This window comes from Triticum urartu, chromosome 5A, assembly GCF_056163025.1.
Source record: "Triticum urartu cultivar PI428250 chromosome 5A, HENAU_Tu73, whole genome shotgun sequence".
NCBI lineage: Eukaryota > Viridiplantae > Streptophyta > Magnoliopsida > Poales > Poaceae > Triticum > Triticum urartu.
This window is the reverse complement of record NC_141877.1, coordinates 410,529,897-410,601,985: the sequence shown is the minus strand read 5'-3', so window position 1 is coordinate 410,601,985 and position 72,089 is coordinate 410,529,897. Positions and strand designations below refer to the sequence as shown.

Genomic DNA, 72,089 nt, shown 5'->3' with positions numbered 1-72,089 from the left:
CACATGAGCAGAGCTCTAAAGGTAACATAGGTGATGGTCTCTTTGATTGTCCCACTAGTTGACTATATTGGCAATGATTGCTTGCATGATGTTGATCACCTTATGGATTTATCGCATACTATGTCTTGTTTCGATATGCCACCCATTTATGATGAATATGATGATGAGCATGTCGAATTGCCTAGTTGTGATGCTATGCTCCATAGGATATCATGTGAAAATTCTATTGGTCACGTCATGTTTGACAATCCATTAAACTTTTCATATGCTATGAGTGAGATGTCCCACATTGCATCATTACAATCTCAACAAAGTAACTACGCATGCCCCATTAAAATAAATCCCATTTGCAATTATGGCATTGATGACGAGATGATGGTTATCGGTATTTGTTTCTCTTGCGATGATATTGCTAGGCTACCTTTGCAAAATTTGTGCAATTCATATCATATGCCATGCCATGAAAATTATTGTACATCGCATGATTCCATACTTTGTGTGCATCATCCCATGAATAGAATTGATACACATGATTATGGTGATGCATTCCAAACTCCATGTCATGAGAATGATTTTAGCTCGCATGATTGCATCAATTGTGTGCACCATATGTTGGGGAACGTAGCATGCAATTTCAAACAAAATCCTACGCTCACGCAAGATCTATCTAGGAGATGCATAGCAATGAGAGGGGGAGAGTATGTCTACGTACCCTCGTAGACCGAAAGCGGAAGCGTTCGACAACGCTGTTGATGTAGTCGAACTTCTTCTCGTTCCGACCGATCAAGCACCGAACGTATGGCACCTCCGAGTTCTGCACACGTTCAGCTCAATGACGTCCCTCAAACTCTTGATCCAGCAAAGTGTCAAGGGAGAGTTCCATCAGCACGACGGTGTGGTGACGGTGATGGTGAAGTGATCCGTCCAGGGCTTCGCCTAAGCACTACGAAGATATGACCGGAGGTGTAATCTGTGGAGGGAGGCGCCGCACACGGCTAACAGATGTTGTTGTGTGTTCTAGGTGCCTCCCCCCTTTCATATATATAGGTGGGAGGGAGAGGGAGCAGCCAAGGGGGCGCCCAAGTAGGAGGAATCCTACTTGGGGCCCTAGTCCTATTCGCCCCCTCCCCCCCCCCCCCCCCCTTAACATAATTTCTGGAGGGGGGAAGGAGGAGGGAGGAGGGAAGGAAGGGGGAGGCCGAATCCCTCCCCTTCTTTTCTCTCTTCCCCTATTTCCTTCCCTTCCAAGTTTGGCCTATATGGGGGGCGCAGCAGCCCGGGCTGGCTGTTGCGTTTCCCCTCTTGGCCCATTAGGCCCATATCTTTGCCAGGGGTGCCCGGAACCCCTTTCCAGTGACCCGATATGTACCCGGTACCCCCGGAACACTTCCGGTGTCCGAATACCATAGTCCTATATATCAATCTTTACCTCTCGACCATTTTGAAACTCCTCGTCATGTATGTGATCTCATTCGGAACTCCAAACAACATTCGGTCACCAAATCACATAACTCATATAATACAAAATCGTCATCGAAAGTTAAGCGTGCGGACCCTACGGGTTCGAGAACTATGTAGACATGACTGAGACACATCTCCGGTCAATAACCAATAGCGGAACCTGGATGCTCATATTGGCTCCCACATATTCTACGGAGATCTTTATTGGTCATACCATAATGACAACATACGTTATTCCCTTTGTCACAGGTATGTTACTTGCCCGAGATTCAATCGTCGGTATCTTCATACCTAGTTCAATCTCATTACCAGCAAGTCTCTTTACTCGTTCTATAATACATCTTCCCGCAACTAACTCATTGGTCGCATTGCTTGCAAGGCTTCTTATGATGTGTATTACCGAGAGGGCCCAGAGATACCTCTCCGATACTCGGAGTCAAATCCTAATCTTGATCTATGTCAACCCAACAAACACCTTCGGAGATACATGTAGAGCATCTTTATAATCACCCAGATATGTTGTGAAGTTTGATAGCACACAAGGTATTCCTCCCGTATCCGGGAGTTGCATAATCTCATAGTCAAAGGAATATGTATATGACATGAAGAAAGCAATAGCAATAAAACTGAACGATCAATATGCGAAGCTAACGGATGGGTCTTGTCCATCACATCATTGTCCTAATGATGTGATCCCGCTCATCAAATGACAACACATGTCTATGGTTAGGAAACTTAACGATCTTTGATTAACGAGCTAGTCTAGTATAGGCTTACTAGGTACACGGTATTTTGTCTATGTATCCACACCTATGTATCAAGTTTCTGGTTAATAGAATTCTAGCATGAATAATAAACATTTAGCATGATATAAGGAAATATAAAATAACAACTTTATTATTGCCTCTAGGGCATATTTCCTTCACCATATGCATACCATTCATAACAATGCTCTAGATATTACTAGTGATGCATTACACAATTTGAGTCTCCATTATGCTATACATAATAACAAACATATCATTATGGATGACATGTTTCTATATCATGCATCTCATTTATTTGAGCATTAGATATTTTGTGTTAACCAACACATGAACGTATGCATCATAATGGATGATGTGTACATATACCACGCACACACAATTTTCCCTTTTCCTTTGTTTTGTGTAGGTACTCATGAATACTCGTCAACCTCACAATCCCATGAGTTGACGAAAAGAGCTCTTGAGAGAAACGATGACTTGGGGTCATGTGGACTATCCTTGCCACTGTTCTGTTCGCACAAGGACTACGCGCATTTATTTTACTTGACTCTCACATGACTTTGGGCTATTTACCACTTGTCACTTTATCCCATTTTATCGTGTTCACTTTGCATGTTATGCCTCTCTATGCCCTTGCCATGCAATTGTGACTCTTGCTTGCACTTACATATGATTCACCATTCTACTACTACTATGTGTATTTGCATGCTCGGTGGAGATACTACTCCCTCCGTTCCTAAATATTTGTCTTTCTAGATATTTCAACAAGTGACTACATACGAAGCAAAATGAGTGAATCTATACTCTAAAATATGTCTATGTACACTCGTATGTGGTAGTCCATTTGAAATATCTAGAAAGACAAATATTTAGGAGCGGAGGGAGTAGTTTCTATTGCCATGCTTCTTGTGTTGGGAGAGTCATATTGTTCAATTGCTATTTGCATCGGACTTCTTTCCAATACAATGATGATACTATGTTCATATCTTGTCTTCATGCTTGTGATATGCCATGTGCCTTATGTATGCCCACTATTTGCACACATGACATGATTGTCATGATTACTTCTAGTATGTTGCATCTTCGCACTACTAGCTTACATGACTTGATCGTTATGATTGCTTGCTTTGTTGCATCACCCATGATCCATTCTTGCTCGATTCATTAGGTTGATGACATATATATTCATGCCTCTCACATGATTTATCTTCCTCATAATTGTCAATTGTCTCCATTAGTTGCACCTCTCATATTCAAGTGTAGTGAGTGCAACCATGCTATGCTTATTTATCTTAGAGACTTGGACATCTTACTTGTGAAGCGTGCTTGTTTGATTGAGCTTAGTGTCTTTGGTTGTGCTAGCATCTTATGCCTACATACCATTCCCTACACCCTTGTCCTTTCTTATGATAAGAATGATGAAAACACTTGTTGGGTATCTCACCACACGAATGATAGGTTTTGCATTTTCGCTAACCTCATTTATTTTTCTGAGTGTTTGTCATGTTCTTTAGTTTTGAAGGATTCACAAGGCGGTACCATCATGAGACATATTGGTCATGTGAAGGTGTACACAATACGCACCACCAACATGTTCAAGAACATTCTAAAGGTGAACTCCTTCCCTTTGAGCCATTCTCTTATACGCATATTGGATGGACCATTCTTTCATTGTTGTTTGCTCCTTCTTGTATACATGATACATCTATTGGATGGAGGACCGACATTGGAGATGGACCCTATGGACCTTCAAGTTGAGGAGTTCTCGAACTTAGTGGATACGCCTACTTTGGAAGCATCACCGGACCACCACTTCTACCACGAAATTGAGCCATGGTATAACACCACCCATAACAAATTTTCATATTATGCATGGATTGACTCACATTATGATTGCCTTGTTGCATCTTGTATTTCTATGTCATCCATGATATATGAGCTTGTGCACTTTCTTAGCAAATTTGTTGTGATCTTCCTTGATGGCATATTCATACATAATGTTCACATTGCCTACTATCAATTGCATGATCACATAGCCACATTGAGCACCAATTACCATGTTCATGCTTTTGATACACCATCCCATTATGACATCATTTTGCATAATGTTGCATTGATCACATTCACAATACATTTATGTGCACAATAAATGAATTTTCTCCCATGAATGCATTACATATCATTCTACATCATTTGGATAAGCATCTTGTGCCTTGCCACGACAATCTTTTCGGGCGGACTCATACTTCCTTGATGGACGCCTTGTGTGCGCTAAGCATTGTATTTCCGAGTGTCGCTTGTGTTTTCTCTTTTTGCATGAATACCACTCTGGAGATACTTTGGAGTACTTGGATTGTGCCATGTCTTCAACTTCATCCAACTACAAGACCATCCACGACAATTGTTTTCATGGTGATGAGGATTACTATCCAAGGTCAGATCTTTCCCAAGGGGGAGATGATGAGGAGCATCCTATGATCATCCTCATGTACACTATGACTACTCCCCAAGCCCCAAGGAGACTTATGACGAGACCTCGAACATATGCCATTGGACACAAGGTTAACTCGCTCCTATCCAAACCTTCACTTTCTACACGTGAGACATGGCTACTACCTCAAATGTATGTGCTATGCATGATTAGGAACCAAGAGGAAGACCATGGAATAGCTAGGAGCATTGGACAAGATGGCAAGGGCGCCAAGTGCGAGGAACAAGAGGAAGAGCTGCCAGGAAGCTTCGGTCACCGGACGACCGGACAATGCCGGACGTCCGACGCCTGGATACTCAGCCAACCAGAAGGGCCAACCGACAGAAGCTACAGCGGCCGGACGAGCGACAGGTACCGGACGTCTGACACACTCCAGCGACCGGACATCCAACCATCTCCGGATATCCGGTGCCACATGTCCAGAGAAGAAACGTCGGAAGTCCAACGCCCTCCAGACGTCCGGACGACCGGGACCCACCGGACGTCTGGAACCTGTCTGCGCATAGAGATCGGGCCCGAGGCCCATGTACCCCTTCACTTCACCCCCAACTACACTATGACTATAAATACGACACCCCCTTCTCCTATCTAGGGTCAACATTGTCTTAGCTCTGGAGATTAGAGCATTGCTCATCCACTTGATACCTACTCCATTTGCAGACTGAGGCTTCCTAGGAGAAGATCCCCCAAGTGGATTCAAGACCCCGTCTAGGGAAGATCCCCTTGTGGATTCAAGACCCCATCTCCTCACGGATTGGGAAGAACTAGCTACCTTTGTATCCCCCTTTGTTGTCCTTGGATCTTTGTGACCTCTTTGTGTGTTTGGATCTAGCATATGTGTGATTGGACCTTGTCTATTTGAGTGTTTCCCTCTCTTGTGTTCTTCGTGTTTTCCCTTGTGTTCATCATGTTCTTCGGAGAATCCCCTCCATTTCATGAAAGATCGCCCCCTAGGGTTCCACCCTACATCACTAGGGTTATACATGGTCGGTCTACCAGCTAGGTGAAGGAAATATGCCCTAGAGGCAATAATAAATTTGTTATTTATATTTCCTTATATCATGATAAATGTTTATTATTCATACTAGAATTGTACTAAACGGAAACTTAGTACATGTGTGAATACATAGACAAATAGAGTGTCCCTAGTATGCCTCTACTTGACTAGCTCGTTAATCAAAGATGGTTAAGTTTCCTGACCATAGACATGTGTTGTCATTTGATGAACGGGGTCACATCATTGGAGAATGATGTGATGGAAAAGACCCATCCGTTAGCTTAGCATAATGATCGTTTAGTTTTATTAATATTGCTTTCTTCATGACTTATACATGTTCCTCTGACTATGAGATTATGCAACTCCCGAATACCGGAGGAACACCTTGTGTGATATCAAACGTCACAACGTAACTGGGTGATTATAAAGATGCTCTACAAGTGTCTTCGATGGTGTTTGTTGAGTTGGCATAGAGATTAGGATTTTTCACTCCGTGTATCGGAGAGGTATCTCTAGGCCCTCTCGGTAATGCACATCACTATGAGCCTTGCAAGCAATGTGACTAATGAGTTAGTTATGGGATGATGCATTACGGAACGAGTAAAGAGACTTGCCGGCAACGGGGTTGAACTAGGTATGATGATACCGACGATCGAATCTCGGGCAAGTAACATACCGATGACAAAGGGAATGACGTATGTTGTTATGCGGTTTGACCAATAAAGATCTTCGTAGAATATGCTGGAGCCAATATGAGCATCCAGGTTCTGCTATTGGTTATTGACTGGAGATGTTTCTCAGTCATGTCTACATAGTTCTCGAACCCATAGGGTCCGCACGCTTAACGTTCGATGATGATTTGTATTATGAGTTATGTGATTTGATGACCGAAGTTTTTTCGGATTCCCGGATGAGATCACGGACATGACGAGGAGTCTCGAAATGGTTGAGAGGTAAAGATTCATATATTGGATGGTTGCATTTGGACATCGGAATGGTTCCGAGTAGTTCAGGCATTTTTTCAGAGTACCGGGAGGTTACCAGAACCCCCCGGGGAAGTTAATGGGCCTTAGTGGGCTTTAGTGGAGAGAGGGAAGAAGGGCCACGAGGTGGCGCGCGCCTCCCCCTGCCCAAACCGAATTGGACAAGGGGTGGGGGCGCGGCCCCCTCCTTCCTTCTCCTTCTCCCCTCCTTCCTTCCCTCGGTGGAAGAAAGGAAAAGGGGGGCAAATCCTACTTGGACTAGGAGTCCAAGTAGGACTCCCCCCTGGCGCGCCCCTCCTGGCTAGCCTCCTCTCTCCCTCCCTCCTTTATATACGTGGCCAGGGGTATCCCAATAGCACAACAGAAAATCTCTTAGCCGTGTGCGGTGCCCTCCTTCACAGTTCAGCACCTCGGTCATATCGTCATAGTGCTTAGGTAAAGCCCTGCGCCGGTAACTTCATCATCACCGTCGCCACGCTATCATGCTGACGGAACTCTCCCTCGTTCTCAACTGGATCAAGAGCTCGAGAGACGTCATCGTGCTGAACGTGTGCTGAACACGGAGGTGCTGTACGTTCGGTGCTTGGATCAGTTGGAGCATGAAGACGTTCGACTACATCAACCGCCTTACTAAACGCTTCCGCTTTCGATCTACGAGGGTACGTGGACACACTCTCCCCTCTCGTTGCTATGCATCTCCTAGTTATATCTTGCATGATCGTAGGAAATTTTTGAATTACTACGCTCCCCAACACTAGGGATACGCATGTAAACAGCTAGCGCAATTCTTGAAGTGCACGCCAAGTCTTCGACAGAATCCTCCTCGATAACGTCGAAGTTGAGGACTTTCGGAGTTCTTCCTTACGAGGTTAGCAGGTTGTGAGTCTGGCCCCTGGACCATGTGCTGACTAGGTTGGTACCCCCTAGTCCAGGACACCGTCATTCGGTAAATCATAGACATGAATGAAACCCCCTCGCTCAATGACCAATAGGAGAACCATGGACGTCCATATCGCTCCCTATGATCACACGAATGACATTCGAGTGAACCTTTGGTTATCATGTGATGTTCCCTTTTCTTAACAATACTTTATCAAACCCAATGTGAGATGTATCGGTATCCTCTTGAGTCACACACATGCTCATGATACCGGTCTCCTCGTTATCGATTTTGTTCTTCTTTCTCGTTGACATGTTCCGGCATCCCTGTGATGTAGTCAATTGTGTCTAGCCGGACGATGATGGATGCCGTCACATGGAGAGGTCCCTAAGAATATCTCTCCATCGTCGAAGGAGAAAATTCCACTCTCGAGCTATCAAGTCCCTTGTCAAACTTTCCGATGAACGTGTAAGTTGTCATTATGATCACCTAGTTATATATGACGTTTGAGAAACCCCAATGTACAATTGTACGGTAAGAAGTGACTGCAATACTCTATGGTCTAAGGAACTAAAACACATGCTAACTCTCCATGTTATAACAATTGACTTGTGACAATATCATCTCAAAGTATAACAAACAAGTTTTGGTCGATTCAATATGATCGTTCTTCTAACGTCTTACCCTCAATGTTGTTTTAGGACTATCGTTACACTTAACGATATCCTAAGATCCGGAAAGTGTGATCATCAACAACACTTGAGCTAGTTTTAGAGGCGAGACTAGGAATTTATTTTATCGTTTATTATTCCACATGTGCATATGAGTTTTTCACTGAATCGCACATTCCAGGATCATAGCAGTTATAGCATGGAATATAAACTCTTAATTATGAATATGGAAATATAATAATACAATACTATTGCATCTATGGCATATTTCCAACAGTATGCCTCCATGGCTTGCTTCGCCGCAAGGTGCTGGTGGGCCTCCCGGTCTTCCCTCCTCTCAATTGGGGTGCCACCCGGGGGTCGACCGGCCCCATTAGCGGCAGACCATGGGGGAAGTTGCGCTGGCCGGTGGCACCATAGAGATGACCGACTTGATGGCCTATGTGTGTCCCGCCTGTTCTGCGGAGTGGAAGGAACGAAGCCAATGGCGCTTGCTGGTGTCGGTTTTGAGGGCTTCGGCTAGTGCCGGTTTAGAGAAAGAAAACTTGTTTTTTACTCTAAATAATATTATAGGGGATCAGTTAGAAATGCTTTGAGTAGATTATTAGGGTAGCCCTATGATTAGTCCTACCAACCAAACAACAATATTAAAATTCCCAAGGATTGGAATCCTGCAAATTCCTATGAAACTCCTTGGAACCAAAGAGGCCCTCAATGTTCCTCTCCAAGAGTGAACTCCCCTCTCTCTCTCTCCACGCTTATGTGCGCATGTCTACATCTATCTGGGGCCATCCTTATCCTCTAACCAACAGCAAGACAAAGATTAAACTAATACTGCTCCACATAATCCAAGAGATCGAATCTAACACTACTCCACTCCAATCCACCACCACATAGGTCCAAGAGATCAAAATTAGGGTTTTGTTTCTCCGTATACATAGTCAATGCCCCCTTTGAAAGTAACATCCTGTCATTCATCCAGGGAGCTAGCTATCTGCTGGCCCGGCCGGCCGGCGATCCCGCCGCCGGCGCTGCTCCTGTCAGGCGCGCGCGGTGTGGGGCCCTACGCGCCTCCGGCCATATTTTGCATGCATGGCGCGCACACTGCCGAGCTGCAGCCTGCAGGCGATCGGTGACTGGCCGTGGCCGTGGCCGGCCGTACCCTGTCGTTCTCCGTCAGGCGATCGACATGGCCCGTACCTGAGTCGTCATTTGACGGCCGGGGCCGCCCCCGGAGAATCTCACTCGTGTTAACCCTCGCAACTTTCAGGGACAGGCTTTGAATAGATATGCATTTGTTTTTCTCCTAGGTTGCCTTTGCCTCTCGTGCATAGTACTTGCTGCCTCGTCGTCTAGCTAGCTTCGCTGTCTCATCTTCTGTTCCAGTTCCCAGCAGCCGGCCTCCCGTGCAGTGCATATATTGCATGTTGCCACTTTAAATGTCCAGTGTTCAAACCACCAGAAAAAATCACCTCAGACAACATATAACTCGGTGGGATTTTGGTACTCATCATTTGGCAGATTAATTCGCCCCCTTATCAGAATCAAACCCTAATTACCAACCACCTTCCAAAGAGAGTATACTCCCTCTCCCTTCGTTTTTACCTGCTCCGCATATTAGCTTTGACCTAAGTCAAACTTTTTGACCAAGTTTATCAAAAACAGTCTAAACTTCCACAATAATGAATATATATGATATGCAAATATATTGAATGATGATTCTAATGGTATTGATTTGGATTGTGAATGTTAATAAGTTTTTGTATAAACTTGGTCAAAATTTACAAAGTTTGACTCAATACAAATCTAATATGTGAACTAAATAAAAACAAAGGGACTATTGGGCAAGCAAATACCAAGTGACTTAATACATAAAAAGAGAAGAATCATTAGCCATCATTAATTTAGCTTGTATGAGTCGCAAGTGTATAATGTTCAGTGAACAAAAACTTCATTGGATAGAGCCAGATCTAAGTGTTGGATGGGTAAATGCCCCGTAGTAAGTGGGGTAGTTATGAACCATGTGGACCGCCCCATGGGGTGATAAAGGGAAAGCTTTCATTGATATGTTCGATTCACAAGAGTATTTTCCTTGTCTCGGAAATGAGGTTCTTGTGAGGTCAAGGCGAAAAAATAGGTTTTAGTATTATTTCAATAACCCTTACTCGAAATAGGCTTTCGTCCCGCTTTATAAATAAAGCAATGATCCGTACAATCAACATCTAACTCCAAATCATGAACGACGGTCGGGGCAACAGCACAATCATGCTCAAAAAACACGAGAGAAATAGGAAAAAAACACCAAGTGGCTGCCGACAAGCGGCCCTACAAAGACGATGGTCAACCCGTTGTAGCCAGTAGCGTGTCCAGCATGAGCCCAAGCCGATCGCGGTCTTGATGCCTAGCGAGCGGGTGCCAGTGCTATAGAAAAGCAGAGAATTTGAAGGAATCGGACGCCTGCCTCTGAAAGACCCGCTCAATCATCATTTTATTACGTGTCGTCCATAGTGTCCACGACATCGCCAATAAGCCAGAATAAGCGGCGATATCGCCCAGGTTGGGTAGCCTTGGTCTGTAGGAACTCCGCGACGTCCAGGGCCTCCCAGTCGGGCCCCAGTGCATCACTGACGAACGTCCATAGGACCCGAGCCACCGTACATGAGAATAGGGTGTGAGTCCCAGTCTCCAGTGTCGCGCATAAGGGGCACAAGTCGTCACCCAGGCCATGCCGCTTAAGCTCCTCGGTCCCCAAAGGAATGCGAACTCTTAGTAGTTGCCACACAAAAATCTTAATCTTTAAGGGCAGAGGGGCCTTCCACAAGGGAGAAAGCCAGGGGATGGTGGGTGACTGGCATAATGCATGGTATGCCGTGTTCACGAGAACTCACCCGTTGGTGAGAGCCGCTAGGAGACGGTGTCCGGATAGTCCGGCAACACGGTCGGTAGGGCAGCCCGCAATCTAGTCCACTCGACGGTAACCCTTACAAGAAACTTTCTAGTAAGGATATGAAATTACAAACATGAAACTTTCTAGTAAGGATATGAAACTACAAACAAGTTGTTGAAGAAATCGACACAGTCATCTTTCTGCATCCACCAGTGGTGTGCGTTGTGCAGAGTCCGAGCCTTCATCTTATCGAAGTAATCTTGTTAAACCCCAAGGGCTTGTAGAAAGCATTGGTTCTAAAGTCCTCGATGTAGACTACATATATTGATGGACCCAAGAGCTTTTTTTTCTTCTTTTTTTCCTTTTCTTTTTGCGGGAGAACGTGTGGCTTTCTGTTGCGCCTCTGCATATATTGATCCACCTGTTGCTCGGCCGCGGCCTCAAATGGCTAAGCTATATAGCTCCGCCTGTGCTACGCCCGTGTAGTCTCTTTACACGAGAGTAAAACTAGGGTTAACTTTGTCCGGATGCAAGCAAGTAGAGAGAGCGTCCTTGGATCGACGGGTCTCTTCTTTTCGCGCCTGCATGCAGACGTGCACAGCACAGTACACTGGCCGGCCGGTCGATCGTGTTGTTTTCTCCTCCTTTCTCCCCGAGGCCACACAGTACACTGGTCGTTGCAATTTGCAAAGCAAATCGCGGCCGGCCGGGAACGAAAAGGAAAAGGAGGAAACTCCACTCCACTCTTGGCCACTACCCTCTGCACACATGCTACAGCGCCTACCTGCCCAGTGGCCCGGTGTGCGGCTTCAAAGCTGGAGTGTTCGCCTGGGACACACTTTGCGGCTTCATCCACGGCCTAGCTAGGGGCGGCGTTCATGCGTGCCATGTACGTACTACGTACGTGTGGCGGCTACCGGCTACACGTCCATGCATCGGCTGGTGCACATTCTCCTTTTTCAAGGAATCGAGGGGTCGAGACTAGTCCCTTGATGAAACCACTGAGACCCATTACAAAAGCAAAAGGAATGTACTACAGCCAGACCATAGTTTGGACCTCATCCATGTAATGGCAGCTGAACTGGGACTAGCTTGAATGGTTAGTCTCTCTACGGTGGAACCAATCCACCAGGATTCAAGTCTCGGATTTGACATTATTGCTTGCATTTTTCTGAATTTATTTCAGATTTTTCAGTAATGTTCGTTCAGTGGGTGAAGACGTTTTCATCGACTTCGTCGATCTCAGAAGAGTTATTTATCCAAAATCACCACACTTGAGGCTAGGATAACAACTTGGTACCACATTGAAAAAAAAAATTACCGAATTTATTTCTTGCATTATTGCTTGCATTTTTCTGAATTTATTTCAGATTTTTCAGTAATGTTCGTTCAGTGGGTGAAGACGTTTTCATCGACTTCGTCGATCTCAGAAGAGTTATTTATCCAAAATCACCACACTTGAGGCTAGGATAACAACTTGGTACCACATTGAAAAAAAAATTACCGAATTTATTTCTTGCATTATTGCTTGCATTTTTCTGAATTTATTTCAGATTTTTCAGTAATGTTCGTTCAGTGGGTGAAGACGTTTTCATCGACTTCGTCGATCTCAGAAGAGTTATTTATCCAAAATCACCACACTTGAGGCTAGGATAACAACTTGGTACCACATTGAAAAAAAAAATTACTGAATTTATTTCTTGCATTATTGCTTGCATTTTTCTGAATTTATTTCAGATTTTTCAGTAATGTTCGTTCAGTGGGTGAAGACGTTTTCATCGACTTCGTCGATCTCAGAAGAGTTATTTATCCAAAATCACCACACTTGAGGCTAGGATAACAACTTGGTACCACATTGAAAAAAAAAATTACCGAAAATATGCCTAATGCGTAACGCTGAGCATGGATAGTCGGATAACCTCGCGAAAACAGTCAATCTGACTGATTAGGCCCACCTGCAAGACTGACGTGGTATGCCTATATGGAAATTTTGCTGAGTTGGACCTACGGCGCCGTATTAAAAAGGCAAAGCAGCTAAGCACCGAGCTACACACACACGTACGTGCTAGAGGACATGCATGATCTACCCTTCTCGACGACGATCCACTCAGAGTAGCCACGATCATGATACGTATGCATACATATGGGCTAGCTCCTACTGTACAGCTTGAGTGATTGACAAAAAACTATTACTTTAGGGGTTCGCGTCCCACAGAACTGCCATTTTTTTAAAAGTGGCCAAAAACTACCAAAAAACTTTAAAACGTGACTAAAAACTACCAGGTTGACTTAATGGTCATTTTGACCGTTTTAACAGCGATTCTGACGATAGTGACCCACTTGCCAGGCGGGCGGCCTGCCTAACGGCTAACGGCGCGCGCGCGGGGCCGTTAGGGCATCTCCAGCCGTTGGCCCCCAGGGGGCGCCTAAAATCGCCGCCTGGGGGTGAGCCGGCGCAAAAATTGGGCCTGGGGGCGAGTTGGTCCCCAGCCGCCGGCCCCAGGGCCGCCCCTAGGCACGTTTTAAAATAAAAGAAGTTCGGCTTAAACACGATAAAATTCGGCCAAACACGATAAATTTCGGCCAAACACAATAAATTTCGGCACATTTCGGTGAAGTTCGCGGATTTTCATTACATAGCACATATACATAAACTAATCTAAAGGAAAAACTGGCTAAAGTCGCCGCCGTCGCCGCCATCGTCATCGGCGGCCTTCTCCTCCTTGACGCGGGCGCCCCTGCTGGACGCCTGCCCGGCGTCGCCATGGCGGACTGGTGGCGGCGCATCGTCGTCGTCGTCGTCGCTGTCGCAGATGACGATGACTCCGCCTTCGTCGCGGCCGCGTCGACGCTCCGCGAAGCGAAGCAGGGCGGCGCACTGGCGCTCCTTCGCCTTCTCCAGGCGCTCCTTCTCCATCGCTATGGAGTCCCTGCGCGCCCATTCCAGGGCCGCGTCGTCGTTGTCGAGCTCCGTCGTCACCGGCGCGGCCGGCTCCTTCTTCACCAGCGCGAGCCCCGGCTCCGTCTTCACCGGCGCGAGCCCCGGCTCCGTCTTTGGCTTGACGCAGCGCGGAGGAGGAGCCAACGAGTAGGCGCGCCGGCCGCCCTCGCTGATGACGATGTCGGCGCTGCGAGTGCGCCGGCCGAGCGGCGTCTCCGCCGCGGGCTCGGCCTTGACGCCGAGCAGGGCCGAAGTGCCGGAGGAGTGCGATGAAGATCAGGAGGAGGAAGAAGAGGAGGAGGACCCGAACCTCCTTGGCGCCCATGGCCGGCGCGTCGGTGCTGCGCCGGGGCGGCCGCCCTCGCCGGGTACGCCAACGGCGGGTCGTTGCCGCCCTCGAGGTACGTCAGCACGCCCTTGAGTGTGCGGCCGGGGACGCCCCACCACAGGTGGCGCCCCTCGCTGTTCTGCCGGCCATCAACCACCGGCGCGCCGTTGATGGACGCCAAGCGCTGCTGCTGGCGGCGCTCGAAATACGCCGCCCAAGCCGCGTGGTTGTCGGCGGCGTACTGGGGGAGGGGGAGTTGGGCGTCGGTGAGGGAGGCGCGCACGACCTCGACTTCCTCGGCGAAGTACTTCGGCTTCGCCACGGTGTCGGGCAACGGGGGAATGGGCACTCCCCCGGCGCTGAGCCTCCACCCCGTCGGCCCGGCGCACATGCCCGGCGGCGCCGGGATGTTCGCCTGGAACAGGAGCCAGGACTCCTGTTCGCGGAGCGAACGGCGGCCGAAGCCGTTGGCCGCCGCCTCGTCTCCGGGGAAGCGTTCCGCCATGGCGACGGGCTCGGGAGAGGTAGAGAGATAGAGGGATGGGCTGGGCGGCGGTGCTCGGGAGAGGTAGGGAGAGGGAGGAGCTGGGCGGCGGCGGGGGGCGGGGCTGGTGTGGGCACAGGCGAGTGCAGACCACCGGCTATATAGCCGCGCCGCACCCATGTGTACGCATGCGAGGGAGGGGAGGCGTCGGCGCGCCGTCCCGTGACGCGCCGCCCGTGAGGAATCAATGGCAAGGCTGACCGGCGGTAGCCTTGGCATTGATTCCCCGTGGGAACCGACGCCGTTGGGGGAAGACGAGGCGCCGTGTCGCTGACGCGGCGGGCCCGCGGCTGTTTCGCGCCAAAACAGTTCGCCCCGGCGCCCCCGGGCGCCCCCCAGCGCGCCGGGTTCGGCCTGGGTTCGCCGGCGCTGTTTTCGGCCCAGGCCGGCGAAAATCGGGCTCCTGGGGGCGCGACTGGGCCGTTTTTTTGGCGCCGGCGCGAAAAAATCGCCTGGGGAGGCCTTCCTGGGGGTGCGGCAGGAGATGCCCTTAGAGCCGCTTGTCGGTCGCACCTGGTCGGACCAGGTCAGACCTGGCCGGCCGGTTCCTGTTGGGGAACGTAGCAGAAATTCAAAAAATTTCCTACGTGTCACCAAGATCTATCTATGGAGAAACCAGCAACGAGGGGAAGGAGAGTGCATTTACATACCCTTGTAGATCGCTAAGCGGAAGCGTTCAAGAGAACGGGGTTGAAGGAGTCGTACTCGTCGTGATCCAAATCACCGGAGATCCTAGTGCCGAACAGACGGCACCTCCGCGTTCAACACACGTACATCCCGGTGACGTCTCCCATGCCTTGATCCAGCAAGGAGAGAGGGAGAGGTTGAGGAAGACTCCATCCAGCAGCAGCACAATGGCGTGGTGGTGGTGGAGGAGCGTGGTGATCCAGCAGGGCTTCGCCAAGCACCGCGAGATATGAGGAGAAAGAGAGGTAGGGCTGCGGCAACAAGAGAAGAAACTTCGTTTGTTGGCTGCTCCTTTGCCTCCACTATATATAGGGGGAGAGGGGGGGCGGCGGCCAGCCCAGATCCCATCTGGTGGGGCGGCCAAGGGGGGGAGAGGGGAAACTTGCCCCCCAAGCTAGGTGGGGCGCCCCCTCCCCAAACCCTAGGCGTCTTGGGCCCTTGTGGGGGCGCACCAGCCTACCTGGGGCTGGTCCCCTCCCACACTTGGCCCATGCAGCCATCCGGGGCCGGTGGCCCCACTTGGTGGACCCCCGGGACCCTCCTGGTGGTCCCGGTACGTTACCGATAAAACCTGAAACTTTTTCGGTGACCAAAACAGGACTTCTCATATATAAATCTTTACCTCCGGACCATTCCGGAACTCCTCGTGACGTCCGGGATCTCATCCGGGACTCCGAACAACATTCGGTAACCACATACAAACTTCCTTTATAACCCTAGCGTCATCGAACCTTAAGTGTGTAGACCCTACGGGTTCGGGAACCATGCACACATGATCGAGACGTCCTCCGGTCAATAACCAACAGCGGGATCTGGATACCCATGTTGGTTCCCACATGTTCCACGATGATCTCATCGGATGAACCATGATGTCGAGGATTCGATCAATCCCGTATACAATTCCCTTTGTCTAGCGGTATTGTACTTGCCCGAGATTCGATCGTCGGTATCCCGATACCTTGTTCAATCTCATTACCGGCAAGTCTATTTACTCGTTCCGTAACACATCATCCCGTGATCAACGCCTTGATCACATTGTGCACATTATGATGATGTCCTGCCGAGTGGGCCCAGAGATACCTCTCCGTCACACGGAGTGACAAATCCCAGTCTCGATTCGTGCCAACCCAACAGACACTTTCGGAGATACCCGTAGTGCACCTTTATAGCCACCCAGTTACGTTGTGACGTTTGGCACACCCAAAGTATTCCTACGGTATCCGGGAGTTGCACAATCTCATGGTCTAAGGAAATGATACTTGACATTAGAAAAGCTTTAGCATGCGAACTACACGATCTTGTGCTATGCTTAGGATTGGGTCTTGTCCATCACATCATTCTTCTAATGATGTGATCCTGTTATCAATGACATTCAATGTCCATGGTCAGGAAACCATAACCATCTATTGATCAATGAGCTAGTCAACTAGAGGCTTACTAGGGATATGGTGTTGTCTATGTATCCACACATGTATCTGAGTTTCCTATCAATACAATTCTAGCATGGATAATAAACGATTATCATGAACAAGGAAATATAATAATAACTAATTTATTATTTCCTCTAGGGCATATTTCCAACAGTCTCCCACTTGCACTAGAGTCAATAATCCAGTTCACATCGCTATGTGATTAACACTCAAGGTCACATCCCCATGTGACTAACACCCAAAGAGTTTACTAGAGTCAATAATCTAGTTCACATTACCATGTGATTAACACTCGATGAGTTCTGGGTTTGATCATGTTATGCTTGTGAGAGATGTTATAGTCAACGGGTCTGAATCTTTCAGATCCGTGTGTGATTTACAAATCTCTATGTCATCTCCCAGATGCAGCTACCACGTTCTATTTGGAGCTATTCCAAATAACTGTTCTACTATATGAATCCAGTTTACTACTCAGAATAATCTGGATTAGTGTCAAATTTTGCATCGGTGTAACCCTTTACGACGAACTCTTTTACCACCTCCATAATCGAGAAAATTCCTTAGTCCACTAGTTACTAAGGATAACTTTGACCGCTGTCCTGTGATCCATTCTTGGATCACTTTTGTACCCCTTGACTGACTCATGGCAAGGCACACTTCAGGTGCGGTACACAGCATAGCATACTGTAGAGCCTGCGTCTAAAGCATAGGGGACGACCTTCGTCCTTTCTCTCTATTCTGCTGCGGTCAGGTTTCGAGTCTTACTCAATGTTCACACCTTATAACACAGCCAAGAACTCCTTCTTTGCCGATCCATTTTGAACTCCTTCAAAATCTTGTCACGGTATGTATTCATTTGAAAGTACTATTAAGCGTTTTGATCTATCCTTATAGATCTTAATGCTCAATACTCAAGTAGCCTAATCCAGGTTTTCCATTGAAAAACACTTTTCAAATAACTCTGCATGCTTTCCAGAAATTCTACATCATTTCCGATCAACAATATGTTAACAACATATACTCATCGGAAATTCTATAGTGCTCCCACTCACTTCTTTGGAAATACAAGTTTCTCATAAACTTTGTATAAACCCAAAATCTTTGATCATCATCAAAGCGTATATTCCAACTCCGAGATGCTTACTCCAGTCCTTAGAAGGATTGCTAGAGCTTTGCATACTTGTTAGCATCTTTCAGGATTGTTAAAACCTTCTGGTTGTATCACATACAACCTTTCCTCAAGAAAATCGTGAGGAAACAATGGTTTTTGACATCCTATCTGCAAGATTTCATAAATAATGCAGTGACTGCTAATATAATTCCAACAGACTCTTAGCATCGCTACGAGTGAGAAAGTCTCACCGTAGTCAACTCCTTGAACTTGTCGGGAAACATCTTAACGACAAGTCGAGCTTTCTTAATGGTGACATTTACCATCATTGTCCGTCTTCCTTTTAAAATCCATCTGTACTCAACAGCCTTACGACCATCGAGCCGTTCTTCCAAAGTCTACACTTTGTTTTCATACATGGAACCTCTCTCGGATTTTATGGCCTCGAGCCATTTATCGGAATCCGGGCCCACCATCGCTTCTCCGTAGCTCGCAGGTTCATTGTTGTCTAGCAACATGACTTCCAAGACAGGATTACGTACCACTCTGAAGTAGTACGCATCCTTGTCGTCCTACGAGGTTTGGGAGTGACTTGATCCGAAGTCTCATGATCAATATCATAAGCTTCCACTTCAATTGGTGTAGGTGCCACAGGAACAACTCTTTGTGCCCTGCTATACACTAGTTGAAGTGACAGTTCAATAACCTCATCAAGTCTCCACCATCCTCCCACTCAATTCTTTCGAGAGAAACCTTTCCTCGAGAAAGGACCCGATTCCAGAAACAATCCCTATTGCTTTCGGATCTGAATTAGGAGGTATACCCAACTGTTTTGGGTGTCCTATGAAGATGCATTTTATCCGCTTTGGGTTCGAGCTTATCAACCTGAAACTTTTTCACATAAGCGTCGCAGCCCCAAACTTTTAAGAAACGACAACTCAGGTTTCTCCAAACCATAGTTCAAATTGTTTCGTCTCAACGGAATTACGTGGTGCCCTATTAAAGTGAGTGCGGTTGTCTCTAATGCCTAACCCATGAACAATAGTGGTAATTCGATAAGAGACATCATGGTACGCACCATATCCAATAGGGTGCAACTATGATGTTCGGACACACCATCACACTATGGTGTTCCAGGCGGTATTAGTTGTGAAACAATTTCCACAGTGTCTTAATTGTGTGCTAAACTTGTAACTCAGATATTCATTTCTATGATCATATCATAGACATTTTATCCTCTTGTCACGAAGATCTTCAACTTCACTCTGAAATTACTTGAACCATTCAATAATTCAAACTTGTGTTTCATCAAGTAAATATACTCAGTATCTACTTAAATCATCTGTGAAGTAAGAATATAACGATATCCACTCCGTGCCTCAGCACTCATTGGACTGCACACATCAAAATGTATTACTTCCAACGAGTTGCTTTCTTGTTCCACCTTACTGAAAACGAGGCTTTTCAGTCATCTTGCCCATGTGGTATGATTTGCATGTCTCAAGTGATTCAAAATCAAGTGAGTCCAAACGATCCATCTGTATAGAGTTTCTTCATGCATATCTACCAACAAACATGGTTCGCATGTCTCAATCCTTTCAAAAATGAGTGAGTCCAAAGATCCATCAACATGGAGCTTCTTCATGCGTTTTATACCAATATGAATCAAATTGCAGTGCCACATTTGTGTGGTACTATCATTACTATCTTATACCTTTGGCATGAAAATGTGTATCACTACGATCAGGATGGTATTATTCAAATAAACAGAGTAACCATTATTCTCCTTAAATGAATAACCATATCGCGATAGACATAATCCAATCATGTCTATGCTCAACGCAAACACCAAATAACAATTATTTAGGTTTTAATACCAATCTCGATGGTAGAGGGAGCGTACGATATTTGATCAACCTTGGAAATACTTCCAACACATATCGTCATCTCACCTTTTAGCTAGTCTCCATTTATTCCGTAGCCTTTTGTTTCGAGTTACTAACACTTAGCAACTGAACCGGTATCTAATACCCTGGTGCTACTAGGAGTACTAGTAAAGTACACATTATAATGCATATCCAATATACTTCTGTCGACCTTGCCAGCCTTCTCGTCTACCAAGTATCTAGGGTGGTTCTGCTTCAGTGACTGTTCCCCTTATTACAGAAGCACTTAGTCTCGGGCTTGGGTTCAACTTTGGGTTTCTTCACTAGAACAGCAACTGATTTGTTGTTCCATGAAGTATCCCTTTCTTGCCCTTGCCCTTCTTGAAACTAGTGGTTTTACTAACCATCAACTATTGATGCTCCCTTTTGATTTCTACTTTCGCGGTGTCGCGAATAGCTCAAGGATCATATCTATCCCTGATATGTTATAGTTCATCACGAAGCTCTAGTAGCTTGGTGGCAGTGACTTTGGAGAACCATCACTATTTCATCTGGAAGATCAACTCCCACTCGATTCAAGCGATTGTTGTACTCAGACAATCTGAGCACAAGCTCAAGATTGAGCTTTTCTCCCTTATTATGCAGGCTAAGAAAATCGTCGGAGGTCTTATACCTCTTGACGTGGGCACGAGCCTGAAATCCCAATTTCAGTCCTTGGAACATCTCATATGTTCTGCGATGTTTCAAAAACGTCTTTGGTGCCTCAATTCTAAACCATTTAGCATTACGCACTGAACTATCATGTAGTCATCAAAACGTGTATGTTAGATGTTCGCAACATCCACAGACGACGTTCGAGGTTCAGCACACTGAGCGGTGCATTAAGGACATAAGCCTTCTACTGTCTGCATAATTGCTACTATCAACTTTCAACTAATTTTTCTCTAGGAACATATCTAAACAGTAGAACTAAAGCGCGAGCTATGACATAATTTGCAAAATCCTTTTGACTATGTTCAGGATAAACAAGTTCATCTTATGAACTCCCACTCAGATAGACATCCCTCTAGTCATCTAAGTGATTACATGATCCGAGTCAACTAAGCCGTGTCCGATCATCACGTGAGACGGACTAGTCATCATCGGTGAACATCTTCATGTTGATCGTATCTTACCATACGACTCATGCTCGACCTTTCGGTCTCCTGTGTTCCGAGGCCATGTCTGTACATGCTAGGCTCGTCAAGTTAACCTAAGTGTTCGCATGTGTTCCGAGGCCATGTCTGTACATGCTAGGCTCGTCAACACCCGTTGTATTCGAACGTAAGAATCTATCACACCCGATCATCACGTGGTGCTTCGAAACGATGAACTTTCGCAACGGTGCACAGTTAGGGAGAACACTTCTCTTGAAATTTTAGTGAGGGATCATCTTATTTAAGCTACCGTCGTTCTAAGCAAATAAGATGTATAAACATGATAAACATCACATGCAATCAAATAGTGACATGATATGGCCAATATCATATTGCTCCTTTTGATCTCCATCTTCAGGGCTCCATGATCATCATCGTCACCGGCATGACACCATGATCTCCATCATCATGATCTCCATGAAGTTGTCTCGCCAACTTATTACTTCTACTACTATGGCTACCAGTTAGCAATAAAGTAAAGTAATTACATGGCGTTATTCAATGACACGCAGGTCATACAATAAATAAAGACAACTCCTATGGCTCCTGCCGGTTGTCATACTCATCGACATGCAAGTCGTGATTCCTATTACAAGAACATGATCAATCTCATACATCACATATCATTCATCACATTCTTCTTGGCCATATCACATCACATAGCATACCCTGCAAAAACAAGTTAGACGTCCTCTAATTGTTGTTTGCATGTTTTACGTGGCTGATATGGGTTTCTAGCAAGAACGTTTCTTACCTACGCAAAAACCACAACGTGATATGCCAATTGCTATTTACCCTTCATAAGGACCCTTTTCATCGAATCCGATCCGACTAAAGTGGGAGAGACAGACACCCGCTAGCCACCTTATGCAACTAGTGCATGTCAGTCGGTGGAACCAATCTCACGTAAGAGTACGTGTAAGGTCGGTCCGGGCCGCTTCATCCCACAATGCCGCCGAATCAAGATTGGACTAGTAACGGTAAGCATATTGAACAAAATCAATGCCCACAACTACTTTGTGTTCTACTCGTGCATAGAAACTACGCATAGACCTAGCTCATGATGCCACTATTGGGGAACGTAGCAGAAATTCAAAAAATTTCCTATGTGTCACCAAGATCTATCTATGGAGAAACCAGCAACGAGGGGAAGGAGAGTGCATTTACATACCCTTGTAGATCGCTAAGCGGAAGCGTTCAAGAGAACGGGGTTGAAGGAGTCGTACTCGTCGTGATCCAAATCACCGGAGATCCTAGTGCCGAACGGATGGCACCTCCGCGTTCAACACACGTACAGCCCGGTGACGTCTCCCATGCCTTGATCCAGCAAGGAGAGAGGGAGAGGTTGAGGAAGACTCCATCCAGCAGCAGCACAACAGCGTGGTGGTGGTGGAGGAGCGTGGTGATCCAGGAGGGCTTTGCCAAGCACCGCGAGATATGAGGAGAAAGAGAGGTAGGGCTGCGCCAACAAGAGAAGAAACTTCGTCTGTTGGCTGCTCCTTTGCCTCCACTATATATAGGGGGAGAGGGGGGGCTGCGCCCCCACCTAGGGTTCCACCCTAGGGGCGGCGGCCAGCCCAGATCCCATCTGGTGGGGCGGCCAAGGGGGGGAGAGGGGAAACTTGCCCCCCAAGCTAGGTGGGGCGCCCCCTCCCCAAATCCTAGGTGCCTTGGGCCCTTGTGGGGGGGTGCACCAGCCCACCTGGGGCTGGTCCCCTCCCACACTTGGCCCATGCAGCCCTCCGGGGCCGGTGGCCCCACTTGGTGGACCCCCGGGACCCTCCTGGTGGTCCCGGTACGTTATCGATAAAACCCGAAACTTTTTCGGTGACCAAAACAGGACTTCCCATATATAAATCTTTACCTCCGGACCATTCCGTAACTCCTGGTGACGTCCGGGATCTCATCCGGGACTCCGAACAACATTCGGTAACCACATAAAAACTACCTTTATAACCCTAGCGTCATCAAACCTTAAGTGTGTAGACCCTACGGGTTCGGGAACCATGCAGACATGACCGAGACGTCCTCCGGTCAATAACCAACAGCGGGATCTGGATACCCATGTTGGTTCCCACATGTTCCACGATGATCTCATCGTATGAACCATGATGTCGAGGATTCGATCAATCCCGTATACAATTCCCTTTGTCTAGCGGTATTGTACTTGCCCGAGATTCGATCGTCGGTATCCCGATACCTTGTTCAATCTCGTTACCGGCAAGTCTCTTTACTCATTCCGTAACGCATCATCCCGTGATCAACTCCTTGATCACATTGTGCACATTATGATGATGTCCTACCGAGTGGGCCCAGAGATACCTCTCCGTCACACGGAGTGACAAATCCCAGTCTCGATTCGTGCCAACCCAACAGACACTTTCGGAGATACCCATAGTGCACCTTTATAGCCACCCAGTTACGTTGTGACTTTTGGCACACCCAAAGTATTCCTACGGTATCCGGGAGTTGCACAATCTCTTGGTCTAAGGAAATGATACTTGACATTAGAAAAGCTTTAGCATGCGAACTACACGATCTTGTGCTATGCTTAGGATTGGGTCTTATCCATCACATCATTCTTCTAATGATGTGATCCCGTTATCAATGACATCCAATGTCCATGGTCAAGAAACCGTAACCATCTATTGATCAACGAGCTAGTCAACTAGAGGCTTACTAGGGACATGGTGTTGTCTATGTATCCACACATGTATCTGAGTTTCCTATCAATACAATTCTAGCATGGATAATAAACGATTATCATGAACAAGGAAATATAATAATAACTAATTTATTATTGCCTCTAGGGCATATTTCCAACAGTTCCCCATTCCCCACCAGCTCTCTCACTCTCCCCCGAGCTCCTCCCTTGCCCTAGCCGTCGCCAGCCATAGCGGCTGTGGATGCAAACTCCGGCGACGATTCAGGCATACCTCCGGGCGGCAGCACGGCGCAACAGCTTTCTCAGTCCGAATCTAATCGTTCCGCTGGCGGCGCACAGCAGAGGTTGGATTGGTCGGCGCCGGCGCGACCACCATCGACGACAAGAAGCAGAGCTCAAGGTCGGTGGAAGCTTCCTCGTTCTGCGGGCGGCGGCAGGTACGACATAGTTTTTTGCATGGTTGTGAGATTCAGAGATTCAGAGAATCAGTAAATTATGCTAGTTTTTTTGCATGGTTAGATTCAGTTATGGTGACCTTGCAAATTGTTAGTATTGTGCATACTTTGTTGTGTAAGAAACTGAAAAAAGCAGTTTGACAGAAACTCAATATTGTGCCTAGTTAGGTTCAGTTATCCTGTTTTCAGTTAATAAAGGTATTTCATTTTATAATTTTCAGAATTGATGACCCAAAGTGGTCAATTGTGTTCCACTTCAATGCCAGAGAATCTGTGGTTCAAAATTTATACCAGTCAGACATATCATATTTGACAATGCTTTCTCTTATTGGGAGTGAGGGCTTTGTGGATGATGATTATATGTACTATGTATTTGATGAGGAGAAATGATTAGAAGGTTTAGATAAAAAATGTTGTGAAGATGATGTGCAGCAGATGTTCGCACACTCTCATAATGAAAAGTTTCTGAACATAAGAGTAGTGGGAGCTCTTGAGGAATGTAACGCAGATGAAAATCATGAAAACAGAGATAGTTATTTTGCTGAACATTGCATTAACACTCAACAAAGTTGCACTAAGTTGGTGGATATAAGCATGGATAGAAAGGAAGAGCTGAAGAAAAGCATGGTGCAGAGAGAGGCTGACCTTAACCATTTTGAAGGTGACACTGATGTGTCTGAATTTGTTTCTGATGATGAAGCTGCAAATTCAGGTTCAGATGGGAACAATGCGGATTTTCAGTCAGAGTATTCCTCTGAAGATGAAGCTGCAAAACAAGATACAGCAGTGGTACAGAAACTGAAGGTAGTGAGAAAACCTGGTCCAACTAGTAGATCCCACCATGAGGTTGAGAAAATGGAGAAAGCAGATTGGTTCCCTGAAGCAGATGAAAAATGTTTCCCTGGTGATTATGGCATCAGTGATGAAGAAGATGAGCCTGAAGGATCCTATAAACTACCAAGTGGTAGGAAGAGAAAGAATAAGAAGTTGAAAGACAGGGTATGGTATGATCACAAACTTCAAGGACCAGTAGAACAGTTCTGTAAGGGCTTGTGCTTCACCACTGTGTATGAGTTCAGAGATGCACTTAGGGATTTTCACATTAGGACTTTGAGAAATTTTCAATACCACAGAAATGCCCCAGATAGGATTATCGTTTGGTGCTCAGAGAGAGCCACCCAGGGATGTGATTTTTATATATGTGCCTCTAAGTTAGCTCATGAAAAAACATTCTGCATCAAGAAGTGTGATATGTTGCACACTTGTGGAGCATGTGCAGAGTCCACAAAGGTTACTACTAAGTGGATGTCAAGGTCAGTAGAGGCAGCATTGAGAGAAGACATTAGATCTCATGTGGATGCATTAATTAAGAAGACCAAGACTAAGTTTTCAGTGGATGTATCAAGAAGTGTGGCATATAGGGCAAGGAGGAAGGCTGTTGCTATAGTTCAAGGTGACCACAAGCAGCAGTACTTGAGGCTCAGGGATTATCTTCAAGAAGTTCTTGACACAAACCTAGGTAGCAAGTGTATAGTAACAATATTTGAAGATCCAGAGAACCCAGCACCTACTCCTAGATTCAAGTATATGTTCTATTGTTTAGCAGCTTCAAAGGAAGGTTTCCTTAATGATTGCAGACCATTTATAGGTCTTGATGGATGCTTCATCAAGTTAACCACTGGGCAGCAAATTCTTGCAGCCACAGGAAGGGATGTAAACAACAATATTATCCTATAGATTTTGGTGTGGTTGACAAGGAAGATGGTGAAAGTTGGAATTGGTTTTTAACTCAATTGAGATGTTGCATTTGCAGTGGCAACAAATTTGGAACATACACTATCATGTCTGACAGGCAAAAGGTTGGGAAGAATTTCATTGAGTAATTTATGTTATTACTTTTTTAATTATTTCATTTTTTACAATTGTATTAATAATTTGTGAATGTGCAGGGCTTGCTTAAGGCAATAAATGAGGTATTCCCTGATTCACCTCAAAGGTATTGTCTTAGGCACATATATGCAAATTTTCAATCTGCTGGATTTAGAGGCCAGGAACTAATGAAGTGTATTAACAAGGCTAGATACTCCTACACTAAACATGGGCATGAACTAGGCATGGCAGAGCTGAAAGCACAGCCTGAGGATGCTTGGAAATGGCTCAAAAAATTGAGGTCTCTACTTGGTCTAGGTTTGCTATGGATCATACTTGCAAAACAGATTTAGTTGTGAACAATCTAAGTGAAGTCTTCAACAAGATGATACTGGATGTTAGGGCCAAACCAATAAGGACAATGTTTGAAGGGATTAGGACCAAGCAAATAATCAAGAGGCAACAAACTAGGGAGAAGTTACAGATTAGTAGGTGGACAATCACACCAACCTACTCAAAGATTTTAGAAGAGAACAAGCAGTATGCCAAGTATTGTCAGGCTGACAGAGCTGGTCCAACAATTTGGCAAGTCACTAGCAAAGAAAAACAGTATTGTGTGGACATGGAAGGGTATACATGTGACTGTAAGAGATGGAACATGACTGGTGTACCTTGCAGTCATGGCATATCTGTACTGACAAAGTAAAAGCTGCATCCTGAAGACTATGTCAATGACTTTTTCAAGAAGCCACTTTATTTGGAGACATACAAAGAAATTATATACCATGTTCCTGGTCCAGAATTCTGGCCTCACACAAGCACTCCAGACATTGAACCTCCTGTGTTTAAAGAAAAGACAGTCAAAAAACAGACTGCAAGGAGGAAAGGAGAGTTTGAAGTTCCTGCCCCAAGAGACACCAGTAGGATGGGAACAATTATCTGTGGAAATTGTGGGTTGGAAGGACACAAGTATACAAGTTGCAATAAGACTCTTAGGCCTAAACTGCAAATGAGGAAAAACAAACACCAGGTAATTATCAAGCATCAGAGCAATGTTTCCTTTTACATAGTCTAATCTAAGTTAAGTTTGACCTTTAATGCAGGAAAACAGGGCAGTCTATGCACCTGCTCCATCTGCTCCAGTACAAACTCCAAGAGCACCAACCCCTAGTGCAAGAGCACTAGCACCACATGCAAGAGCACCAGCTCCTTCTGCATCTGCACCAGCTCCTACTACAACAGCTAAAAGGAGTAGGCCTGCAGGTGAAGGGAGAGGCAAGGGATTCACTGCACCAAGATCTGTTGCTGCAACTTCAGATGTTTTGGGTGGTAACAAAAGGAAGAGGTTTGCAAGTAGCAGATTGAGGGGTTATTTCTATGCCAGTGGTAACTGACACTATAAAAAGGTAGAACTTCTCTCTTTGAACCTGTTTGAATTAGTTTAGAACCTGTTTCACTTTGTTTTGAACCTGTCTGTACTTTTCTGCATGAGTATGTCTGAATTTGTGTGAACCTGACCAAACCTGACTATACTTCTATCAAATTTGTGGTGTAACGTGGGCCTGATGGTGGGCTTCCGTGTTGGACCTAACTAACCCACCAAGCCTGCCACACTGTCTACATAAGAGAGGCCACCAGAAACCACTGGATCCCTGCGCCTCATTCCCCTTGACCAAAACCTAGCCGCCACTGATGGATCCATAGTTAGGAGAGGTAGTTGATGAACAAGACGAGGTTGCTAGGGCTGAAAGGAGGGCCAACCGTCGAGCACAAGCACAGAAGCGACGCCAGAGGATTGCTGCCATGATTATGGCGGAACGCAACCAGAATGACGTGAAGCAGTTCAAGGAGGTGTTCCCAGAAGGAACCAACATCACAGATGAACTAATCATCTGGTGGGCCAGAGATAGGGCATCTTTCCATCGATTCCAAGCAACAAGGAAGAGATGGACTCAGATCCTGGCTGCAGCAGAAGGAAGACAGGATTTGGGTTAGTTCAACGCGGTAGTTTCTCACTAAATTCTGGTGTTTCTGAATCTGCTTGTCTTGTGCTCAATATTGCCCTGAATCTTGTTCTTAGTCTTGCTTTGAATCTTGTCTTGTTCTGAACTTTCTGAACTTTATGATTGCAGTGAAGGATGCAGTTCAGGAGATGCACCAACCGTGATGAAGACGATGCAATGTGGCTGCCTGAATCTATGTTAAAGATTATGCTTATTTTCTGAACTATCTATATTTGGGTTGTTGGAAAATCTATGATAAAGACTATGCTTATTTTCTAAGAAATGTATCCATGGCACAGTAGTTTTAAGTTTAAACTTATGCCTGAATCCATCTATCTGCATTTATCTGAATGTTTCTATACTTGGGTTTGCTGAAATGTGATTTTTTGGTCACTCTAATTTTTGAAATACTTTGACCATCAACTACTCCACTGTTTGAGCACACAAGTTTCAAGTTGCTGGGTTTCAACAAAGACTTTAATTGCAACACAACTACCACCATTTCTCATCACTCAATCTACCACTTCCCCACTGTCACACTCCACCACACTTCCTCCACTCCAACATTTAAGTAGCCCAACAACTCACTCTATCTCTGCTCACTCTACCTCTCTCACTCCACCTACATCCATGGCTGGTTCTTCCTCTACGCCAGACCCATGGCTGAACCCCTTCCCCACCGGCAAGGGCTGGGTTGCCATGCTTTTTGGGTCGGCTCGCGGCGACGAAGACCTCTTCCTCGACTACATGAAGATTGCCATGAGATACAGCAGCGCACAAGGGCTCGTGGATGCATCAGAAGAGGTGAGGAAGAAGTAGCGCATGGACCAACGCTATGCAACCCCAGGTAAGGGTATCATTCCCATCGACATGTTGCTGTGGGCAATGAAGGAGGCGGACTCCGGCGATGCTGGGCAGAGGGAACGGTGGGCAGCCCACCGCTATATCCCTCCAGCACAAGCTACAACTCCAACTACTATGGGCAACGACGACAAGGACCTGTAGATCATCGCCCCACCAGCACTGCTGGCTCGCCGACGTCCTCCTCCCATCATCGTTATCGATGGAGACGAAGAGGAGGTGCCAGAGCTGTCACCTACCACTCAAGTCAAGCAAAAGGTGCGACGGTCAGGTCGCATAGCAAGGCAGGGGCCTAACAATCTGAAACTGTAAGTTTCAGATTCAGTTACAGCAGTTATCGCCAGATCTATGTTAGATTCAGTTCTTTCAGTTTATCAGGGTGTTTGCAATCTCAGTGAGATTCAGTTATGTCAGTTTAAGTGTCTTTGAACAATTTCAGTGTCCATGTCCTATCTATGTAAGACTAAATGCTATCTATGGGAGACGAAATGTCTTCCAAACTTCTCTGAATTTGTCTGAACCTGTGATGAAGCAATTTATGAAGTAAACAGATCTCAGCAAGAACTTATGATACAACACACACAAATAAACTACATCAGACTTAGATAATTTAGTTCTTAACTTAACTTAGCACCAGTTCTCAGCATCAGGATAATAGTTGGGCAGTATAGATCAGGGCCAACACCACCCCCACACCAACCAAAATGATCTGAACCCATTACAGTTCTTAGGTAGTTCTAAGGTAGTTCATAGGTAGATCAGGGCATATTTGCACCAGACTGATCATTCCTAGGCCAATTATATATATAGGCCTCATATATACTTACCATCCAGAGCTGCCACTTCACTCCTCCATCACAACTTCCTTTATCTTGTCCAGCTTTTCCTTACACCCATGACCAACCTTAAGGAGCTCAGCAATGACATTCTCCAGCTTCTTCTCTTCTTTAAGGAGATCTTTCTCCACCTCTAGCTCCTTCATGGCCTTCCTTGTGTTTTGGATTATATCAGCTTGACTCTGAAGGATGCACCTTTCAGATGCACCTTTGTTCTTTCTTGAGCTTAAGCTTCTCCATTTGAAGCTCAATCTTTGTCTGCTCCTCAAGTTGCTTCTTCTTCTCCTTCAGTTCATTGATTGCCTGGCTTGTGCAATCCATGTCATAAGATTTGATTCCATCCTGATAATCAAACAACTTGGACACATCATCCACCAGCTGGCTATACTGATTGGCCAGAGAATCAAGCTCCTTCTGCAGTTTTGCAACCTCTATCCCATGAGCCTCATTATCCTGGGCTCTACCAAGGTTCTGCTCATGATACATATCCCAGAGCTTGCTTAAGCACCTTTGCAGAATTACAGGCCAGGGGGCATCTACCCACTCCAGAACACTACAGTTCACACCATCCTGAAAATCAATTTAAATTTACAGTGAACAAGCAAATTCAAAATAACAAATCATAAACAATAATGATATAAGCTACACTAGCTAGTTATTTCTATACTAAAAATACAATACATCAATATGTTTCATATGTTTCTAGTGCTCTTTACTACAAGTACAGCATTCAGACATACCAATGTTTTCAGACTTAAGGAAATTTCAGAAGAACAGCAACTAAACAGTTTGTTTCCACTACATAGCAGAAATTCAAGCTACTCAAATCCACACCAACTTGGTCCATTACCTCACTAGCACATCCTATGAATCTCCTGCCAGTGTCAGTGCCTTCAAATGCCACAAACTTGCTCGCCCTCTGCCTGTGCAGGATGCACCTTCTGTCAGATTCAGTCACAAGCCCACGGAAACTAGGGTCTATCACAGTGTCAGGAGTTTGCTGCAAAAACAAAAGCATATCTATATCAAGAACAACTCACATATATCAACTTAAATGGAAAAATCTCAAATATCTTCAAACCCTAACCCTAACCCTAGAACAGAACAGACAGGAGAGGGAGAGGATAGCCTGAGCTGACTTACAAAGTACTCCATCTGCATGCTGCTGAACTCGCTCATGTACTCGTCATCGTCGCCCGACATCTCGTTGCTGTTCGGCCACGACGGCATGGTCGCGGCGTCGCCGAAGCGCGAGAAGAAACAGAAGCAGAGGAGAGCAGAGAGGAGTGGAGTGAGCTCGGGAAGAGTGAGAGAGCTGGTGGGGACGAGCGGCCCGGCCGGCCAGGTTATGACCTGGTCCGACCAGGTGCGGCCGACGAGCGGCTCTAACGGCCCCGCGCGCACGCCGTTAGCCGTTAGGCGGGCCGGCCGCCTGGCAAGTGGGCCACTATCGTCAGGATCGCTGTTAAAATGGTCAAAACGACCATTAAGTCAACCTCATAGTTTTTAGTCACGTTTTTAAGTTTTTTTTGTAGTTTTTGGCCACTTTTAAAAAAGTGGCAGTTCTGTGGGACACGAACCCCTAAAGTATTTTAGGTAGTTTTTTATCAATCACTCGTACAGCTTAGGGGCTGCCGGCGAACAAGGTACCTTTACCACGAGAGGATCGATCGACCGATCGAGATGCATGCGAGGTGTCGCGCGCGCGCACGCGTGGAGTGCAATGAACCTGCGCGAAAACACAGGACCGCCGCCCCGCCCCGCCCCGTGCGCACGATGTGGTTGGTTCTCTGCACCTGCGCGCGGCACGGCTGGTGCGCGCGCGTCTCATCATCCTCCTCCCCCTCCCCCTCCGTGTAGCAGCAGCAGCAGTCGTAGCGTCGTAGGTGTGGCTACGGAATGCGGCGGGAGGTACGTGCGCGTACGGGCCGAGGGCGTTTTTCTCCGACACACGCTGCATGCTGATCGAGACGAGACGGATCGATCGATCGATATTGGGTACGAGACGAACCGTGCGTGCGTGACCACTTGACATAAGTGGTTAGCTATCTCAAAAAAAATGAACCGTGCGTGCGTGCGTGCGTGCTGGGTCGACTTGACGACGGCACGCGCGCCTTTGCTTTGCTTTGCTTGACCTCGCCTCGACCGGTCGCCTTTTGCCACTGATTCCATTCCATTCCATCCATCACACTCTGCCATGCGCGTACGTGCTCTAGGAAAACCAAACTACTACTACTATGGTCTATGGTCGTGCAAAATGATTGTGCCGCGCAGCAGTCGGGTCCAAGTCGACGCACACTATCCCGCTGGTTAGGGCTAGCTGGAATCCGAGCTGTGATGGTGGTAACCATCTGTGTCCTATCCTGTTGCGAGGTCCACGCGTCAACGCTAGAGAGCGTCACACCGCACCAACCCGGGTGCGAGACATGATGTTGATGACCAGTCCCGATTAGCTAACAGCATCTCCACCACAGTATCCATATTTGTTTGTGCTCACCTAAAATAAGTTCCTAGGCATAGGAGAAATGCGCGTTCAGGATTTATTTTTTCATGAGAGATGCGCATCTTGAGTTGCATGGCTTGCGGGTGCAACCACAGTTGGGCGGTTTGCGCATGGCCGTCAAAGGATGTGCAACTAGAGTTGGTTTATTTCATAGTCACGCATTTAGGATGTGAGATGTTCTCAAACCAGATGCTACAGGTGGTGCCTCCGTTCCGTTCATCATCATCTTCGTCCTAGTTAGGGACCGGCCGCAAGACCCACTTCATTTACTTCATCGCTAACCACTAGTCCTTAACCTTGCAAGTACAAGTGAGCCATCCAGTCCAGATAAACAAAGACGGGCAAGACATGTGCTGAGTTGGACCTAGGGCCAGCCAGCTTCCGGCATCGAGTCCAGATGCGGCTTGGCTTGGCTTGCCGCCACCTTGCGGCGCCACATGCATCACCATCATCATCATTACACAAAGACGGAGGCAGCACAAAAGCAGGTCTACACAAGCAACGACCAGAGGGAGGCGACCTGGACCTGGAAAGAAAGCAACGGCGCGGACAAGGAACGCACCAACGGAGCGCGACCCGTCCTTCCGCCACGCGGGGCAATGCACCTAGCAAAGCAAAGCCCCTCGATCTGCAAAGAGCATTGCAGGCCACAAGACATGCCGAATCATTTCATGGCAACCTGACGGGAGGGGTGAGAGGTCGATCGCGGCCACAAATGTTGACTTGCGCGCCCATTCTCGTACAGCAAAGCTCCTCTTTCCGGCGAGCAGGAGAAAGGCCCGCGCATGATGCGGCCGACGTGCCTGCACGAGCAATGGCTCTCATCATTTGACAGGACCAGCGACCAAAGCTTTCCGCCGCGACGGCGAAACCTGGGGTGAGAAACTGGGGAACCCATTATTGCCTTACCTATCCATATATGTGCACCAAGGTACTAGGCAGCAAATGCATGTTCACAAGAAAGATGGGTAACAACTAGCTACACTGGAAAGAGCGGGGCGGCTTTGCTGCAAACAGCGGATAAACTCGTCTGAACTGATGAAGTGAGTTATAGTTTGGACCCTGAAAACAACAGTTCAAACAACCTGAAGTGACCCCCCTGTCAGCTGTTAAGAAGTTATATAAGAACCACCCTTCCTCAGAAACTGTCCAGGTGCAACACGTCTGGCAGCCTTTGCCAGGAAATTCAGTGGTTCAAGTGGCTATTCGTGCTGCCGCCATATATGGGTGAGAGAGAATCAACCGCTCGCACTTTCTTTCTGTAATACTGTCACTCGAGAAGAGGGATTGCGCACGCGGTACGGCTCTTGATTTTCATGTCCTCTGTTCTGAGCCGCAACTTATTCTAGCTTTCCTTTCAACTTCAAAGCCAGAATAGTTTATCTTCCTATGCCGGCAATCAGTGTGTTGCTGCTGACACCAGAAGTTGAAGTTCTAATGCTATGGCCAACATGTCAGCTTCTAGACAATGTCACTTAATGGATCGTCTGAATTCACTGCATCATTAACAGATAACTTGGTCTCAATAGGCACTCGACAAATCGGGCATGATTGGCACTTGTCAGAGCAAGGTCTGCGAGAACAACAAAAAAGAGAAGGTTGGACATTTGCAGATAAATATGAACGGGCATATATCAGTATGTAGCTTCAGAGCTTCAAAGTAATAACCTGTGAACGTACAGAGCACGGGCATATTAGTTAATGAAAAGGAATCTTACTCGCATAGAACATGATGGCGGCATGGAAGCAGAACAATGCAGATGTACCTCTCAAAGCAAATTCGACATAAGATTCGTTCCTGTATTTATGGACAAATTATCAGAAGTATTATTAGCTCGCTGAAATTGTTCCGGTCAAAATTAATCAGAATTATGTATTGCATCTTAAGTTTTACAGTGGTTCTTTCATGATGAGATATAGTCTCTCCCAGTCATATTGCAATGGCATTGGACTTTTTAAATTAGCTGAACATTCTAAAATGCAATAATGCCAATATTTGTTGTTGCAAACTTGCAGCACACCAGCAAACCAGAGAAAACCCTGCTAGACATTCTTAAGATGTACTCCCTCCGTCCCGAATTACTTGTCTTAGATTTGTCTACATACGGATGTATCGAGACACGTTTTAGTGTTAGATACATCCATATCTAGAGAAATCTAAGATAAGTAATTTGGTACAGAAGTAATACTTATTGATCCTTTTTTTCAAATGGGGGAAACAAGCATACATTCTTCAGCCTCTCACACTGCTGTTGGCTAAGCATTGCCATTTTGCTTTGCTCTCCCAATGCTAACTGAAGTCTCTGTATCTGAAAGTATACATGACTAATTAGCTCCATGCAAACAAATAAGCTAGTGCAGAGAATATTAAAAAATTAATAACCTCTTTGACAAGAACTTTTTTCGGCATCTCTTTTACCATCTCGGGGGGATAACTGCAAAATGTACTATACCTGCAAAGGTACAGACAAATAACGAGACCAATTAATGGAAGACTTCAACTGTCCTGGAAGTATTTATAATGGTTCTAAAGTGATTAGCCATCTTGTTATCTAAATACACATGATTCAAGATACACATGCATAGGTGATCTTTTTTAGTTAATGATGAAAGAGCAGACAATTGAATTAAATGTATTTATCTCTGAATGGTTCCCAATTGAACTGTATTGAAACAATCGGTTTTATTATCTTGTACTCCCTCCGCAAACTAATATAAGGGCGTTTAGATCACTACTTTAGTAATCAAAATGCTCTTATATTAGTTTACAGAGGGAGTAGTTGATTAGTTTGCCCATAATTCAGATAATGTAACATTAGATGACATCCTCCATATTCGACTATGGGCTCAACGTAGTAAGTTCTTTTAGATAGTGATGATTATCTTGTCTTCTCCTCTCCTCTCTCAACAAGACACAGACCCACATCTTTCATCCTGATGCACTTCTGCAGCGCACTACTACATGTCCCCCAGTCCGGCAGTCCCCCTACCCAAAAAGGGTGAAACACAGCAACAATAAGAAAAATGATATGCTGCCATTCTGTTTTAAGAGGCAGTGACCTCCATATAGGCAGTGTTTACTTGAATATTTATGTTTTCTAGCTTCTCATAGATTTATGTACAAATGATGCATCTGTAGACAAGCAGACATGGCATATACAATAAATAACACTGGTGACCTATAAATCCAAATATTTACATAATTCACAACTAGATAGAATTATGTGGTGAATACCCAATGTTATTTGTATAGCATAAATGTGCTTGTTCCTCTTTGCTATCTTCGTCAATAGACCACGTAATGAGCCTGAACAGCAGTGCAAATTAACCATATGAGAATCCAATTAAAACTCCTGTGATAAATATACAGCTTTTAATGTACAGAAGGAGGAGGGACTGAGGTAATGAAGTGAGAAAACAGAGGGCATTTAGAACCTTGAACCATATTGTACCATCATAAACAACTCATCAATCTTTGATGAGACAGAAATATATCCTTCACTAACAACTCCATCTTGCAATTTAATAACAAGCCTTTCAAAGAATCTCCAAACGGCAAACAGTACAGCAACCACTTGGAGCAAAAATATAGGTGAGAAAATAGCTCGAACCGGAATAAACCGTGCATAAGATGGAGTACCCTGCACAGAATATAGACAGACAAGATGTACTTAGACTAGCAGTTGAACAGTATTTCAACATAGAGTTAATAATCATATTGGCCTTCACAGACACTAGGTGACTACAAGCTTAACAAAAAATGGAATGAACAGCTCACAAACGGTACCACAATCTATGTGCAGGACAGAATACATAGGATGTTGGCAGTCAGCTCACAGATTACATATGCCGTATCACATTGAACAGAAGTTGAAAGCACAGAAAGGTGGTAAATAATGCTACCAATCAATTTTGAAGGGAAAAAACATTTGGAAAAATGGAACAGAGCAGACCTCTAAGCGCATACATAGGAGAACTTGAGAAATTACGATAGGAATTATCAGTACAGGGCCACCAATATCCTGCACAACACATGGTTTGTCTACATCAGGATCCCTTTTGGAGAATAATGAAATGTTATCGTTTCAGTTGCACACTCTGTTCCTGCACAATGAATTTATTGCTATACCAAGGATTGGCTGTATACCGACCATTGGATTGGACCACCTTATGCAGACAAGAAAAGCAAAGCACTGGGAAATCCTGTAAATTTTGTCATCAAGTAATTAGTGAGGACTGCTCCATGGAATTATACTGTAACTTAAAATGACAGGATATCTTTTTTACCCAAAGTTAATGAATAAATCCCACCACCCCAGAGTAACTGCATCACCTGTGGAAAATAATATAACTTAGCCGATTCAAATGTTAGGGCCTCTTTGATTCAAAAGATTTTCACAAGAGTTTTGGAGGAGTAGAACCCTTAGGAATTTTTCCTACGTTGGCCTTTTGATTCGTAGGATTGAATCCTATAGAACTTTTTCCTAAGGAAACATTTGTACTACATTCCACAGCAAATCTAGCATCTACTCCAACTTCTTGTGATGCAATCAAACAAACTCAAATTCTGTAGGATTCAAATGGGCGTGCCATTCCAATCCTGTGTTTTTTCCTATTCCTGCGCTTCTACAATCCTGCTAATCAAAGAGGCCCACTACAGTATTCTGACCTATGGCTAAGTGCTTCAGCTTCTTAACATGTTTGACTATGGATGCTACTACTTGTAAACTAGTTATCCTCAAAAAATTACTGTGCGAATCCAGCAGAAAAGTACCTAAGCTAGATACACTGATATAATCTCGTAGAAAGAGGGGGGGCATATATAATGCCAAACAGCACAACTAGACCACACTTAATAGTATTCGTATAGCTTACCGCATAGCTTCAGAAGCATGAGTGAAGTAGCTGCTAGTAGAAACACCATGGAAATTGCAACCCAGAAGTGCTAAGGAAATATGAAGCTGTTAGTAATGGTTAAGGCTAAGTCTTCACAAAATATTATCCGGTAATCAACATTGATATCTAGTGTTTTTAATTACATTATGGTACATGTATACAAGTATGTCTAGAATTAACACACATCACTTTGTTGGACAAAGCAACATTTATCCACAAATTGCAGTTCGGGGAAATGATTTCTACTGAAATGAAAAGGCTTGTAGGTTTAGTTGATTCGGTTAAAAGGTAGGAGAACAAGCCAACACAGGCCAAAAGTTACAAAACGCAGGTGCAATGTGTACTCTGGATTCTTACAGGAAGCCTATCCCATATCTCTTCATCAGTGATTGTTTCCCCATGTCCAGGCATTAGAGCACCAAACATCCTAATGAGAATGGGAAAAGATAGGAAGCACAACAAAACAACTAGAAATGTTAGCTAAAGTATTCTTTACAACATAGTTTCTGAAATGGAGAATTGGTCACTCAAAGACGTCCAGTCATGTGTTCACATTACAATTTAGTCAATAATATACTAGCAAATAGCATCCCGTAAAGGTATTCAGCAACCTAGCAGCCAGAAACAAGTATATAAGTGAAAACCATCAATTACTAAGTTATTATCATGTGCTTATTAATTCAATAAGATTATATCACTGTTCAGCAGTTTCTACAATGTGAGACATTGAGTGAGAATGACATCGTACAGGTCGGATTATTGCTGACAAAAATGTATTGTGCAACAGAGGTCCATCAGTTTGCATCATAGTGACATCTTATCATGGCTACTTGGCTAGGCAGTAGGAACATTGAATTGAAACCATCGCAAGTTTAAAATACAATTGTAGTACAGAATGTTATCCAAAATATTATTTGTAATGCGCGAAACTGAAGTTCATAAACCTGCAAAATGTTAATTAATAGTCATTGATTGGCAGTGGAAGAGCTTAACTGGATATCAAGCTGGGGGCAATCAACAGTGTATTGACTTAGTACGTGAAGATTTGTTGGTACATAATAATGAGATATTGATTTGCGAGGAGGGGGCCCACCCTGGCCCCAAACTAAGCCAATGTTGATTGGACATAGAGGTGTTTAAAATCTTAGAACATTGAGTGACTTGGATAAAATTGGAAACACCAATTTTTTGATGGATTCTAGTAAATTTCCAATAGTGATACATACAATACAAGTACAATTACAGTTTTGCCCTGAAGAATTGTCAGTTACCTGAAATTGTCAACTAACATAATAATTTCCAAGGCCAGGAGTGGAAGGAAAACAAGCTTTAAATCTAGAAAAGGTTCACCCTGGCCTGCAGATGACAGATAACACACTCAACTGGCAAATGAAAATACAGAGACAAACAAAAACGAATGCGTTTTTTTGGATAAATTCACAATAAGCTTTGGATTCACCATTAATACCTTCAAGGTAGATACAGAGAAGAAGTTCAAAAGCAACTAGCAAGGGTGTGGCAACAATGGAATGGCATGGAATCCGCTGTAAAGTTGAATAGTCTAATTTACTTGCTGCCGGACATTTCAACTTCAGAATGAAAGAATGAATTTGGAGCAAAGCTAACAGACACACCTGGTAATTTTGAAGCAACGAAGGAGCAGGCAATGAGAATCTATACCGAACAACGGCAGCATGGAATAACCACAGAGGAATGAAAAGCACCCTGCAGATTTGTTGAGCACTTTGAAAATTTAACATGCAGAGGGTTGCCCTCAGTTCATCACCAGACGAAGTACAGCTTGGTATAATTGGGCAATGAAGACGAAAGCAAGTTGTTCAGCTTTTTTTATCAGAAAAATAGCTGGAACCCGATTTATAAGACCAGTTACCGCTCAATTCCCCTCTGATGGCTTTATTTTTTTTTAAATATTCCGATGGCTATTAGCGAGTAATGTGCAATGAACACATACATACATGCCTGTGATAACCATGCAGCACAATACTAGAACTCGAGGCCAACAGCACATTATCAGGAGAGGAAAAATAATGAAAGATGGACAGTAAGCACATGGTCTTAGCTGCTACTCAATTGGACAAAAGAATATACCAAATCACCAATATGACACTCTCTTGGGTCTGATCAACGCCTAGTCTTCTCATGGCAATCAGCTGTGGACGCAACCTCATCCTTGCAGAGAAAGGGCTTATCCTTGGTGTTAATGCTCACTGCATGCTGGATCTGGAAGACCAGCAAAACGCTGCCGTCTTGAATGGGGTCAGGCCTGAGGCTGCCATGATGTTCGATAAAATCAGTGCGGAAGTGCGTCCATGAGTATTGCATGGTCCGGGCATGGTTCAGGTCGGAGCTTGGCACTTAGGAGGTGGCGCGTGTGGCATTGGAATCACCTATTTGTAGACCTTATAACACTGTTTCCTATCTGTCAATGGATTGCGAAGAAAAAACTTTTTGCACTTTCTGGAAAAAAAGATCCCCAATAAGACAGCTAGGCTGTTGCCCCGTACAAATTTTCTACAGGGATGTTCTCAAATCACCAATGCCAATACATCATTTCCCAACCCGTTGAGACCCGAATCTGCATGTTCAATTGGATTGCAGCTTTCCATTCCATCTATAACGTGCCAGCTAGTACTTCCTACTGTCGTCGTCCTCAGCTATAAATTCTAAACAAAGCATCGGAAAGAAGAAAAGACCAGCATGCTCAATCTAACTACCTCAGGGTTGCTATAACTGCACACAAGATTCAGAGTGCACAACACAAAGTGACGCACGGTTTCAGGTGCCCGCCCAAACTCTCGCCGAGAACTATTGTGGACTGGCAGAAAGTGTGACCATAGCTAGGGTAGGGGGTTGGGGGTGGTCGACTGACTTACCACCAGGAGCGGGAGAGGAGAACGCCGTCGAGCTTGAAGGCGAGGAGGGTGGTGAAGCAGAGCAGCAGCGCGTGCGCAGCCGCCTCCCGCGCCGCCCTCCGCACCCGCCTCCACGTCCCCGGCGCGCCTCTGCTCGCCCGCGCGGCGGCGGAGGCGGCGCCGCCTGATGCTGCTGCTCCATGTGCCATCGTGCGGCGGCGGGCTTCGTTCAGGAGCTCTTTTGTTCGTGATCTGCGAGAGCGACGCGGGGGGCCCCGGCCCGTTGGCTCTTGCTGCTCGTGTGCTTGTTAGCTTTGGACTCATCGCACGGGCTGGAAAACCGCATTTCCTGGATAAGGCCATCGCTTTATTTCCCTTTCTTGGCAAGAACCCGTGTGGTTTGCTCGCCGTTTGGTTACTGGGAGTCGGCATTCAGTTTGCTATTTCGAGAAGGATTTGCTTGCCCGGACCTTGCCGGGGGCAATAAAAATGGAAAGCAACATTATTAAATAAAAAATGACAAACCATTGCAATGCAGGCAAAATTTATCAGCATACAAGTGAAAAGCCTTGTCAACAGAACAGAACAGAACTGCACTGCACCATCCAGGACCGTAAGACCGGGAGATATCACAGAATGGGGCGCTCTCCGTCGCCCTAAGTTGCCCACCCCTACAGCTTCATCTGAATTACTCCCCAGAAATTACTGGGGCAGTTGTTGTTTTACAAGATACATTAGCCATTCACAAAAAAAAAATCTGGCCGCTCATCGTACAATCTACCGCTCGCCTGTTCCTTTTCTACTGTACAGCAATTCAATCCTCACAAATAGTGGAGTGAGGACCATCTAGGTAGGATAACTTACAACTCCGCTTATTAGCCTATCTTCTTCAAGGGCTTGAATTTTATCTTTATTTTCTTGGTCGGCGGCGGCGTCAGCGTCCGTGCCGTGTCTACTGCAGCATCCTTGTTCGAAACCTGGGGCTCGGCACTTTGCTCTGGAGCCGGTGGCGTTGCTGCCACAGTTCCTTGCGAGTCGGAGGGTTTCACTACTATATCTTGCTGAGAAGAAGCTCTGTCACCTTCCTTCTGCTTTCGAGCCAACTCTTTCTCCATCTTTTTCTTCTCTTTCTTGAGGCGCTTCTTTGCCAGGTACTCAGGGTCATCTTTCTTGTCTCGTTTTTCATCTCGGTTGCGCTTCTTATCTTTCTTGTCCTTTCTCTTCTTCTCTTTAGAGTGCAGCCCATTGACGGAGTCTGGAGCTTGGGTTCCAACGTAGCTGGTGGATACTCTTTCAAGCTGACTGCCAGGCTTATCCACATCTTCCCGCACATTGACGACAGGAGAGAACTCATCCTTGGGAACCGCATCTAGCCTTGAATCAGCAGCATCTATCCTTGAATCGGCTGTACACTGCAGTTCCTTGGAGATTTCATACGTGTCCATTACTTTGGCGTTGCTCACGCTTGCGGACATCCTTGATTCACGGTCATGACATGAGTTCTGCTCCTCAATATTATGATTACTTGTGGTCGGTGGCTCATTTGGCGCTCCAACCATAGGGGCATCCACAGACATAGAACTACAAGGACCCGCTTCGTTTTCATTTCTTCCACCATGTGAATGATCTTGGTGATCAGCACCATCTGCTTTACTGGATGATGCACTACGCCTAACCCTAATTTTGACAACATTCCTTCTCTCACTGCAGTTAGATATGTTATCGGCATCTTTGGAAGGTCCAGTGGCAGGTAAGACCTCACGGACACTAGGAGTGCTAGTGGAAGGTTCTTGAGGCCTTGATAGTTGAGGAACCGAGGAATCGGCTTTAGTATGCTGATCAACTGATATCTCCTGGACCAGTGGAGAGGGGGCGACAAACTTTGGAACTCCATACAGTGTTGGAGACCTGAAATAGGAGATATATCAGTACAAGGGTACAATATACAGCAAAACATATTTTATGTTGGAAGGAATGCTCAATGACTTGCAGATTTGTCCTTAATACACTAATGAAACATTGCCTCGTCTTTTTTTAAATGACCATATATATTGACCAAAATTCCAGCTGGCTGTACCACGAAATAAAAATGGAAAAGTAGGTAACAATTAGCATTGATCATGCATTATCTTTTCTTAGCAGAATCATGCATTACTTAGCATAATAATAACTAAGGATACTAACTGGCACAACTCAAGAACACGCCAAATAGCTTTGCAGTTTAACAAATCATGTTGAGTACACTTCATTAATTTGTATCCCATTTCAGGAAAGCCAACATATATGCAAAGGTTGCATCTAGCAATATAACAATTAAACATGAGAGAATGTGTCAACCTAAGTAACAATTACTAACCTTCCAGCAGCAATTTGCAAAATGCAGAACACATTATGGCGAAGAAGGACATTGTTGTATGCTTTTTTGCTACTAAGCAGGTGAAGGAGACCAAAGAGTGTTGGCAATTTTATCTGATCAGTAACGTTAGATTCAATATTTGCTTGACATATGCGCAAGACATGAACAGCCAACTTTGTCGCACCTGCAATAACTCAATGTCAAGAAATCAAGTTAAACAAAAAGAAGCCTAAAGTACTCTACCAATCTAACCTCGCAAAGATCTTTCTTCATCTGTATATTTCAAGAATAAGAAGAGAGCTGCATCTAGCCCCTTATGGTGAAGCTCGAGATCAAGAAGAACCCTGCTGGCTTCTATTCGGACTTTCCATGGTTTATCCATGCTACGGAAAGGGGCAATTAATTCACAAATACGATCCTGCAGTAACAAAATTTTGCACCATATGATTGGGTTATGCAGGAAGAGCACCGACAATAAGACAAGACAGTGAGGACTATTATTGGGATCGTTCTTACAAGGCAAATGGAAGATGATACCCTCTCCGCTATACGTGCAAGAGCTCGAATGCAGCTGACAGTCAAAACCCCATTGTAACCAGGCATAAAGCTGCATGAAATTTTCAGGCCAGTTAGTAGGAATCACCTTGATAGGAGGACAAGTAAATGAAAAAAATACTACTAGGCCAATTCCACGAACTTGTCAAATTGCAGGAGTCGGTCAATACGCTTCAGAAGAGAGGATAGGAGACCTATGCCCTGAAAAGGAAATCAAATGCCATTCACCAACATCAGTGGCCTCTCCTAAGGTTTTCTCTAAAGAACACTTGACAATATCTCAAAAGAACGCCCAAGAATATAAACCAAAGGGATATTAGCCCTATTTAAGTTAGGAGCAAATGGATCAACCTACTGACCGATCTTGCCTAATTGGTGGCTCACTTTTTACTCATGGCTCAGGCATTAGGGGCAAAGCAAAAGGATTTAGGATGGACCAATGTATCAGCCCAACCCAGTCCACTTGCATCCTTAATTTCAATGTTGGCAGAATAGTACGTGTACAAGTTGAAACAACAGATGCACATTGGGCCAGGTTTAAAATGAAGAGCAAACCTCCAACATAAATTTACACTAAAATTGGATTAGCAAATAAGATGGAAAAAATTAACTGAACTAATAGAATTGTAGCAGGTACATCACCACGGCATGACCATAAATATGGTCTGACAGGCTTGACCATAAATGTGGTCTGACAGGGAAAAGCATAGTTAGTTCAGCTATATAGAGTGCCCACACTTCCTTAATTGGTAATTTTTTATTTTTTATTTTGCTTATCTAGCAAGTATTCCTTAGGACTGGAATGTCACCGAAGAACTAGCCATGGACAGGGGTGCGTGGAAGCTAGCTATCCATGTGCCACAACCATGAGTTGGTTGCGAGATCTTATGGGTTTCAGCTCTAGCCTACCCCAACTTGTTTGGGACTAAAGGCTTTGTCATTGTTGTTGTTGTAGCAAGTACTCCTAACAAACTTGAGGACAGATCATAAGCCTGATCATGCAGCCACTGAATAGCTAACGATCCACAACAGGTATCTAAAAGACAAATACATGGCATACTGTACGTAGTCAATGTGCATTCATACAAACCTGCTGGCCAAATTCTACTTCGCCTATTGCTTGGACCATTGCAGCTAGCCAGTAAACATCAGAGTATACATTTCCGTTGTTATCATTATACTGAAAATGGGTCAGGACAAAGATAAGTGCAAATGATTAGAATTGTTGTTGCATCAACATGTAAGCATAGGGCTATATGTTATTCGTAGATAAAATGCAAACCTTTAGAAGCTGAAGAATAAATTCAATAGCTTGTCTCGGGCTGCTCTTATCTGATGATCTAACAAGAGCTACTGCATGAGGAATTGCCTAATCGAAGGAGCGCAAAGAAAAAGATCAGTGCAACAACAATGGCTTGAGTAAAGACGACCATGATCATTGATTTACTAACTTGATCAACAGCCATCAAGTTGAAATGATGTCAGCAACATTCATATGGATAAAGCAATGATATTAGAAATCCCCCCACCCTACTTTCTTTCTATTTCATATTTTAGTTGAAATTTCATGATCCAAAAGTCCTTGGAACACCGACTCAATTGAGTTTTTTCTGTAGTAAAATACAAGTCACAAAATTGACAGTTAAGCCTGCAGAATATCCTATGGGGGGATGGTTGCCTCCACAATCAAGAACATACAAATTTTCTTTTCTAATGACCCAAGAGGAAGTCTATCTTGCTATTCTGGTTATTCTCATGTATGACTGTAAGCCCAACTCTTCTAATATTATCAAAAAATATTGAAACTGCATTTAACAAACTACAGATGAATGTATGAGAAATCTTGGTAATGATGCTATACAATGGATTTTGTTGACACGGTTAATCACAAATACAATTCCTACCTCAGTGCATTACCTCAAGAACAAAGTATTCTGGAATATCATGGAAGTCGTTCGGCCTATCAGTAAAATAAAATAATGTTTATTACACGTTTAGAACACAAAGCAAACATAGCCATGGATACATGATAGTTTGTGACTAGAAACAACAGGTTTATTGATGAATGCAGATCCTGACCTGGGTAATCCAATATCTGTATCAAACCGGCGGCTTTTATAGAATTTAACCAGATGAAGCAGCCCAGCTAAATCTGTGTCCTAAATGAAGAGAGAAGACAATTCAGGTAAGCAGCAAAACAAACAGTGTAGAAAGTGTCGTTACACCAAAGCATGATCCCTTGAAAATTTTATAACTTATCAAAATCTTCCTATTTTTTGACTGCACAGTGTAAACAAATGAAAATGCCGGCGTAAGCTATTAAAAAAAGGAATTTAAAGATCTAGCCACCTCGAAAGCATACTGCACACATGGCAAAAGTCAATATATAACTTACTACCGATTCAAGATTTATTTTCATCGTTTGATTTTCCACCCTATCTTATGCATCCGCATCCACCAGCAGCTATACGAATGCTACATTTGACATTTCACAGAATGGATCTTTTGAAGTAAAACTCCTGAGAATAAAAAACACCTTTCCAACCCTTTCACTACAAATGCATTAACTAAATAAAATGCATCCTATAAATTCTAAATAGTTGCACGCAGAATGGAACTTAAAGAAGTGTACCTCTGATGCAGTTACAGCTAATGCATATGCCGCTTCAACTCTAACTCTCCAAAAGGCCTGTTGTGTTACAAATCAGTACGAAGTGACATTGGAATTAAGGTCTCAAGAAGCATGATGAAATACCTTTGTATCATTTAGGAAATTATTGAGGGCATTAATCACAGCAAAAGAGAGCTGGGGTAATTTCTCCAGAACAGCTATTGCCTGTGACTGGGAAATGACATCTTTGTCCTTCTCCAATTGATTGATCTGCCAAAATGTCTCAAAACTTGAGTGAAAAATAGAAGAAAAAATGTGTGCATATATCCTAATGGCATCATGTTTGGTTAATTATTAATTTGCATTCTTCCTGAAGCTTAGACTACAGGCAAAAAGTCATTTCAATAAGCACCATATACATAAGTCTGACAAATATGAAGGTAATGTTGGAGCTAATTAACTTATTAAGATTCCCTGCTCCACAATGTAGAAGCAACTATACCAACACTCTTATAGACGCTTGTCCAATTGTCTTACTGACATTGAGGAAAATTACATTATTTAAAATGCATATGGATATTTTATGCATTTATTTGAAGACCAACAAGGAAGCAGAGACCATTTGTACATATGCAAAAAAAAATATTGAAAGATGCAGTAGATCAGAAAGATGCAGCATAAATCTGATCAAGCTCAGGCAATATTGTGGTGCCTAAGGCAGAAAGGAATCAGAACCTCAAGGCAAAAACTGAACTAGTCCAGATTCAATAAACACCTTCTGAACATACAAAGGATACTTGCCTTTGTGTAGCTTAATCTTCACAACCAAGTATTAGAAGTTTAACACAATTATCAAAATGACAAAGTAAAATAAAATGACGATAGATCTAGATAAATAGGGAAGACTCCAGTAGTTAAACAAGAAAAATTTACTAATTTCCTTTATACAAACTATGCAGCATTAAACTAAAGTCAACATTAAGTTTATCTGGTGATACGCACCCACATCTGAATAGGCTGGTGAAAATGGATTTCAGCAAGGTATTCCATTTCTGGGTCCACTCTGATCCATAGTAAAGGGGAATCCATGCTGCAGTACACAGATTTGAAATAAGTTTCAAGTAAACTGCAGGATAAAGAAAGAAGTGGATTAGATAAAATAGACCTTGTGCGGTTCTCTTGAGTTGAAGCATCTACGTTGTCATCAGAACCATCAGGCTTAGAGCCCTTTTTGGTTTTCTGAAACCGCTTTGCTGCTAGTTTGGAATGGCACTGTAATTCCACCACCTGCAACGCTTCACCAGCCATTGGCAGAATCGGATGATCATACACTCCATCAGTTTCATGAACACGTACACTCATCATTCCTGGCCATCCAGTTGCACCTTCTTGAATATCACCATTCACGTGACTATCAGAACCTGGATCAGCTTTTGCTGTACAACCCCGTGAAACAGCTAATTCGACCAGATTTCTCCTTTTGTTATAGGAGATTCCCAATCTTGCAAGCAGAAGGAATGCGTAAGCATGTGGAGATAACAAAAAGATTGATTTCTTGTTACTGGGTAAATCCGAACAAGGAATGCTCTTTTACCTCATAATTGGACATCCACAAGATTCAATCCACCGTGGAAAGAATTCTTTGAGGAATGGACGTTCAAGATTGCCAATCTTATTCGCGAGGTGCCTAAACTGAATAAATGAACATAATCTAATAAATTCAATTGTGTGCATACTACAAAGTTGAGGTTATGCTGCTAAATACATATTTATGTGTCTTTTTGTTGATGTTGCAATGGCCATGATGGATGAGTCTCATCAGATAGCTACTGCAACAGAGTGCAGAAATGAACAAAGAGGGCCCACCAGACTAACATAGAAGTGCAACATATTGTGAAACTACAGTAATCAGCATGCTACAGTGCTTAGTTTAACGTACGAGAAGTTATAGCCCACAATGGAGTGCAACTAGAACATCAGCACAAACATTTGTAGAATATCATGCACCACTCCTAATATATTGAATGTACATATTCCAGGCTGAAAAAAGGCATATTAAGAAATGCCAAGAGAAGTTCCAAACTAAAGATCACGAGCATAAAGCCGATAAACAACTGGTTAGATGAGAGGTATACCTCTTTCGTACTTAGTGTCCTCGAGGCACGAGTTGAAGCAACTATCATCTGCAGAATCTGGAATAGGAAACGACAACCACATCATCATAAGTGACAATGCTCATAGCAGTCAATCAAGAGGATCTATAAGCATTAAGTACACAAAGACAACAGTAGTTAGATGATAAAAAGAATGTTCATTCAAAACAAACATTTCCTTTTCTTTTGCAGAAAGTATAAGTATTCAACAATTCAGCAAGTGTTGTTCATTAATAGTCATGTAATCAAATGACTATCAATCTGTATCCTAGAGATACTGAATTATGCAAGTACTTTCAGAAGTTACATCGATTGATTAAGCAAACTGCTTCACTGATGTAGACAGCAAATTGTCAAAAATAGAAACACCAGAATACCAAAGATGCACATAGCAACCTTTCGAAAAGAGTCTGGTCCCATCTGTTTCTCCAATGTTTGAAGAACAGCCACCTGTTTAAAATATGAATGTGAGAGAATGATGCATAAAGCTAGTGGTATAGTTTACAAAAACAAAACTTACTGCCTTCAATGAACGAATTTTCCCATATGAGCCAAGTGTTTGAGTTCCATACAGATCAGTTGAAGCATCAGGAGACCCCAAAGCAGTTGCACCGCTGACATCGAACTGGCATACGGTGCAATTGGCCTATTACAAGTACACAGAAGGATTTCAATAAATAACAAACAAGAATCTTGTGAATCAGATCAAGATGAGATTGCATGCTTATGGCTAACCAGTTTTCACCTACTTTATCGTTTCACTAACTTATTTTTTCTGTTTCCACACTATTTTCCCACGGCAGATAATAAGATTAGTTCAGAACAGCACAGTTTAGCAACTGCAAACTCAGCCATAGTACAAACCTATCCCAAGGACAAGAGTCAAATTCCTATTGTTATCTACCAGACTGTTCTAACAGCAAGATCAACTAGAATAGCAATCATTCATTTGCAAATTAGCACTAGAAGGTAATGCACAACAGCAAGAACTGTATATAAATAGTTCTGACAACAATAAAAACAATATTGTGCCAGTGTACTAATTTCGGAACACTGTAGCATGACGAACTAAGATACACAAGCGTTTTAGCATCAATTAATTCCAGCTTTCCTTTATTAGAAAGAAATATTAACAGCAAATGAGACCATTCAAGCACGAACAACTTTCAGGTTACTGACTTGACTTTATATTTCAATATGATAAACTAGTTAATTAATCTAGAGAATCCTGGTTCAAACTTCAAATGGGTAGCATATGTATGATTAACAATTCCATGGTAAAAAAAAGAAGCTCAATAGATACTTTTGTAAGTAAGACAACAAACCTTGAAACGCCTATAGCGTGCCTCATTATTCCCAAGGTAACGCTTGATAAAAAGGTCAGTAAGAAAACCAGCCAAACCATCCAGTAGCCAGTCTGCTCCAACAGAGTATTATATCATCAATACTTCAGCAAACTTTACCTACGTAAGTAGTATCACATATGAATTAGCAGGTATAGATGAATTACCATCATTTGGCTCTTCCGCACTTGTGTATATGCCAAACCACTGCCTTGCAAGAGCATATGCTAGTTTGATTCTCGTGCCAATAATCTGAACTATTTTATATGTTAGATACATCAGTAGTAGCTATTATATCTCAACTAGGTAAGTTGAGAATCTGCTAACAAAACTTTAATTCAAATATCAAAGCAGAGGAAAACCTAAACAAGTGAACCTCAGGCTATTCTTAATAATGGATGTGTCAACTATCACCAACATGCATGTCTATTAAAGCATTATACACCAATCATACCCGAATCTGGCAGAACTATTGCGCATACAATTAAGCAGACATTCATAAACAAATCAGTGGAATTATTTGGTCAAATTAACAACCATACAATAACATCTAATGCAGATGACAGACTCATGACACAAAATACGAGGGGGGCCCTGTATACTGATCCGGAGGGAGTACTGCATACTGTGGTTCGTGAAATAGTCACACACAATATTGATGGATTTGATAGGGGAGAAAGCAGAGAGAACACAAGCATGCACCTGGTCTATAACTTTTTCATCATTTAGGATATCTGCACTGAAGATGCATGTGGAGGCTCCAAAGCTTGTTGGCGATACTACCATTTCAGATGGAAGAAAAATTTGCTTGTATAAACCAAAGGGAAATGATGCCGCGAGATAATCTTCATAACAGCTGCAAAACAACAATCATGAAAAACAAATGTCAAGAAAGTAAAGAAGTTCAGAAATGCCAAAGCACAAGCTTCTCAAGATATTAGTAAATACTAACTCCAAACAATAATGTTTTGACAAAATTGTGTTTTGTTTAGCACCTGTAAGCATCGTGAAAGAATGAGACGGTGTTATCGAGCTTTGACAAAGTCGGAGATAAACACATGTGGGATACACTTATTCCATTCTTGTCAGGAAGAACTTCAAATGGGCCTACAACCAACGATATCCACTGTGCACTAACTGGAGTGCTCAATTTGTATACATAAGTTTTCCTTGGAGGATCTTCCTTGCTTAAGACCTGCATAGTGCAACATCAGCGGAATGTATAAGCAAAAATGCAGTCAATCATAATGCCCCTAATCAACAAGCCAGGTTGTTCCAGAAATAATACGGCAAGAGATCACATAAGTTGTCAAAGAATATAGAGTAATAGGCATACTACAACACAAAGTGTTATGAAAGGTTCATTGTCAACACAAAAAAAAGCATCAGTTTTCCATTAGCGGATACTACTCCCTCCGTTCCTAAATATAAGTCTTTCTAGATATTTCAACAAGTGACTACATACGGAGCAAAATGAGTGAATCTACGCTCTAAAATATGTCTACATGCGGATGTATGTTGTAGTCCATTTGAAATGTCTAAAAAGACTTATATTTAGGAACAGAGGGAGTACATCGAATCGATTCCTTGCCTCACTGTGATACAGATTGAAAGCATACCTGGTAAAGCAAGTCCCCATTGCTGACTGCGACTAGATCTGTGCTAACTGTAAACTCCAGGTCAAACCTGGGAATAGCATCATGGTATAAAGAGTATTGTTAACAACCAACATCAACTACAATAGCAAGATGAACAGGCAGAGTTAAGTAAAGTCACTTACGGACAACGTTGTGTGGCACTATCAATGCAAGGGAACCAACAGTGTGCACGCCTTATTTGACTATTACTATGTAAGACATTGTTGACAAAATGAACACCAGTTTCGGCCTTCTCCAAAATATAATCTACACGAACCAGTTTTGTGTTCTTCACCTACAACAATTTACAATAACACATCATAACTACATGTTCACTCTAGAATTGTAAACAAATGATATTAACATGCATTAACAAAACCGTTTATACCTTTTCGCTCTCGATTTGCATTTCCTTTTCTTTCTCATTTTCATTTGTGACTTCCTTTTCCTTTTCCTCGTCCTTTTCCTTGTCTTTATCCTTCTCCTCTTCAGTTTCCTTCTCCTTCTCTGTCTCCACCTCCATCTCAGTTTTCTCTTCCTTCTCATTATCTTTTTCATCTTCTTTTTTGTTCTCCTTTTCCTCTTCCTTACCATTTTCCTCCACAGAACCATTGCAGATTTTAACTGCTTTGTCATCAGAAAATTGAACATGTTTTCCACCAATTCCTTCATGCTTTTCACCATTTTCATCACCCGGTAGCTCAGTGGTTGACTTGACCGATCTCTCAGATGAAATGATGAGATTAGGTACAGCTTCACTGGTTAGAGAAGAGACGTAAGCTGAGCATGCAGCATCAGCAGCAGTCTTCAAACATGATACTGACAACCAACTTGACTGATCATCAACATTTTTCCAATGAGGAGAATACTCAAATTCAGCAGCCTCACCATCCACCAATATGTTCCTAATCGTCATACTGTCAGCATGTAGAGCGAAACTATCGTTCTCAGCTAGAAGAACTTTCATCTCGGTGTACCTTAATGAATGGACCAAATATAAAGTTTAGGAAGCTCCCATGGGATCACAACGAAGGTTTTGCACTATGGATACTCGATTGAAGATCAACTAATAATGAGGAAATTAGCACAGTACCATCGGAAAATAGGGATAAATTGGAAAACTACCATCCAGTGCAAGGATGGCATGCAGGGCCACGTGTTAGTGTGACTTGATATTATTTTTCAACTTCTTTAGACAGTACTAAGCAATACTGCCCAATTTCATTAGATTTTCAAGAAAACGCCAACCACTATTATTTGGGCACCTTCAGGTCCTTCACCCAATTACCCATTGGACATACTCACAATGAGAAGTCAAAATGACTATGTCCGCAAATACAATCTGGGATTTAATAATCAATAATCTAAATGAGAAGTCAAAATGACTATGTCCGCAAGTACAATCTGGGATTCAATAATCTCTAAGAAACAATTCATATGCAGAGATCTGGAAGCTCAGGGGGAGTTTGGTTCCCAAGCAACATCCCTGCTAGCCTGATTTGGCGCCGTGGCAGGCGCTGGTAGAGAAGGGAAAGAGGGAATCCGGAAGGAGAGAAGGAAATTAGGGATTCCAGAATTATTGAATTATTTCCTGAAATCCTAGTACACACTACTGCTCAGATGATCAATTTTAACACAGGAAAGTATGTGAACATCTTCCTTATGTTGAGAAGACAACTACATAGATTTGTGTAAGTTTTGGCTGACACTTGCATAAATCCAGATTCATATTTCATTTCAATTTCTATAATTACAAGGTTGTTTGAGTAATTCCTCATAGCATTGAGACAGTCCAATCCCTCCATTTAGATTTTTCCAAATCAGGACTAGTTTCTGATGCACAACTAAAATCGCATCTGGAAACATATACTGAATCAATCATCACAAGTCTCCAGAACCAAGTGTACCAATTAGATATTCCTGTTTTCAAAGAAAAGCAGACTCGCATTTGCATACTAAGGAACTACAATGGTAGCCCATTTTTACCAAAACTTGTTGCCTCGGAACAGGTTGTACCATAAAAAGTTGTGTACTACGGCACATGCCTCCACTCAAACTGATCCTAGCAGTGATAATTTAGCTGTTAAGCACATAAAGTAGCTTGCAATTTTGTCTCTAAAGATACAATTTAATAATTTATTAAATGATAAATCAGCTCTCTATGAAGTTCTTGAATCCATTGAATTTTTGTATGAATACCGTGGGAATGGAAATGCTTCCTTCCAAATTACTGCACTCTCAGCATGCCACAATTTTTATTTTGTTTTTTTAACTTCTCTTACATGAACCCAGCAAGCTATGAAGGAGATGGATTGCTAATCAGGACAAGACTACTGTATATGTTTTATCAGGCTATATCAGCTAACTGTAACCTCATTTTTAACAGTTCAACTCGAAAATGCTACTGGGCATTTGCCATTTTGCCTACCGCAGGGAGCAACACATTTCCTCATGGTGAAAGGCACACTACTATATTGCATAATTAACACATGAACTGGATAATAGCAACAATAGATGCACGGATTGATAAACAGAGCAAACTAAAAACAACCAATCCTGACCAAATACAGAGCACGCGGTTAAGCACTACCATTACAATACAAATGTAAGTGTGGTCTCTACTCAATTAGCTACGATTCATAGATAAATCAAACAAGACAAGAGTCGGTGCCTTGGAACTAACTGCCCCACGGCATTGCACAATTCAAACTCCAAAGCACGAACAAAAACGCTCGCAGCACCAACATCATACCACTCAATCACCAACCCCAAACCCTAGCCCTCGCGGCAGGAAGCATATTACACTAAGCATCCCCAAAAGGCAGCTAAAGCCGCGCGCATTAGGGCACGGGACATGAGTGGGTCGAAGCTATTCGGGCAGAATAAGCGGCGGCGAGGCTCACCCGTAAATCAGCTGGTTCTCCATGTCGATGGAGAGGCACAGCTTCTGGTGGAGCACGGTGGGGCCTCCGCCCGCGCCCCCTTCCGGCTTCTGCTTCCGCGCCTTGGCCATCGCGGGCGCTCCTCGAATGCTCCCCTCCGCGCTGCTCCGCCTGCTCCCCTTCTAGGGTTTGGAAGCTGCTAAAGGGGGGGTTCGTCGGTCGGAGTACGGTGGTGTCGGGCGGCTTAGTGAGGTGGTGGTGGCGGAGGCGTGGAGGGGCGCCACGTCATCGGGCACTCCGAGGGACGCGAAGCCGGGGGAGGAGGCGAGTGAATTTTATAGGCCAGATGAGCGAGCGCTCGCCGGCGATGGAGCCCGTCGCGGCTCAGATCTTTCGCCGCCCGGCGGCTGGGCTGCGTGGATCCGGTGTATGGGTTGCGGCGTGGGACCGGAAGCCTCGACGGGCGTGGCGACTGACATCGTAAGGTTATGTCCCGGAAGTCTATAGACCCGGTCTATGCTGGTTGTGCAGCTGGCAGCTACCCTTTTCTTTCATTCTGTTCTCTGGGGTGGTAATCGGCACATCCGTGGCTTTTACGCCGAGCGAATACTTGAGGATGGGCTGTTTGTGTGGCCCTAGGATTTAAAGTCCGTCCCCCTCAAAAACATCCAAATGGACTTATGGGCCAGTCTAGAGTTTTCCAGCCTTGGGCTTTTCTACCCCATGGATTAGTTCGAAAGTCCAACTCTGATCTCGAGCCCCTCAAAAAAAAAACTCTGATCTCGAGTTTCTCAAAAGAAAAGAAAAAACTATCTCGAGTTCATATGCTCCACTAATGAACAGTGAATTCAAATAAAATAACAAACAAAATATTAAAAAATGAAATTTTACATATCAAAGATGAAAGACTCTTCTAGGTGCCTTCAAAATTTCGCATTGTGATGACATCTGAGGAGTTTGATACAGGAAAAAAAATGGAGATCGAATTTGAATGTCATCTCAGCTTGAAAATTTACAAGCACATATAAGCGTCTCTTATCTTTGATGTGCAGAAATTTCAGAAATTTAAATTTACTTGGCATTTTTTTACAAATTTACTGTTCACTCGGGTGAAAATAAAACCGCTCTCACAGCGCTACAACATTTGGATGTAGGTATACACTCAAATAATTCAGAAAAGACGAAAGAAGACAAAAAATATATACACATAGTAGATGTTATCATACAGATATGTGCAGATACAATCACCAATCACCCTTATAACCGCATATACGGATATTCTACACCTATGGACCCATATGAAAGACTCAGCCAACATATTTTAAGATTGATGAAGACATTATAGGCACCTTGCTATTGATACGAACATCGCATATACTGGAATAATATGTCGCTCTATGAGACACACAAGCTCCAAACTAAAATTTAATCTCTGGGCGGATGAGGATACAATCATCCTATTTTTTGCTAGAAATCACTTTGTATTACTCACGTAGCATCGCTACTATAACATGACAAGTTCATACTCTGAGCCTAGCCACACCATAGTGCGATGAGAAGTTCTACATATGAAGCTAAGAGGTGGCTAGCATTATTTTGACTATGTAATACAAGAATTTCTTTGTTGAGCAACTGGATCTCACAAACGGTTAAGCTATGTTGTGATATGTCCATCTCTTCTTTCTTGATAGGATTTATTGCGTCCAACATTCTGACTCAATAATAATTTGCTTATGGCTCCATTGCAGCGCAAGTAAGACTTCCTCTTTAACGGCCAATAATTTGGACTCTAATGCATCATGACTGTGATGAAGTTAGCGGCAAGCACCGATCACAGTTTCCTCCAAGTGGTCACGAAGGATCATGCCACTATCGGTTGTTCCATCGGATACAAATGACACGTCAGCGTTCAACTTCACCCACTGCTCCTTCGATATCCCCCATCTGACATGATGTCCAAGGAGAAGGAGTTTACTTCGGGCCTTGGCAATCTAGAACAACATACTTACCATTGAACAGATCTTTCCCTGGATGTTGAGAAATTTGAAGAATGGATCGGACATAACCACATAGGAATCAAATGGAGACATCAACTGGCAGGCCTGGCTTATTACGGACGACTCATTGCGTACATACCAAATTCACCACAACAACACCAGGAGGTTAAGACGTTGCACATATCGCTCAAAGCATGTGATATGCATTCGGAGCCCATATTCCGCAAATTCCTCATAGCTAGGAGCGACCATACCTCGGACATAGCTAACCACAATTTCCTAGCATTAGGACAACATCAAAGCACATGAAAGGTGCCCTCATTTTCTAGACCGTATACATGACGTAGAGTAGTATTTTCCAAGTTACAAGAATGCTTTAGAGTCCATGTTGACAAACAATTGGTTGCGACGCGCCAAGCAAAAATTAGCACCTTTGGTGGTGATTTACACCCCCCATAATGCATCCTAGAGTTTTCCCATCCAAAGAGGAGCTGCATGAGGTCTAGTTTGGTTGATATAATTCGTCAAATGCAATTTTTTGTAAGCACTGTTGATACGTCTCCAACGTATCTATAATTTTGATTGTTCCATGCTATTATATTATCCATCTAGGATGTTTTATATGCATTTATATGCCATTTTATATGATTTTTGGGACTAACCTATTAACCTAGAGCCCAGTGCCAGTTTCTGTTTTTTCCTTGTTTTTGAGTTTTACAGAAAAGGAATACCAAATGAAGTCCAATGGAAGTGCCAATTTTTGACGATTTTTTATGGACCAAAAGAAGCCCCGGGAGTAAAAGAGTTGGGCCAGAAGAGTCTCAGGCCGTAGGGTGGGGGCGCGCCCTACCCCCCCCCCCCCCCCCGGGCACGCCGCCCTATCTCGTGGACGACTCGGGGACCCCTAGACTTGTTCCCGACGCCAAAAATTCCTATAAATACAGAAACCTCTAGAAAATAACCTAGATCGGGAGTTCCGCCTCCGTAGCCACCGAAAACTAATCTAGACCCGTTCCGGCACCCTGCCGGAGGGGGGAATCCCTCTCCGGTGGCCATCTTCATCATCCCGGTGCTCTCCATGACGAGGAGGGAGTAGTTCACCCTCGGGGCTGAGGGTATGTATCAGTAGCTATGTGTTTGATCTCTCTCTCTCTCTCGTGTTCTTAATTCGGCACGATCTTGATGTATCGCGAGCTTTGCTATTATAGCTGGATCTTATGATGTTTCTCCCCATCTACTCTCTTGTAATGGATTGAGTTTTCCATTTAAAGTTATCTTATCGGATTGAGTTTTTAAGGATTTGAGAACACTTGATGTATGTCTTGCATGTGCTTATCTGTGGTGACAATGGGATATTCACGTGATCCACTTGATGTATGTTTTGGTGATCAACTTGCGAGTTTCGTGACCTTGTGAACTTATGCATAGGGGTTGGCACACGTTTTCGTCTTGACTCTCCGGTAGAAACTTTGGGGCACTCTTTGAAGTTCTTTGTGTTGGTTGAATAGATGAATCTGAGATTGTGTGATGCATATCGTATAATCATACCCACGGATACTTGAGGTGACATTGGAGTATCTATATGACATTAGGGTTTTGGTTGATTTGTGTCTTAAGGTGTTATTCCAGTACGAACTCTAGGATAGATCGAACGGAAAGAATAGCTTCGTGTTATTTTACTACGAACTCTTGAATAGATCGATCGGAAAGGATAACTTTGAGGTGGTTTTGTCGGAGTAATGGGCCACGGGTAGCCTAACCCGAGGCCCCCAGCCTTTCAAAACATCGGGGCCGGCTGCACCCCTCAAGATGGCAAGATGAAGCGCCGCCTTCTGGCGGCCGGCTGGCACAATGGTCGACTGCTAGAAGACAGCCATGCTCAGGAAGGCGACTCCAAGGCAGGCCGACTCCCAGCAAGCGGCCTCCAGAAAGGCCGGCTCCTGGCAGTCGACCCATGGCGCCCTCAAAGTCTGTGCCCCAATTAAGAAGACAAGACAGGGTACGGCTACAGTGCGAGCCTTCCCCCGAATCCAGGGATGGGCATGGCCACAGTGCCCCGTACAGGCGGAGATCTCCGCATGGCGTGGCACTGTTGCCTCTCCCCCACACGTCACACCTGACAGGCGGAGTCATGTTCCCACGAAGGCCTGTCAGGTACAGCTTGCAGATGGCGGGCCCTACCTAGCAGCCAAAGCCCTGAAGTCGGAGGAGGTTGGGGCAGCCGGACCTCGGAGGAGCCGGCTACTAGCAGGCGGCCAATCCCTCCCTTGGGCCCCACGCGCCATCAACCAGATGAGACACGAAGTGGCAACAGTGATCGCCCACCAGGTGGCGGGACTGTAGCCACGCCTCCCCGACCAAGCCTGCGTCATTAGCGTTACGGCTATAGTGATCAACAGCCGACAAGACCCGCAAGCGACGGGAGCGGCTTGTCGGCTCCGTACCAGACCAGGCAGCGGGCCCCAGCTGTCGGCCAAGAAGCCGACGACCAGAGAGAATGACGACTGGGCCCTACGCCCGGCCAGATTACCATTGTACCCCTGGGGGGTAGGCCTATATAAACCCCCCAGGGCACCCATGCAAAGGGTTCGGCGCTGTTAGGACAAGACTCATACCTAGAGGAGGAGAGAGCGTGTCTGCCTTCTTCCACCTCTAGCAAACAGCTCGAGGAGCACCATTGTACCACTTACACACTAGTGATCACGCGGAGACCCCGCAGAGAAGGACTAGGGGTGTTATCTCCTAGGAGAGTCCCGAACCTGGGTAAAGTACGCCGGCATTCATGTCTACGTCTCATCCCGCTTCCAGGCACCGGCGACGTTCTACTCGCTCCCACCATGATAAGCCATCCTTTGGCATATGTCGCACCCAACCCCCGACATTTGGCGCCCACCGTGGGGCGAGGTGCACCATCTCCGGGGGGACTTGTTCTGGACGGGAACCATGTTCCTTCCTGGCAAGCGCAGCCAGCCCGGCACGCCGGACGGCGTCTGCGCGAGGCGCTGCACGGTGCGGAGATCGCCTGCGCAGCGAGCTGCCTCGCCGATCTTGTTGGCGAGATTCGCCTCTCCGACGAGCCCGCATCCGACGCGGGCACCAACGGCCTCGAAGGCCGCCTCATGGGCCTCCTCGATCAGCTCCACGTCGCCAGCGAGCCTGCTGCTGACTTGGAGTCGGTTGGCTCCACCGACCCGATGTTGGTCGACTCCGACACGGCTTCGCTCGACACGTTCCCCTCCAATGTGGTGGTCTACGATGAGCCGCTTCCTTGCGCGGACAGCGGTGGCAGCACCGTCACGGCGGTGCTCGTGATCAGCCACGACGAGCACTCTGGCGGGGGCGATCAGGACCCATTGCAGACGGCAATGCAAGACTTGGCTGCGCCAATCCCGGAAGACGCCGACGCCGAGACGCTGGAAGCGTGCCGCGTCCAGCTCGTTGAGAGCGCCAGCCTGAAAGTGCGTTATATCGACTAGAGGGGGGGTGAATAGGCGATTTTTATGAAAGTCTTCAAAACGTGAGAGTTATGAAGACAAACAGTGAAGATTATGCCTATTACTATGCAGCGGAAGTTAGATTACACTAGGCCAGCCATGGTCATGTATTCAATAGATTGAAAGCGCAATGACAAACAGCTTCAGTGTAATAAGGATCAGGTAGGAAGAAGTTATGAAGCCGAACAGATCATACATTCATGTTGTGAAGACAAAAGATAAAGTAAGCATGCAATGGCTTCACAATGAATAACTGTAAGTGAAAGGAAGTGAAGATGAAACCAGTGACACGTTGAAGACAATGATTTGTTGGACCAGTTCCAGTTGCTGTGACAACTGTATGTCTGGTTGGAGCGGCTAGGTATTTAAACCAAAGGACACACAGTCCCGGACACCCAGTCAAGGACACTTAGTCCAAGACACCCAGTCCTCACCGTTTTCTCCTTGAGCTAAGGTCACACAGACCTCGCTCAATCACTCAGGTAAGTCTTCAAGGTAGACTCCCAAACCTTCATAGACTTCGTTCACTGGCAATCCACAATTTCTCTTGGATGCTCAGAACGCGACGCCTAACCGTCTGGAGGATGCACAGTCCTCAAGTGTAATAAGTCTTCAAATCACACAGACACGAAGACTTAAGTGATGCCCAATTTACTCTGGCTCTGGGTGGTTAGGGCTTTTCTCCTCACTAGGAATTTTTCTCTCAAAGGCTTCGAGGTGGGTTGCTCTCAAATGACAAAAGCCGTGCACTAAAATCTGAGCAGCCAGCCATTTATGGTTGTGGGGGGTGGACTATTTATAGCCACTTGGCAACCCGACCTGATCTGTCCGAAATGACCCTTGGTCACTAAGGAACTGACACGTGTACCAACGGTCGAATTTTGAACTCACACGACAACTTTACTTGGGCTACAAGTAAAGCTGACTTGTCTGACTCTGGACAAGATTTTCTCTCAAAGTCTTCGCTCGAAGACATAGGATTTGAATTAGGCATCACTTCAGTCATTCTGACTGGTTATTTTGGACCCCACTTAACAGTACGGTGATTCCTATGACACAACATAAATGAAATAAAACTACGAAGGATCTAAGTCTTCGAGTTCCATAAGCTTCATAGGGAGTCTTCTCATGTCATTGTCTTCAATATGAATATCTTCATAGACCACCATTGTCTTCAATGTCTTCGTACATTTTTAGGGGTCATCTCTGGTAATAAAACCGAATCAATGAGGGACTTCTACCTGTGTTTTCCTGCAATTCTCACAAACACGTTAGTCCCTCAACTAGGTTTGTCGTCAATACTCCAAAACCAACTAGGGGTGGCACTAGATGCACTTACAATCTCCCCCTTTTTGGTGATTGATGACAAACCAGTTGAAGTTTTCAACGGGGAACATAATTTGTGAAATAGTAAAGGAATTTGTCTTCATAAGTTGCAAGGGCTCCCCCTGAAGATGTGCATATAAGTAATTTGCCTTTTGAATGCAAATGCACATGGCAGGTTGTACTTGTGGAGATCCACTTCAACTTATGATGACAATCCACTATGCATGTGAAAGTATATGAAGATAATGACATGCATAATGGAAAATGGACGTCTGCAGTAAGAGATGAGTGCGGAATTTATCGTCGCACATGCGAAATTTATCTTCGCATAACGGAGTGACAAGCAGGTAGCAGACGGCCATCAAGGCTAAGTGTTACAACTCAAAGAAGCAAATGTAGCAAAAATGGGAGTTGTAAGCACGAAGCAAAATGTAGCAAAATATAGAGGCACCCGCCCAAAGTGACCTGCTTGAAGACTATAAACATCATGCTTCTCCCCCTTTTGTCAGTGATGACCAAAAAGGTTTGAAGACATAGAGTTTTCTACGCGTTTCCAGGCGCAGCAGGGTCGGTGGAGTTGTTTGGTGGCGGTGCAGATGAGCTTGGTGCAGTTTCGACGTGTGTTGAAGCAGGTGGAGATGATGTCGCGTCGTCGTCTTCTTCAATAATCCGGGCAGACACGGTGGCAGCAGAAGAAGAGAATTCTGACTCTTCAAGTGATGGTGTGCTTCGCATCACAGCTCTTCTTGGAGGCGTGGAGTCAAATTGGAATCTCTCTCTGAAGCCATCCTCTTGCAGTTCAGCTTCATTGCTCATCATGGCGAGGCCTTTCCAAGTGCGGCGACAGGTCTCGTGTGCGACAAACGCATTCTTGGTTGCCAGATTTCTGATGCGATTGACGTCTTGCATGATGCTTCTCATCTGCCGTTTGAGCCAGTCGTGATGCCTATCTTGCTTTTGGTGAAGAGCCACAAGAAGCTCTCGGTCATTGAGTGCTCGAGCGCGCTTCTTGGGTCTCTTGGCAGCTGTGCTGTCAGTGGCTTCAGTTGATGCAGGGGCACGTGTGGTGCCAGCCATTGGATACACTCGGGAGAGAGCTTCAACACCTTCAATATTTTGAGTGAAGCTCTGGTGTTCTACATTTTGAAGACTTAATGGTTGCTTGTCAGGCTCTGGATATATTGCTTCAGCAGATGTGTCCACATCTGGCAAAAATATCCTATGGTTGCGGGCTGAGGGTTGATAGGAGATTGCAGAGTGAAGCTTGATCAGCCTCATAACCCAAGGAGCATAGAACTTTAATCCAAACAGTTCTGAGGCAGACGCTGCAAAGTGACGGATGAAGAGATCCTGTGCATTGAAGCATTTGCCATGTAGAATGCAGAAGATGAGAGTCTTCATTGCACCATCAATTGTCGCATATCGAGAGTGTCCCTTTACAGGCCATAGAGTCCGCCTTATGATATGATATATTGTTCTGGGCAAGTACTCTAAGTCTTCAACGAAGAACCTAGTTGGATAGGGTGCATTAGGAGGCAGTGGCTTCATCATTGAGAGCATCTGACTCATATCTGGCTCAGGACGCTGAAATATGCTCTCAATTGCTTCAGCATGGAGTTGGCACCCTTCTTCAAAGAATTCGCCAGGAGTGGGAAGGCCGGTAAGCTCAATTAGGTCGAAAGCATTGGCTTCATGATGGATATTGCCTGTCATCCACTCCAGAATCCATGTCTTCGGATCTCTGTTATAGCCTTTGATATGCAAAGTGGCATAGAACTGGAGCAGAAGCTCTTCGTTCCAGTGCTCTTCATCAGTGATAAATGGCAGCAAACCCACTTGCTTGAAGCAATCCAATGCTTCTTCCAGACCAGGCAGACCAGCAACAGCTTCAACCTCAAGGCGCTTGTGAGGAAAGATGCGGCCTTGGTTGTATAGGATGCATGAATAATAGCTGCGCTGTTGATGGCTCCAGAACCTATCTGATACAATCCGTTCCCTTAAATAAGGGTTCTTGGAGCGGTCGAAAAACGTGTTATCTGCCCTGAAGCCGTTGATGTTGAAGGAACCAGGAGCTGATGCAGGACCTGGGAACCTTGGCAGTCGTGGGATCGGCGTCTGGACCTGGGGTCTGTACGCAATATGATAGTTGAATTGTGGTCCTGCAGCAGACTCAGGCACAGAATGTTCAGGAGCAGTAGCTTCATTGTCTTCTGAAGCTATTGTTGGGTTGGGCTCCACATTTGCTTCGGCGTTGTTTGTGGCAGCCTCAACATTTGCAGACTCAGGCACGTTCTCCTGGAGAACTACTTCTTGTTGGTGTGGGGGAGTTGGAGCTTGTGGTGTCTCTGCATGCTCTTCGGCTGATGCAGCCGGAATGTCGTCAGCAGCCTGAGCCCTTGACCCTTTGCGAAGCCTACGGAATTTGGGCGACGCTTGTGGAGTTGCAGTGGGCTGTGGCTCATCTTCCTCCTGTGGGCGATCTGCCCACGATGCATCTTGTGTGATTGGCGTCAATGGATGACCAATACTGATCAGTTCGCTTGTCTCAAGCTGAGGAAGGGCTGCATCACCTTGCACATTGTCTTGGAGACCAATGTCTTCAGCAACGTAGGGTTCGTCTGCAGGAATGTCTTCAGTGTTGGGTTCATGCACAGTCAACTGACGATCTGCGTCAGGATAGCGGACGGAGAGGGGTTCAACTGTCAAGGGCTCTGTGGGAGCAGCCCGAGATTTCTTGGTCTTGCGCTTCTTGATGATGGGTTCAGAAGGAGAGGCTTCAGAATGTTTTCTCTTCTTAGCTTCAGCCTCTGCAGTCCGTGTCTTCTTGTGTTGTGAGGCGGTTGATCGACTCTTTGGCTTCGAGCCAGTCGTTGCAGCGGGGAAGATAATCGGAGCAGTTTCTGACCTTGGCGCTTCAGGTTCGGGCACAGCGGCCTTCTTTTTCTTCTTCGCGGCCATCCTGGGATCAATGCCGGGACGCCCAAGTGCCTTGCGCTTTTCTGCCTCATTGTAGGCTTGCACGCAGCGATCAGCCAAAGTCTTCATGCGTTCTCGCGAGCCTTGAGCTTCGGCACGCGTCTTCAGGAAGTTCTCTTTCAGCTCGTGCAACATGATCTTGAAGTTTTTCACTTCTTGCACACTGAGCTTGGCCACGTGCTTCTTGAACTGAGCCTTTTCATGATCAATTTTCTGCTTCAGTTCTACAATTCGTTGGGCTATTGCAAGTTCTGAAGCAATTGCACCTTGAAAGGCAACGCTGAGGCCTATGGGTAGCTGCAGATCATTGAAGCTTATGTCTGGTGTGTCAAACCATTCATCGATGAAGTTGTGGATGATGGCGACATCAAACAGAGGCAGATTGTTGAAGATTTCAGCCTCCTCCTTGCTCTTGATGAGCTGCTCAAGAGCATCATCTCCAAGATCTTCATCGCTTGAGAGATCAATGGCTTCGCAGCGCAGAATGTCAGCAGCTGTGAGCTCTTTGCCTGTGTGTGGCTGAGGCTTCTTGGCTTCTTGGGGCTTGGACACTCGTGATAAGCCTTCTGACTGCACACTGGCTTCAGGAGGTGCAGTTGCTAAAGGCTTCACTCTTGCGATCTTGGGAGAAGCGACTGGCTTTGAAGCTTTTGGCTTCTTCTGCTTCGGCTTCGGTGCAGCAGGGGCGTCATCTGACTCAGTATCTGCTGGAGGGTCATTCACAGCAGTCCCTTGGACTAGGATGCGAGTGATGAGGCCTGCAAGATTGGCATACGGCCCGATGATATTGGGATCGGCGTTGCGTGTGCCATCTGCCCTTGGTGAGGAGGGACCAGGGTTGAAGTCAAGCCCAAATTTCTTCTTGTTTATCTTCGCTGACTGTTGTGCAAACTGAAAGTTGCGCTTGAAGAGATTATCATCGCGGCACCAGAGAAGTGATGACGGATGTGCCTCAGCTGGCTGTGGTCCTCTCACCATGCATGGATAGAAGCCTTGAGCAATGGCTTCGTCTCTGGACCTGGGTACGAGATTTTTGTATAGTACGTCTCCCCACGATCTCTTGATGGCGCACTTCTCCGCATATTCCTGAGTGACGAAGCGGTAGTGGAACCATTGCTCTGCCCAATATCTTCGAATCCATTGGATTCGTGTCTTGCGCTGACCATAGCTTTCTTCAGGATCAGTTTTGTACATCTCTGCCAATTCATCAGGCAGATCTTTGGACGTTTCACCACGTCGCTGTCTGCCTCCCTTCCTTGCTGCTGTTTCTGAAGCCATGAATAACTTGGAAGGCTTCAAGATGTTCAAAGGCTTCAAAGGCTTCCTTTTGCAAGAACTGGCTTCAGGAGAGTTGATGTGATGCTGCAAGTACTCTGCAAATGAATGCAGACTATGAGAACCAAAGGATTCTCCCACGGACATGTACCTGTGACAGCATTAAGGTGCGAGGGAAGGGGAAGAGGTCATATGCATTCTCAGAAGATTTTGAAGATAAATCGGTTTAGAAGACATAGACCTCATTGTGCGAAGACATTCACTCACAGATAAGAAGTTGGTTCCAGATTTGTACGAACCCACAGATCAGTACAAGTGAGGAATCTAACTACCTTATGAAGCACAAGTGAATATACTAGGCATGTCATGAGATGTAGCGAGATAACTAACTGATGTGAAGAGAAACTCCTTATGGCAGAAAGTGACTGAGCTATGGGATCAAAAGAGGCTGTAAAAAGAGATTTTATTTACCACACTTGGAACTGCTAGACGAAGTGAGAGTTGAGGCCGAGCAGTTCGATCCTCCGTGCCCTAACTTGGTGACGGAAGACACCTACGGCGACGGCGGAGAGAGCGATGTCCGCTGTCGGCATGAAAACGGCGTCGGAGAGGTTGTGGCAGTGAAGCGCTTCGTCGCCGGCGTCGTCGAGTGCTAGCGGTGGCGCTAGGGTTCGTGCGAGGGTGGAAGAAGAAGATAATGACCGCAGTGAATCGTGTATTTATAGGGATAGAGGCGGCACTGCGCTATTACGCAGGTACCCCTGGCGGTTCGCATTTGAGGCACGCGTGGCCAGTTAGAGGAAGATTGGGATTTGTTCCACGTCCCACGCACGCCTAAATTGTCGGGCGGTCGTTCCTGCTTCTCCGGATCTTATGTGGAGGAATGAGCATTAAAAACGGACTTTTATGGTTTTCACTATGTCTTCAGCTGACAAGGACACAGTGAAGACATTTGACAGTTTCAACAGAATGCATATGACTTGGAGAGATAGAGTTTGAGATAGAAAGCATAGAGAGGTTAGGGTCCGATCACATTCACTTAGTTCAAAAGATTCAACCAAGAAGACATAGCTATAAGTGAATGCTGTAGAGGACAGAACATCAGTACATATATATCCATATAATCAACGCAGTGAAGATAATCATGAAGACATACTGAGAATGAAGCCAAACCAATTGTGAAGACATTGAGAGGTAACGCCATGAGAGAAACACTTCAAAATGGAATGTTTGGTGGTGGCGTTACCCACCGTATAGGAAGTATTAGACCCAGACACGGCACACAATTATCGTGGCGCTCCGAAGTCAAATTCCACATTAATGTATTCACACTTAGAATGAATGTCTTCATTGTTTGAAGATATACGCTACTTCGTGTGTTGCACATCTAAGTCATCAATATGCTTAAGTGTTAGGATGTGTGCCTGATCACAGGACATTTGAGGATTCCAAGATATTTAGCTCACACCGTAACTTGCAAAATCTCTTCTCATCCAAGGGCTTGGTGAAGATATCTGCCAATTGCTCTTCAGTGTTGACGTGTATGATATCAATGTCTTCCTTCACAACATGATCTCTGAGAAAGTGATGACGAATTTCAATGTGCTTTGTCTTCGAGTGCTGAACTGGGTTGTTGGCAATCTTGATGGCGCTTTCGTTGTCGCAGTAAAGTGGCACTTGCTTCGGATGAATGCCATAATCCTTGAGTGTTTGCTTCATCCACAGAAGCTGAGCGCAGCAAGATCCAGCAGCAATGTATTCAGATTCAGCAGTGGAGAGTGATACACAGTTCTGCTTCTTTGAAGACCAACATACAAGTGATCGTCCCAGAAAGTGACATGTGCCTGATGTAGACTTGCGATCAACTTTGTCACCAGCATAATCAGCATCCGAAAATCCAACCAAATCAAACTCTAAGCCCTTTGGATACCATAATTCTAGAGTTGGGGTGTGAGCCAAATATCGAAGAATTCGCTTCACAGCTAAGTGATGTGACTCCTTTGGTGTCGCTTGAAATCGAGCACACATGCAAACACTAAGCATGATATCTGGCCTAGATGCACATAAATAAAGCAAAGACCCAATCATGGAGCGGTATACCTTTTGATCGAACTCTTTACCATTGTCGTCGGGACCCAGATGATGCTTGGCTGGCATTGGTGTTGTGAAGCCTTTGCAGTCTTGCATACCGAACTTCTTCAGGCACTCTTTAAGATATTTCTCTTGAGATATGAAGATGCCGTTGCGTTGTTGCCGTATTTGAAGACCGAGGAAGAACTTCAGCTCCCCCATCATGGACATCTGATATTGCTCTTGCATCATATATCCAAACTCTTCACTATACTTCTGATTGGTGCAGCCGAAGATAATGTCATCCACATATATTTGGCACACAAACAGTTCACCATCATATGTCTTCGTGAAAAGAGTGGGATCCAGGGAACCAGGTATGAAGCCTTTGCTTTTCAGAAAGTACTTGAGTGTATCATACCAGGCCCTAGGGGCTTGTTTGAGGCCATACAGTGCCTTGTTGAGCTTGTATACCATATCAGGATGTTTTGGATTTTCAAAGCCAGGTGGTTGTGCAACATACACTTCTTCTTCAATCTTGCCATTGAGAAAGGCACTTTTCACATCCATCTGATAGAGAAGTATGTTATGATGATTTGCATAGGCCAGCAGTATGCGTATGGCTTCAAGCCTAGCCACAGGAGCAAATGTTTCATCGAAGTCAATGCCCTCCACTTGAGTATATCCTTGAGCAACGAGACGAGCTTTGTTTCTGACAACTTGACCATGCTCATCTTGCTTGTTGCGCTATATCCATTTGGTGCCTATTATGTTGTGCTTCCGTGGATCAGGACGCTTAACTAGTTCCCATACATTATTCAGCTCAAACTGTTGAAGCTCTTCTTGCATAGCTTGAATCCATTCAGGTTCCATGAAGGCTTCTTCAACCTTCTTGGGTTCTGATATTGAGATGAATGCGAAATGCCCACAGAAGTTTGTTAGCTGAGTTGCCCTTGAATGAGTGAGTGGACCAGGTGCATTGATGCTGTCAAGTATTTTGTCAATTTGTACTTCATTTGCAACACGAGGGTGTGTGGGGCGAAGACTTTGCTCTTGCTGATCTATGTGGTCATTTGAAGGTATATCTTCCGGCTGAGCATTGTCTTCATGTGGATCAGGTGCTGAGATGATAAGTTCTTCTTTAGGATGAGCTTCAGAAGGTACAATTTCTCCAGTTCCCATAAGCTTGATTGATTCATTTGCTGGAACTTCATCTAGCACATTTGGCAATTGCTCTCTTTGTGATCCATTGGTTTCATCAAATCGCACATCCACTGTTTCAACCACTTTGTAGTGGAAGAGATTGAAGACTCTGCAGGAGTGCGAATCCTTTCCATATCCAAGCATGAAGCCTTCATGTGCTTTTGGTGCAAACTTTGAGGTGTGGTGTGGGTCCTTGATCCAGCATTTTGCGCCAAATACTCTGAAGTAACTGACATTTGGTTTCTTGCCAGTTAGGAGTTCATAAGATGTCTTGTTCAGAAGCTTGTGAAGATAAACACGATTGATTGTATGGCATGCAGTATCAATGACTTCAGTCTAGAATTTTCTTGGAGTCTTGTATTCATCTAGCATTGTTCTGGCCATCTCAATGAGTGTTCTGTTCTTGCGTTCGACGACGCCATTCTGCTGTGGCGCGTATGGAGCTGAGAATTCATGTGTGATGCCCAAGGTATCCAGATATGTATCAAGGCCAGTGTTCTTGAATTCAGTGCCATTGTCACTTCTGATGTGCTTTATCTTGGCGCCAAAATTGTTCATAGCTCGATTTGCGAAGCGTCTGAAGACATCCTGCACTTCAGTCTTGTAAAGGATTATGTGCACCCAAGTATATCTAGAATAATCATCAACAATTACGAAGCCATAGAGGCATGCAGAAGTAGTAAAAGTTGAGTAGTGAGTAGGACCGAAAAGATCCATGTGAAGCAGTTCGAAGGGTTGAGTAGTGGTCATGATTGTCTTCGAAGGATGTTTTACCCTTGTCATCTTCCCTGCTTCACAGGCACCGCATAAGTGATCTTTCTTGAACTTGACGCCCTCGATGCCTATGACGTGCTTTTTCTTCGCAAGGGTGTGGAGGTTCCTCATGCCAGCATGCCCAAGCCTTCGATGCCAAAGCCAGCATTCTGAAGCTTTTGCAAGAAGACATACTGCAAGTTGTGGTCCTACTGAGAAATCTACCACATACAAATCACCTTTCCTATACCCTTCAAACACTAGAGATTTGTCAGATTCCATTAGCACCAGGCAGCGATATTTGCCAAACATTACAATCATATTCAAATCGCAAAGCATTGAGACAGACATTAAGTTGAAGCCAAGGGATTCAACAAGCATGACTTTATCCATGTGTTGATCCTTTGAGATTGCAACTCTACCTAGACCCAATACCTTACTTTTACCAGTGTCAGCGAATGTAATGTGGCTCTTGTCGGATGGACGTAAAGTTGAGTCCATAAGAAGGCTTCTTCTGCCAGTCATGTGATTTGTACACCCACTGTCAATAATCCATTCTGAAGACTTTGAAGTCGCTGGTGTCGTACCCTACAGTGCAGTTAGGGGGATAGGCTTCACGAAGAGTGTTGTGAAGCATAAACATTTGACGAACCAGTGGGTTATGAAAACTTAGATCCAGATTAGGACTAATGGGGAGAGTAGCATGCGATTCAGGAACGAAGTACATAATGATGCCATTTGGGCAGTTTATCTTGCGCCCCACAAGATTTTTATGGTCCCCAGCAATAGCATCAGAAGATTTTGTTTTTGTGCTGGAGACCTTTCCCTGCAAAAGAGAGTTAAGCTTTCTTAACCACCCACATCTTCAAGGGTGGCTTAGAAGCTATGAGTCTAAGTGCAGCATCTGAGAATTTTGGCTTTGAAGCCTTAGCAAACAGTCTAGCAGGGGGACAATAATACTCATAGGCATAAGCAGAATAATTTTTGGTCATATGAATATGACGGTTCGATGAACCGCTCTCATATTCATATGCCTGAGTATGGTTTCCCTGCAAAACATTTGCGTTAGTGTGACTCAGGTGAGTCCTCTGTCTGTATGAAGCCTTTGGACCGAGGTTTGTCTTCTTCAAGTGAGGTGTCATGAAGACATTCACAGGAAGATTTTCCAGACATGTTTTCGGAACCCAGATCTTCTTCATAGGCGGTCCATTCCTGCAGTTAGTACCAATGTACCTGGCAAACACTTCACCATTCTGATTCTTAAACAGTTTATAGTTTGCATCAAAGGATTCATCAATGATAATTGGGTTAGCACAAGTGAAGGCAGATAAATTGGATGGATCTGCTGAAAGTTCCTTTGCAGCAACCCATGTAGTTTTGGGGTACTGCTCAGGTTTCCAGTAAGAGCCATCTGCATTGATTTTCCTCACGAACCCAACACCCTCTTTCCTAGGGTTTCGGTTCAGAATCTGCTTCTTAAGGACATCACATAATGTTTGATGCCCTTTCAGACTTTTGTACATCCCTGTTTCAAGCAATGTCTTCAACCTAGCATTCTCATCAGCAATAGCAGTGGTATCCTCAGCAGAGGGGTTAGTTGCCACATCAACAGTTGAAGATATTGGAACAGTAGTAGCAGTGGAACATTCAGCAACAGAATTAGCATTATTACGCTCAATGCATTTAAGACATGGTGGTTCAAATCCTTCCTGAGCGGGACTGATCTGTTCGGCGCGAAGTGACTCGTTTTCCTATTGAAGATCTTCATGAGCCACCCTCAATTTCTCAAGTTCTTGCTTCCTTTGAAGATAGTCATAGGAAAGCTTTTCATGAGTTGTTGAGAGAGTATCATGACGATCTTCAAGTTCCTGATACTTAACGTGAAGGTTTTTTATGTCTTCAATTAAGGATTCAGATCGAGTCATTTCAGCACCCAACAGATCATCGCTTCTGTCTAACAGTTTTTGAATATGTTCCATAGCTTTCTGTTGTTCAGTTGCAATTTTAGCAAGTGTTTTGTAGCTAGGTTTTGAATCACATTCAGAGTCATCGTCACTGGACGTTTCATAGCGAGTGGTGCGTGTGTTTACCTTGGCACCGCGTGCCATGAAGCAGTAGGTAGGAGTGGAGTCGTTCTTGTCATTTGCGTCGGTGTCGGTGATGCAGTTATTGTCTTCAGTGTTGAAGATGGACTTGGCGACGTATGCTGTAGCCAGACTCGCAATGCCAGAATCAGACTCCTCCTCAGACTCCACCTCTGCCTCCTCAGATGCGGACTCCTCTTCTGAATCCATCTCCTTTCCAACAAACGCACGTGCCTTGCCAGATGAGCTCTTCTTGTGTGATGAAGACTTGGAAGAAGACTTTGAGTGTTTCTTCTTCTTCTTGTCGTCAGAATCATATTCCTTGCTCTTCTTCTTCCTTCTATTCTCATTGTCCCACTGTGGACACTCAGAGATGAAGTGCCCAGTTTTCTTGCACTTGTGGCATGTTTTCTTCTTGTAGTCATGAGCAGAAGCTTCATCATTCCTTGAGCTTGATCGTGAAGATTTTCTGAAGCCTTTCTTCTTGGTGAATTTTTGAAACTTCTTCACTAGCATTGCAAGTTCTCTTCCAATGTCTTCAGGATCATCAGAACTGCAGTCAGATTCTTCTTCAGATGAGGAGACAGCTTTTGCCTTCAAGGCACGAGTTCGCCCATAGTTTGGACCGTAGATATCTCTTTTCTCAGAAAGCTGAAACTCATGTATGTTGAGCCTCTCAAGTATGTCAGACGGATCGAGTGTCTTGAAATCAGGACGTTCTTGAATCATCAGGGCCAGAATGTCAAACGAACTATCAAGTGATCTCAGCAGCGTCTTGACGATTTCATGTTTGGTGATCTCAGTAGCGCCGAGGGCTTGTAGCTCATTTGTGATGTCAGTGAGCCGATCAAAGGTGTGCTGGACATTCTCATTGTCATTTCATTTGAAGCGGTTGAAGAGATTGCGAAGGACACTGATTCTTTGATCTCTCTGGGTTGATATGCCTTCATTAACTTTGGAGAGCCAGTCCCAGACCAGTTTGGATGTCTTCAAGGCACTCACACGGCCATACTGTCCTTTGGTCAGATGACCACAGATGATATTCTTGGCAGTAGAGTCCAGTTGAACGAACTTCTTGACATCAGCAGCAGTGACACCTTCTCTAGCCTTGGGAACGCCGTTTTCGACGACATACCATAGGTCGACGTCAATG

General features: G+C 44.7%; 2 protein-coding genes across 3 annotated transcripts; both read right to left on the bottom strand.

The window, feature by feature from the left end:
* Positions 1–33,384: 33,384 nt before the first annotated feature.
* On the bottom strand, positions 33,385–40,638 carry LOC125509272 (uncharacterized). 2 transcript variants are annotated; one of them, XM_048674201.2, is made up of 15 exons: positions 40,243–40,630; positions 38,983–39,073; positions 38,817–38,892; positions 38,620–38,704; positions 37,706–37,775; positions 37,328–37,397; positions 36,740–36,785; positions 36,604–36,655; positions 36,406–36,474; positions 35,888–36,093; positions 35,688–35,759; positions 34,836–34,905; positions 34,681–34,761; positions 34,171–34,250; positions 33,385–34,025 (listed from the first exon to the last, which is right to left on the bottom strand). In XM_048674201.2, exons 1-15 carry the CDS (start codon positions 40,428–40,430, stop codon positions 33,914–33,916), a joined length of 1,368 nt encoding a protein of 455 aa, XP_048530158.1. In that variant the 5' UTR covers positions 40,431–40,630; the 3' UTR covers positions 33,385–33,913. The 2 variants fall into 2 exon arrangements, with proteins under 2 accessions (XP_048530158.1, XP_087382343.1); XM_087526217.1 differs by having other exon boundaries at positions 38,817–39,073; positions 40,243–40,638.
* Positions 40,639–40,848: 210 nt separating this feature from the next.
* On the bottom strand, positions 40,849–54,294 carry TAF2 (TBP-associated factor 2). The gene is made up of 25 exons (XM_048674199.2): positions 53,780–54,294; positions 51,265–51,853; positions 51,020–51,171; positions 50,859–50,925; positions 50,235–50,434; positions 49,942–50,095; positions 49,407–49,491; positions 49,222–49,313; positions 48,417–48,542; positions 48,293–48,346; positions 47,879–47,935; positions 47,338–47,435; positions 46,909–47,244; positions 46,746–46,833; positions 45,888–46,013; positions 45,765–45,821; positions 45,212–45,291; positions 45,050–45,092; positions 44,415–44,501; positions 44,223–44,312; positions 43,275–43,333; positions 43,094–43,184; positions 42,830–42,995; positions 42,578–42,761; positions 40,849–42,129 (listed from the first exon to the last, which is right to left on the bottom strand). Exons 1-25 carry the CDS (start codon positions 53,887–53,889, stop codon positions 41,097–41,099), a joined length of 4,224 nt encoding a protein of 1,407 aa, XP_048530156.2. The 5' UTR covers positions 53,890–54,294; the 3' UTR covers positions 40,849–41,096.
* Between the last annotated feature and the right edge of the window lie 17,795 nt (positions 54,295–72,089).

Coding starts and splice junctions, on each gene's coding strand:
- LOC125509272 (XM_087526217.1), bottom strand. CDS start 40,430: ATGGCACATGGAGCAGCAGCATCAGGCGGCGCCGCCTCCGCCGCCGCG. Junction 37,398..37,705: donor AGATATGGGATAGGCTTCCT/GTAAGAATCCAG, acceptor ATATTTCCTTAG/CACTTCTGGGTTGCAATTTC. Junction 34,762..34,835: donor AAAAAGTTCTTGTCAAAGAG/GTTATTAATTTT, acceptor GTATACTTTCAG/ATACAGAGACTTCAGTTAGC.
- TAF2 (XM_048674199.2), bottom strand. CDS start 53,889: ATGGCCAAGGCGCGGAAGCAGAAGCCGGAAGGGGGCGCGGGCGGAGGC. Junction 47,436..47,878: donor GGACACTAAGTACGAAAGAG/GTATACCTCTCA, acceptor TCATTTATTCAG/TTTAGGCACCTCGCGAATAA. Junction 46,014..46,745: donor ACCAGCCTATTCAGATGTGG/GTGCGTATCACC, acceptor ACATTTTGGCAG/ATCAATCAATTGGAGAAGGA.